The 72089-nt window shown below is 39.9% G+C and overlaps 4 protein-coding genes across 7 annotated transcripts; 3 read left to right on the top strand and 1 right to left on the bottom strand.

The window, feature by feature from the left end:
• Nucleotides 1–28875: 28875 nt before the first annotated feature.
• Nucleotides 28876–29517, top strand: LOC103705881 (transcriptional regulator SUPERMAN-like). Its single transcript, XM_008789765.4, has one exon. It carries the CDS (start codon nucleotides 28876–28878, stop codon nucleotides 29515–29517), a length of 642 nt encoding a protein of 213 aa, XP_008787987.4.
• Nucleotides 29518–38492: 8975 nt separating this feature from the next.
• On the bottom strand, nucleotides 38493–39044 carry LOC103705880 (uncharacterized). The gene has a single exon (XM_008789764.4). The coding sequence runs from the start codon at nucleotides 39042–39044 to the stop codon at nucleotides 38493–38495; it is 552 nt and encodes a 183-aa protein (XP_008787986.4).
• A 6381-nt stretch (nucleotides 39045–45425) lies between these two features.
• LOC148714362 (zinc finger BED domain-containing protein RICESLEEPER 1-like) lies at nucleotides 45426–46186 on the top strand. Its single transcript, XM_089929927.1, has 3 exons — nucleotides 45426–45797; nucleotides 45872–46048; nucleotides 46133–46186. The coding sequence occupies exons 1-3, from the start codon at nucleotides 45426–45428 to the stop codon at nucleotides 46184–46186; spliced, it is 603 nt and encodes a 200-aa protein (XP_089786053.1).
• A 19381-nt stretch (nucleotides 46187–65567) lies between these two features.
• LOC103715463 (ethylene receptor 2-like) lies at nucleotides 65568–71290 on the top strand. Of its 4 annotated transcripts, none has more exons than XM_088718160.2 (4): nucleotides 65645–65998; nucleotides 66891–68699; nucleotides 70547–70667; nucleotides 70744–71290. In XM_088718160.2, exons 2-4 carry the CDS (start codon nucleotides 66963–66965, stop codon nucleotides 70815–70817), a joined length of 1932 nt encoding a protein of 643 aa, XP_088574286.2. In that variant the 5' UTR covers nucleotides 65645–65998; nucleotides 66891–66962; the 3' UTR covers nucleotides 70818–71290. The 4 variants fall into 4 exon arrangements, with proteins under 4 accessions (XP_026663630.1, XP_008801309.1, XP_088574286.2 ...); XM_008803088.6 differs by having other exon boundaries at nucleotides 65645–66810; XM_026807829.4 differs by having other exon boundaries at nucleotides 65568–66810; nucleotides 70547–71290.
• The last annotated feature ends 799 nt before the right edge of the window (nucleotides 71291–72089 follow it).

Raw genomic sequence — 72089 nt, 5'->3', positions numbered from 1 at the left:
TTCGAGTCGACTCCCACAAAGTACGAGTCGACTCCAAGATAGCGCAACCCCAAAGACAGAAGACGGTATTTTCGTCTCTGATAGGTGAGTCGACTCCAATACAGTTCGAGTCGACTCCAAGGCAGCGCTACACCAAAATGGCAGAAGGCTGTGTTTCGGAAACTGAGAGCCGAGTCGACTCCGGAACAGTTTGAGTCGACTCCAAGACCAGACAAGCCAAAAATGCAGAGGATCAGTTTTCGGGCTCTGAGAGCCGAGTCGACTCCAAGAGAATCCGAGTCGACTCGAGGAAGAAAATCAGAAAGTATGTCCTCTGAATTCATGGGATGAGCCGACTCCGAAGATGCCAAGTCAGCTCCAGATGTTGGCGAGTCGACTCCGGGTTAAGTCGAGTCGACTCCCAGTCGTGGATGCACAATAATTCAAATTTGGAACAGTGGCCGAGTCGTCTCCAGTAAAGCACGAGTCGACTCCTGCAACAGACGAGTCGACTCCTGATCGCGCGAGTCGACTCCAATCCCAACGGTAATATTGTCAGGAAGTGCAGACTGTGTCCAATGGCTCTATTTTTGTCTCTAACGGCTAGATTCTTGTTTCCACGCCATCTAAAGCTATAAAAACAAGAGGAGAGCTAGGGGAGAAGGAATGGAAGTGGGAGAAAATATTTAGGAAAGAGATTACAAGGAAAATCTCCCATAAGCACAAAAAGGGCCATTCAAAGTGAAATAGAGAGAAGAAGAGCATCCAAGTGAATCCCAAAGCTTCCTCTTCATCCGTGTGCTGCCTCGGTGATCCTCTACTTCGTGCCAAATCAGAAGAGGGTCAAGTAAAGAAGAAGCCGAGCTCCTTCATCTTCAAAATTCGGTTGAGGGCTTCTCTTTACACTATTTTGTTTATATTGTTATATTTGCTTGTTTAAGAAGCTTTGATTTGTTTTAAACTTTGTTTTTAATATCTTGTAACTTGATTCAATCAAGGAATTGAATCAAGGGGTTAAGGTTTGTTGGTGAGCCAAAGGAAAAACCAACGGTGAGAGGTTTGTTGGTGAGCCTAGGTTGAAACCAACGGTGTAAGGGTTTGATTGTGATCCCGGAAAAACAATCGGGGTGGTTCTAGTCGGTGAGCCTGGAAAAACCGACCGAGTTCGTTGTGCGCTCGTAAAACAACAAGTTGGGTTGTGAGCTTGTAAAACAACCGGCTGTAATCTGTAGGATTATAGTGAAATTCCCAAGAGGTCTTGGGGAGTAGATGTAGGTGCTGGGATGCACCGAACCACTATATGTTTGTTGTGTTTGTAATGCCTCTTGTCATTGTCTAACTAACACACTTACTTACTTAGATAGATTGCTTGCTTAACTGTTATCCGCGCATCCTTTAGTTGCAAGCATATTCAATCAAGTCATATTCTATACATCAAACTGTTGCTAAGTTTGACTTTCACTGTGCATCCATACAACTTAGCATAATTAATCAAAAACTTTCAGAAGTAGGTTAAAAGTTTTAAAAGACCCAATTCACCCCCCCTCTTGGGTTGTATCTACTGGGCAACAAGTGGTATCAGAGCAGGTGCTCTAAGATTAATTATTGATCTCATGATCAAGAGCCAAAGATCATGACAACTCAAATAGATAGTTTTCTAGGAGAAGGACAATCAATTGATACATCTCCACTATTTAATGGCATAAACTATACACATTGGAAAGCACGCATGCGCATTTTTATACAATCACTTGATTATAATTTATGGAGCATTATAGTCAATGGAACACACACAAACACTAGTCATAATGAGAAAATGGTTCAACAAAATTCAAAAGCCATGAACCTATTATATTGTGCGTTAGATAGGAATGAGTTTAATTGCATATCTTCTTGCATGACTGCTAAAGAAATATGGAATATGCTTGAAGACAAATATGAATGCACTAACAAATCTGAAACATCATGTGTAGAAGAAGAGCATTATCATATTGCAAATCCATGCTTCGTGGCACATGAGGTACATGCTGAAACTGAAAGCAATTTTACATTTGATGAACTTCACGATGCCTTTTCTGATTTGTATTTAGAATATAAGAAACTTGTTTGTAAGAACAAGAACTTGAAGAATGAAAATCAAATTCTAATAGATGAAAAACTGAAACTAACTAGTAAAACTGAAATCTTAATTAAAGAAAATCAAGAACTAAATAAGAAAAACCAACTTCTCACTGAAAGCCATGATAAACTTAAGAAAAATAATGAATTGCTTTCAGAAGATAACAAAAGATTAACTAAAGAAGTTGACAAATTAAAACCTGTTGTTGAAAGATTTACTTTGAGCTCTGAAAAGTTGAATCTAATGATAAATAATCAAAGAGCTGAATTTGATAATATTGGATTGGGATGTCAACCTTGGTACACCCAAAAATCTTTCAAGAATATGTTTGTTAAAACAGTTTCTAATCATTTTAAAATAGATTCTTATAATGCTGATAAACAGGAACAAAGGTTATGCAAAATCTCTTCTGTTCCTAAATCTGTACATTACAAATTTGATAAACCTAAAAGACAAAAACAGAAAACTGAAGGGTTATCTACCACTCATGTTAAATCCATGTTTGTTAAATTTAATAAGAAGATGCAGAAATACACTTCTTGTAGTCCTAAAATCTGTAAGCCTATGGACAAAATAGCTATTAAGAAAATATGGATTCCAAAAGGAACAATAATAGCTAACCTGCAAGGACCCAAAAGAGCTTGGGTTCCTAAGTTGAAAATCTAAATATATTCTGCAGGTGTGTCTAGCACTCAAGGCTCCAACAAAAGATGTTAAATTGGACATTGGGTGCTCTAGACATATATTAAAGAATGAAACTTAAAATATACTTAAGAAAAGTGACTAAAATGGAAGAAATAATGAAATTAGTAATTCTTGCATCCTCTCATACTGAAATTGTTTTATTAGTTGATTAAAATATAACTTGCAAGTATTAATTATTCTTTTCTTGTGATATAAGTGATATTTCTGATATGAAAAGAAAATATATTCAAATCACTCCATCTTTCTAGATTATGCTTTTGTAAATCAATTCTCCTAAGAATAACTCTATGAATTCTCTATATGCTTGACTGAGAGTTTTTTTTTATCCATGGCATTATTGTTCATTGATCATAGATATGAAAATGTGTACTTGGTATATCTTTGAATATATGCATTATAAATAAAATGATCAAAGAATTCTTTTTGGCATATAAAATTAACTTATGCTAGTATGGACCTAATCTCAAAAGATCTTGTCATTGGTTTATTTAGATTATCTTCTGCAAGGTTAAAGTTTGCTATGCATGTTAACTAAAGGAAACAAACAAGAATCAATTTCTAAATCTAAAGATGTTGTTTCCATCACTAAGTTTTCACAAGCTTACATTGGATTTGTTCTTGGCAAGTAAAATTAAAGTATTTTCTGCATTTGCTAAATCTTGTGAAAGGGATCAAATGAAAAAGGTTTGCAAACTATGAAAGTAAAAGAAGTATCATGGCATAGTGTTGAAAACCAATTTTGTATTAAGTTGTGCACAGAAAATAATATTGAATGCAATTATTTCAGCACCAAGGACACCTTAAGTAAAATAGTGTTAATAGAATTCTTGAAGAAATGAAAAAGACAATTGTGTATGATAGTCATCTACTATTTTTAAAAGCTATCATCACTGCTTGTCATACATATGATTTCTATTAGATCTATTTTTGATGAAAACTCCTTTTGATCTTCTGAAAAATGGAAAATGAACCATTGCATATCTTTCATATTTTTCAGTAGCTTATGATATGCTTGATATGGTCTTTTGAAAATAATGCCAAATCTGATAAAGATATTTCTATCCTTGGATATCATTCATCGAGCAATGCGTATAGAATATTCAATGAAAAGATTCTAGTTGAAGAAATATGATGGGGACATCAGCTAGGTCCCCATTTTATTTGCATATTTGCTTATTGTTATTTCTGGGTTTATTTGTGTTTAGGGATTTATTTGTGGTTTATTTTATTCTGGGCTTATTTTCATTTTAGGGCTTATTTGTGGGGAATTATTTTATGTAAGGGGTTTATTTTAATTGTTCTTATGAGGCCCTATTTAAAGGGAACTTGTAAGCTGATTAGGGTTTAATGCAGAATTAAAGAATTTCTTTCCCCACGTTTCCCTCTTCTTCTCTTCTCCTTCCTTCTCCTTCTCCTTCTCCTCTTCTTCTTCCTCCTTCTCCTCTCCTCTTCTCCTGCTTTCATTTTAAAATTGGTCCGGCATCAACTTGGTATCAGAGCAAGGCTGGTTTTGCCCCTGCTGCCAAAGCCACGGTCCAGTGTTTCCCCTCCTTCTCTCTCTATCTTCCTCTCTTCCTTTCTCTCTCGGTTTTCACCAGCCCCCCCCTTCCTCTGTCAGTCCGCTCACCAAAAAAAAAAAAAAAAAAAAAAAAAACAGAGAAGTCTGCAACCGAGAGGGAAGAAAGAGCCACAGCCACAGTCCCTGCGCCGGATTCCCCTCGCGTCCATCTGACTTGATCCCTCGGTCGTTGCCGCCGCCCACCACCGCCCTGTGACAGCCTCGGACGCCCTCCACCCGATCCGGGAAGAAGCTGCCCGCCGCCGTGATCGGCCGCCACCTGTCGCCGCCGACCACAGAGCCGCGGCTTCGAGCTCCGTCGCCGTCCCCTACGGCCGATCCGCAGCCGCCGCCCATCCCTCCTTTCCGCGGCCGCCGCAGCGAGAGTCGGGAAACCCTCCCGAAACGGTCGGGAGGTTGGGAACAGACTAACGGGTAAGTATCAGACCCGTTAGCCCGCCCCACTAGCCCGGACCCGTTCCGGAGAAAAAAAAAAAAAAAAAAAACGTGCACGTGAATTGCACGTGCGGTCGTTAACGGGTATCGGAGCGGGTTGCGTTCTAAAAACCCGAATCCGATAATCCGAACCCGAAAGGGTTAACCAAAAAAAAAAAAAAAAAAAAAAAAAAAAAAAAAAAAACTAACCTCTGTTCTGCCGAAAGGGAAACCCTAGGGTTTCACCGTCTTCTTCGCCGCCGTCGCCGAGCTCCACCTGCAGCGCCACCACCAGCCGCTCCGCCTTTCCCCTCGCCGCCGTCGTGCCACCTCTTCGCCGCCGTCGCCGAGCTCAGCCTGCAGCGCCACCACCAGTCGCTCCGCCTTTGCCGCCTCCGCCCGTGCCACCTCCTGCCGCCGCCGAGATCCGTTCCATCCTCTTCTCCTCCGTCGTCCACCGCCCGAGCCGCCGGTGCCCGAACCGACACCACCATCCCGCCGGGGCCCGAGCCGACGCCACCATCCCGCCGGGGCCCGAGCTGACGCCGACGGCCTCCTTCCGCCCCCATTTTCCTCACCACCGGCCGACTCCACAGGCTGCCCGCCGCCCTCCTTCCGCCGTCCTCTCCTTCTCACGGTCCGACTGCCCCGCCGCTACGCCCATCTCCGCTTGCCGTTTGCCGCTGCCCATCTCCTCCACTCGGGTGGTGTGTTATCTTTCACTCGAGCTCCATCGCGCCCCATTCCTGCGCCCGATCCACTGTTGCACCTGCGGCCCAACTGACTGCAGGGCCCGCCACTGATTCAAGGGTCAACTCACAAGCATCCCTCATTTACAGGCCCGCTAGCCACACCATACAGTATACCCCAAAGTTGACAGGTTCAGCAGGTTCCCCACTTGCTGTAACTCGACCAGATTCACGCCATCCGACGAGCCGACTCACCGCGCCCCGACCGTCGCCCCAGCCCACGAGTACATGATTCTGATTGGCTGTATCCACCACAGGTAATAGGTTCTTCCTCCTTTGGGCTTGTTTATCTAAATATGTTCTAGTTCTCTTGCATGACAACCCTATCTTGAAACTTATTTTATTGTCAAACTGCACAACCCAGAACATCTACTACCACACCCATTCTATCCACCATTTAAAATCTAAATATTAAATTAGCACACCTTAGCGACAGGATAGTTCTCAACATCCATAGATCAGATTACTTTCGGACTTTGAATGACTGTAATACGTATTTGCAACCTAATTTCTTATAATGACTAATTTCTTGCCTTAATTCTGAAATAACCAAAGTGCAAATTAGTAATATTTAATTTTAAGTTATTTTTGTAAAAATTTGCTGATTTCCGAATTCATAGTAGGTTGCATTAGTGGGTTGCATCAGTAGGTTGTCCTGCATTACCTTTGGACAATTAGGGTTCATTAGTAGTATTGCATATCATATTACCAACTAGAGTAGTTCCTGTATGCCCACCCGTAGTGGTAGAGAGTACCTCCTCACTGACTCCCAGACCCCTTCATCCACCATGGACCCCAGAGTCATACAAGATATTCTGGAACAATTAGCTGCAATACGAGCTGATCACGACGAATTCAAACGTGAGATCCGTGCTCAAATACAACACCTTAGGCCTCCGGAACCATCATCCCCAATCGCAGCTTACCCCGAGTTTGGTTTGACCACACCGCCGGCAGCTTTTCCCCATCCTCCTAGGAACCAACATCATCCTGATCACCAGCGCGATCTTGATGAGCGACTACTTCGTACTGTGCGAGTAGAAGCCCCCACATTTGCTGGTCAATTAGAGCCGAGCGTGTACCTTGATTGGAGAGCAGCCATGGATAATTATTTTGAGTGGTACGATATGACTGAAGATAGAAAAGTACGATTTGCTAAAATGAAGCTTATTGGGCAAGCTCACTGGTACTGGCATAATGTTGAACATATGCGTGAGACCCAAAGGCTTCCTCGTATCACTACCTGGGAGGATATGAAAGAAAAACTGAATGAAAAGTATCTGCCATTCTCTTACCGACAACGCCTTATGGATAGGTGGCAGAAACTAACTCAAGGGACTTTAACCGTCGCCGATTACATTGCACGATTTGAAGAGTTTCACATGAGGTGCGGTGTAATCGAAGAGGAGACTGTTACTCTTTCTAGGTTTCGGGCAGGACTCCGCCAGGAGATTCAGAAAGAATTAATCCTCCGAGAGATTACCACCCTTGGCCAAGCATACCAGTTGGCTCAAGATGTAGATAGTTTCTTACAAGCCCCTGTAGTGAGGCATACCGACCCTCGACCCATGGCCCCAGGGGCCCGACCTAATCAAAACTACCTCCCACAACCCAGGCAGCTTCCCAATCCTTCTAACCAGCCCGGCCCTAGCCAAGCACCGATTCGGACATCCCCGATACCTGTCCAGAACTCTTCAAATGATAAAGAAAAGGGCATACTAGGTCCCAATCCTCGTTCTAGAAGCCAAACTCAATGTTTCAGGTGCCAAAAGTTTGGCCATATCGCGTCCCAATGTAATGCCAAGACCTATCTAATGACTGAACTTGAAGTAGGAAACCAGGAGACTGAATGTGTCGAAGAAGTCTATGAACCAAACATCGAGGATTTTGTAGAAGACTTTGGAGACGAACAGACCGGGTTAGAGTTTATCCAGTCTGCACCCCAAAATGAGCCCACTGATCGGAATGACCAAAATCCTAGGCTTCATGTGGTTCGGTATACTCTAGCTCAAACCAAGACCGAACAAGATTGGCGTAGAACCTCCATATTTTACACGTTTCTTAAGATCAATGATAAAACATGCAAAATCCTATTTGATAGCGGGAGTTGCATCAACGCCATTGCATCTGGAGTTGTTTCCCGCCTCGGCCTGAAATCTACCCCTCATCCCAACCCATATAAGGTAGCCTGGGTAGATAAGACATCCATCTCGGTGTCGGAAAGATGCCTTGTACCGATTCAATTCCTATCTTATAAAGACGAGATCTGGTGCGACTGCCTTCCGATGGACGTAGGTCAAGTCATTTTAGGGAGACCTTGGTTATATGATAGAGACGTCACACTTCATGGACGTTCGAATTCGTGTAGCTTTATGTTCCAGGGTCGGAAAATTGTACTGAACTCCTTGCCTCCCCGAGAGCCCGCCTCTACAAAAAAGAGTGCTACCCTACGGAAAGATAAATCACTTCACATCATTACTTCGAACGAGGTAATGAAAGATATCGACAGCCAATCACCTGTGTTTAACCTTGTGGCTAGAGTTATCAATGTGGAGTCGAATCCTGAGCACCCACCCGCAGTAGTTTCCCTGTTGGAGGAGTTTCACTCTGTTTTCTCTCAGGATCTTCCAGATACACTTCCTCCGATGTGTGACCTCCAGCACGTCATTGACCTCATTCCTGGAGCATCCGTACCAACTCTTCCCCATCATAGGCTCAACCCAAACGACCACACCGAACTGAAATGTAAAGTTGACAAACTCCTCACTCGAGGGTATATTTGTGAGAGTTTGAGCCCCAGTGCTAAACCCACATTCCGCACCCCCAATAAAATTATGGTTCAGTATCGTTTTTCCATCCCTAGGTTGAACGACCTCTTCGATTCTATGTCTAGTGCCACGATCTCATGGCAAGATGTCAATATGGACTTCGTGTTGGGACTTCCTCGTACCTATATCAAGCACGATTCCATATTTATGGTTGTGGACCATTTTTCGGATATGGCTCCTTTTCTCCTATGTCCTAGGACTTCTAACAATTCTAGAATTGCCACACTTTATTTCAATGAAGTCGTTAGACCTCCTGACCTTCCAACACCTATTATATCTGATAGAGATGTTAGATTCGTGAGTTCCTTTAGAAAAATTCTTGGACACATGATTGGCACTAAATTAAAATTTTCGTCGGTCTATACTAGGACCTGGGATTTAGTGTTACCGACCGTCGAGTTTGCATATAATAGTTCGGTCAATAGGTCCTTAGGCGTGAGTCCTTTCGAAGTGGTGAATGAATATAAACCTAGGCAGCCCATAGACTTGATTCCCATGTCACATCAACATAGAGTCTCTGAGTCTGCACAATCATTTGCTTCACACCTGCATTCATTGCATCAGGAGATCAGCAAACTTATTCACTCTAATAACTTAAAATATAAATCCTTTGCTGATTTCCACCGCCGTTATAAAGAATTAAATGTAGGTGATTCAGTCATGGTAAGAATTAGACCTGAACGACTTCCTTCGGGGACGTTCAAAAAGTTGCAATCTCGTAGTGCGGGACCATTCAAAGTCCTAAAGAAAATCAGTTCGAATGCGTATGTTGTAGATCTTCCTGAAGACTATGGGATTAGTGCGACATTTAATATTGAAGATTTAGTCCCATACAAGAAATCAACATTCATTCCTTCTGACCCTTTTGTTGATACATCCACTGTTGTTGATCACCCTGCTCTAGCACCTGCTAGTGAGCCTCCACCTCCCCAGTTTCATGCACGCAGAGAACACATAGAACATATATTAGATGAGCAGGTTATCTCTACCAGGAGAGGAAGCTACCAACGTTACCTTGTTCGGTGGAAAGGTCGACCCGAATCAGATGTGTCGTGGATTTCGCGAGCTGAGTTGCAGCGCCTTGACCCGGATCTTCTGGAGCAGTACGACGGCCGCCCCGATTTACACTCGACGGGGTCGAGTTTTTCTCACCCGGGAGGAGTTGATGGGGACATCAGCTAGGTCCCCATTTTATTTGCATATTTGCTTATTGTTATTTCTGGGTTTATTTGTGTTTAGGGATTTATTTGTGGTTTATTTTATTCTGGGCTTATTTTCATTTTAGGGCTTATTTGTGGGGAATTATTTTATGTAAGGGGTTTATTTTAATTGTTCTTATGAGGCCCTATTTAAAGGGAACTTGTAAGCTGATTAGGGTTTAATGCAGAATTAAAGAATTTCTTTCCCCACGTTTCCCTCTTCTTCTCTTCTCCTTCCTTCTCCTTCTCCTTCTCCTCTTCTTCTTCCTCCTTCTCCTCTCCTCTTCTCCTGCTTTCATTTTAAAATTGGTCCGGCATCAAAATATCAATTCAGTTTATTCTTTATGAGACTAATGATTTATTATCAAAATACTAAAATCAAATTATATATGTATATGGTTAATCTTTTACATATAACAATCTGAAAACTTGTTAATAATCAGAACCAAATTGAGTTTTTCAGAAATGCACTTAATGAAGAAAAATTGATAACTACTAAAAGACTAAATCAAGAAAAGATGAAATAAATCTTGATGAAATTCTTGCATGATTAGAAGTAAAGATCACCATTATCATTTGATTGCTTTATGATCTTTATATTCTGTCAAATGAATGTGTAGAATGTATTTCTATGTGATTATTTCAGATCTATGTAAAATAACCACCTTATTTGAAAACATTCATTACAAATATGATAAAGCAATTTGTGATTTGGAACAAGCATCAAAAGCATGATAGAATAATTATTTTATCATATACCTAATAGACCAGATTGTGTGATCATTATGTGCCCTTGTGCAAGACTTCAATCTAACTCTAATGAATCATAATTTATTGATAACAAATGAATCATAATCTGGATTTTGATAGAAACAATTGTTTAAGGCAATTTGATCAAAACTTAGCTAGCATGTCTTATTGATAATTATCTTAAGCAAATAGAATCTAAGCTAAATTGATGTTGAAAATAAGAAATTAATTTGACCTTGATGAATCTTCCTATTGCTTCACATGCTTGTCCTTGAACTATCTTGGTTAATGAAACTATCTCTTTAGTTCAAGTGATATGTGCTTGCTTATATTTAGGCAATCTCTTGAGTAAAGTGATTCAACATTTAATTATTGTCATATCTTATGTTGAGTCATCTAATTAAAAAAAAAATTATATGTTGAATGAATATTTTGTATCTTAAAGAAACTAAAGACTTTCTTTCAAGAAAGAAAAGGAGTTTGTTAATAATGCAGGATCCTTGAGCAAGAAAATGAAAGATCTCAACTTGAAGGATATGTCCATGTAAGATACAACAAACATTCACATGCAAACAAGAGAGAAGACCTTCTTCAGCCAAAAGTTCATACATAAGAAATCTAGTAGGTATTTGACTGAAGAATGCAGAATGAATTGGTAATTCTAGATACTTCTCTCATAAATTAATTGAGCAAAGTCAATAACTTAAATCTTATTATGGCATGATTAAGGTCTTTAATTATTAATTTTTGATATCATGTCTCTATATATATTGATTGACTTATACTCTTAGAAATTATTTCATGATTTGCCCAAACTAAAATATATCTTTGCCTATGTCATAACCATGAAATACACAAGTTTATGCTTGAACTTTTGATTTAAAATAACTTGTGAGGAATGATGAATCCTTGAGCATAATGAAAATATTGTTTGCATGATATACATCTATATGATACATAAGATTAATTCTTTATTCTGCTCTTTCATGTAAATTACTTGAGAATAACAAAATGAAAGAGAGATAAAGAAAAGAAAATAAACATTATTCAAGAGAAGTAAAGATCTAAGTAAAAGGCAAATACTTCAATCTTAAGGAAAAGCAAAACAAGCATAATATATTCGGCACATTTGGAAGGAATATAATCCATAATTAATTATACTTAAACAGGAAGAGTTTGAAGTAAATATTTTAACCTTTCTATATTGCTCATCATAGGGATGGTGCCAATGGGGAGGCTAGTGGTAGTACCCGGCACTATTTGACCCAACTATTCGGTGTAGGGCATATTAGGGACGGCACAAGAGGGAGGCTAGTGGTAGTACCTCGTGCCTCTTTCCAACTCCACCGGATAGGGAGCAAATAGAGTATAGAGCATAAGAAAGTAAAAATGAAAGACAAATATAAGAAAAATCAAGTCAAATTTATTAATCACTTGAAAACACACTTTAAGGATGAAATCATTGCAAGATAATACTTAAACAGGGGGAGTTTATTTGAAAAGAATTGATTTTGATCCTTGATATGCTTGTTCTTATTATTTTAATGCATGACTTAACACATAATATATCTTGCATGTGGCATGATGTCTTGAATTATGGGTTCTCAATATTTTGTAATGCTTCATACTTGGACAATTTGATTGAATGTTTGAAATGCTACATAACATCTTTTGTTTGGTATTATTGAAAAGAAATTTTCAGATTTGTCGTTAACAATCATCGTTAAAACCTGAAAGTTGAATAAATTTGTAAAAAGGAGAAGAGAAGGATATCTCTATTTAGGCAAAATGAATTGAGTTGTTTTTATCCTTCAACTTGATTAACTTTGGTATATAATGTTCTAACTCATACCAAAACTCAACATAAATACAAATACTCTGAATATGCTCTTACATGTTTGAAATATGTGTTTTCAAACATAATGATTTAAGATGAGCTACAATCTGGAAGATACATATCTCAAATTATGATTTTGAAAGCCTCAATTGAAAATCCTATGTAATTCAGAATCTGATTTTGTATAAAAGCTCAAACTCAATATGATTTCTAAATAAAATCTTAATTTAAGAAAAACAGAATTAATTTTGATGCCTTGGCTGATTGCTCCGATACTCATCCGAAACATATCTTTTCTTATCATTAAAATCTACTAATATTGGTCTAAATGATCAATGATCTTGATTGCAAGCAAATATTTTTAAATATATGATTTTATTTTGATATTAAAAATATTTATTGTGCTTCATGTATACATTGCTGAAAAACTATGATTAAGAAATTGAGTTCTATAAATATATATATTTCAATGATAATCTATATGTTTTTCTCTCCTACATTATTAAAGACAAAATAGAGTGAATGATCTTAAAGCTAGAAATATTTCAGCTCACTCAAATGATTCTTAAAAGAAAAAGAAAATGTAAATACCTTTGAAAGAAACTGAGCTTCAAATGAATCATTTTCTGATTAATATTTCTATACATTTTTCTCTAAGATTAGGAGAAAGCATAACTTGTTCTTAAAGGATTAGAAAGAGTGATTACTATAAATTTTGAATAATTCTAGATCACTCTACATTCTTGATATCATAAAGTTTCAGGTTTATTCACGTTTAACATTAAAATCTGAAATTCAACAAAAGAAAAGAATGATTAAAGAAGTATGCATCTTTTGAGGGGGAGCTTTAGATATCTTATCCTAAAGTTACTTCAATTTGAAGCATACCTTGATTTTTATGAATTGATTTTGATGAACCTCCTTATAATGCAATACTTGCTTTAATTATAAGTTTATGCCTTGAGAAGAGTTCTATAAAGGTTGTCTTATCTCATACCTTGAGTCTTATGAAAATAAGCTGAAACTTATGGAAAACATATTTTTGAGATTGATAATTTTATTGAACATTATCTTCAAACTCTAAACTGTTAAATGGAATAATCAATTGAGGGGGAGAAAGAAAATTTCAGAAGGAGAGGTATTATGGAACTTAATCGCAAAAATCTTTATGATACACCTTGAGGATTGTTATTTGGTTAATATTTCTTATGCATACATCATGAACCAAATTGCAAGTCAAACAGTTGATCTTAAGAGCCTCTAACTTAATGAAAAAGGGGGAGAATAACGTGTTGAATTTTTTTGAGTATCTCTTAGAAAATCTATTTTGAAATTCACTAATGAGTCCAAATTGGCTTGCTCTTTAGAACTTAAATTGTGTGCCAATTCATATTTTTTATGTATCAAACTGTGCTTATTTTCTAAAAGAACAAAAGAAAGTCTTTAAAAGAGCTCTGAGATGAATCATAAATTGCATGAATTCATATTTTGGTATTTGTGCCCCAATGCTCTTATTATCATAAAAGAACCTTGAAGTCATTAAGAATTAATGATCCAACATGATGATATGTCTTTCAAATATATAAGTTTTGATCTTTTACTCTGAAAATCAATTAAATTGCTCTCATGTTGATAAAATACTTAATAGATTGGGCAAAAGGTCTTAAATGAACAAGCTTTCATACTTATTAAAGAGAGGTTAGATTTCCACTCATGTGTTTTCTTGAATATCATTTGTGGTACTTCTTGTATTAACCTAAGGGAGATTCCACCTACACTTAATTAGAAAATTATCTGTGGTATCAAATTAGAAAACTTCTTGAAATCACATTCGATGTGTTTTGCTCTGAAATTATCTTAATTGGCTCTGATCTATACTCATTAATCTGATTCTAATATTATTGCCTTGAGTTATATGATTCATATATGATTAATCTTATTTGAGTATTCTGATCTTTGTGCTTAATGTTTCACTATCTTTTTGATGTTGTCAAAAAGGGGGAGAAATATCTAAGTATATGCTCATAATGCTTTGTGTTTTGTATTGAATACAAAACAGCTTAAATTGAAATATGTTGATTGTGTTAAGCTGATTAAATCTAAAGCATTATCATGAAGTATGTTCTTAAATATATATGTTTTTACTTCATGCAACTTAGCTATGCATTACTTCTAGAACACAATATATCTTATATTGCATATACTCCAAGTTTTGTCATCATCAAAAAGGGAGAGACTGATGACCCAAGGATTGATTTAAAGATTGATTTTGATGATCACAAAACCTTGAAGTATAATTACTAATGTTTGTGTTGCAAGAAGAAAGATATTTATTTTGCTAGAAACATAACAAGTTGGAAGAACACAAGAAGGCCTCCAAAGCTCTCAAGAAAAGTTGGAAGAAAGCTACAATTTATTGGCCCAAGTCTCAAGTTCGAAGGATTCAAATTGGAGGAGCAAGTTCAAAGAAAAATTCAAAAGAATAGTCTTCGAGTCGACTCCTGAGGAATTCGAGTCGACTCCGATGCTTGTCGAGTCAGCTCCAGAGTAGAACGAGTCAACTCCAGGGAGTAACAAGACAGAAAGACAGAAAAGATATTTTGGACCCTGAGAGGCGAGTCGACTCCTGAAGAACTCGAGTCGACTCCAATAGCTGGCAAGTCAATTCCTAAGGAAAACAAGGCAAAAGTCAGAGAGCAGTTTTCGGGTCTGAGATTCGAGTCGACTCCAGTGGAACGCGAGTCGACTCCGATGGTTGGCAAGTCGACTCCAAAGAAAGTGAGAGTCGACTCTCAGAGGAACACAAGGGAAAAGTCAGAGAGCAGTTTTTCGGACACTGAGATTCGAGTCGACTCCCACAAAGTACGAGTCGACTCCAAGATAGCGCAACCCCAAAGACAGAAGACGGTATTTTCGTCTCTGATAGGTGAGTCGACTCCAATACAGTTCGAGTCGACTCCAAGGCAGCGCTACACCAAAATGGCAGAAGGCTGTGTTTCGGAAACTGAGAGCCGAGTCGACTCCGGAACAGTTTGAGTCGACTCCAAGACCAGACAAGCCAAAAATGCAGAGGATCAGTTTTTGGGCTCTGAGAGCCGAGTCGACTCCAAGAGAATCCGAGTCGACTCGAGGAAGAAAATCAGAAAGTATGTCCTCTGAATTCATGGGATGAGCCGACTCCGAAGATGCCAAGTCAGCTCCAGATGTTGGCGAGTCGACTCCGGGTTAAGTCAAGTCGACTCCCAGTCGAGGATGCACAATAATTCAAATTTGGAACAGTGGCCGAGTCGTCTCCAGTAAAGCACGAGTCGACTCCTGCAACAGACGAGTCGACTCCTGCAACAGACGAGTCGACTCCGATCCCAACGGTAATATTGTCAGGAAGTGCAGACTGTGTCCAACGGCTCTATTTTTGTCTCTAACGGCTAGATTCTTGTTTCCACGCCATCTAAAGCTATAAAAACAAGAGGAGAGCTAGGGGAGAAGGAATAGAAGTGGGAGAAAACATTTAGGAAAGAGATTACAAGGAAAATCTCCCATAAGCACAAAAAGGGCCATTCAAAGTGAAATAGAGAGAAGAAGAGCATCCAAGTGAATCCCAAAGCTTCCTCTTCATCCGTGTGCTGCCTCGGTGATCCTCTACTTCGTGCCAAATCAGAAGAGGGTCAAGTAAAGAAGAAGCCGAGCTCCTTCATCTTCAAAACTCGGTTGAGGGCTTCTCTTTACACTATTTTGTTTATATTGTTATATTTGCTTGTTTAAGAAGCTTTGATTTGTTTTAAACTTTGTTTTTAATATCTTGTAACTTGATTCAATCAAGGGATTGAATCAAGGGGTTAAGGTTTGTTGGTGAGCCAAAGGGAAAACCAACGGTGAGAGGTTTGTTGGTGAGCCTAGGTTGAAACCAACGGTGTAAGGGTTTGATTGTGATCCCGGAAAAACAATCGGGGTGGTTCTAGTCGGTGAGCCTGGGAAAACCGACCGAGTTCGTTGTGCGCTCGTAAAACAACAAGTTGGGTTGTGAGCTTGTAAAACAACCGGCTGTAATCTGTAGGATTATAGTGAAATTCCCAAGAGGTCTTGGGGAGTGGATGTAGGTGCTGGGATGCACCGAACCACTATATGTTTGTTGTGTTTGTAATGCCTCTTGTCATTGTCTAACTAACACACTTACTTACTTAGATAGATTGCTTGCTTAACTGTTATCCGCGCATCCTTTAGTTGCAAGCATATTCAATCAAGTCACATTCTATACATCAAACTGTTGCTAAGTTTGACTTTCACTGTGCATCCATACAATTTAGCATAATTAATCAAAAACTTTCAGAAGTAGGTTAAAAGTTTTAAAAGACCCAATTCACCCCCCCTCTTGGGTTGTATCTACTGGGCAACATTTATTCTCAGCTGATGATATCCAGATCGAAGATCAATTTTGGAAAATACCTGAGCACCCTGAAGCTGGTCAAATAAATCATCGATCCGGGGTAGAGGGTACCTATTCTTAATAGTCACCTTATTGATTTTCCGGTAATCAATACACAGTCTCATGCTACCATCTTTCTTCCTTACAAATAATACTGGGGCACCCCAAGGAGAGACAGTAGGTCGAATGAAACCCAGATCCAATAGCTCCTGTAATTGGTCCTTCAGCTCCTTTAGTTCAGCAGGGGCAATTCTATAAGGAGCTTTAGACAAAGATGCAGTACCAGGGATTATATCAATAGCAAACTCGACATCTCTATCAGGAGGTAAGCCAGGTAGATCGTCAGGAAAGACATCAGGGTACTCACTGACTACTGGTATATCCTCAATTCTCTGTTCAGACTGTCCAGAATCTGCAATTGCGGCCATAAAGATTGGAAACTCCTTTCTAAGAGATCTTATGCCCTACATAGCAAACACTACCTGAGAAGAGACACCCCAGTCATCACCCATAAAACTGAACTCATCAATACCCGAGATCTGGAAGGTCACCCTCTTCAGAAAACAGTCTATGGTAGCGTGGTATGCAGCCAACCAATCCATACCCAAGATTACATCAAAGTCATGCAGATTCATAACAATCAAATTAGCTCTGTCAACTAAGTCATCATAATCAGTCGAGTGAACAGCAGCTAAACCCTGACGCAAGCGAGGCCTCAGTCCTTCCTCAAATCTACTCATCCTAGATTTAGGGTCTTGGACAAGAGATGGTGCAAAACGGGACAACCGATCAAACTCAGCCTCATAGTCCTCCACAGTCATACTCCCCTGAGAGAGGCTCAGAAACTCCCTCTCCAGCTCTCTGATACGACTGGAAGGCGGCCAGGTCACAGATCCTGCATCCTGCGTCATGGTCCTCTCTACAGACTCCCACCAATGATGAGCCCAGTCCTGAAGCATATAGGTGGCAAATCTGATCTTCTCCTCCTCAGTACAACCCATGGCCCTGAAGGCCTTATCCATCTCATCTATCCAACATTCGGCCTCTTGGGGATCGGTAGTTCCCTTGAAGGCCGGAGGAGCCAACTTCCTGAACTCTGCTATACTCCTCCCCTGATCTGAAGAACTAGCAGAAGGAAATAGCTGCTGTGGTCCCCTCTGCTGTCGAACTAACCCAACCACCTCTCTGATCAGCTCCATCACCTGGGTCGATCCTCCCATCCTGCTCTCCTGGCCATGATCTGGTCCATCCAGTACTGTCTGATCAGTCTCGTCCCCTGGACTCTCTCAGTCAGATGAGAAGTGTCTGGATCACTCCCGATAGTCTCGATCAGGCGGCGAGGTGCCACACGTGCACGGCGGGGCGGCATGCTGATACATACACAAACAACACAACATCAGGGTTAGATCCATCCACTGTAAAATTTTCTACCCCACTATCATTTCTTCACATGTGTCCCTATATTCTTTTTCTTTTTTTTTTCCCGAATAACACATCATTAGTGTTGGATCCACCCACCCATAAGATTTTCTACCCCACTCTCATTTCTTCACATGTGTCCCTATATTCCTAAGTTTTTTTTTTTTTCCGAATAACACATCATTAGTGTTAGATCCACCCACCGATAAGATTTTCTACCCCACTCTCATTTCTTCACATGTGTCCCTATATTCCTAAGTTCTTTTTTAATTATTATTATTTATTATTATATTTATTATGATTCTGTTTTAATGTCCCTAGTGATCTTTAACCTATGCTCTGATACCAATAAATCTGTCACGCCCCAAACCCGGGGCCCGGGGCGCGAGCAGACGCCGCGCACCTGCAGGGCGGACCCCGCAGGCACGCAAGGCAGATAAATCTAATCAACCATCAATAACTTATTAAAGATAAATTTCAGTTTTCATATCAAATGTCCATATATACATAAGTCAAAAGAAAGTCCATATCTACTAGCTAATTACATCATGATCACTCTATCCTGTAATCCCCATAATCATATATCATCACCTGCAAAAATGTAAATGGTAGGAGTGAGCTAACAGCTCAGTAGGCAACATCATGCAATAAAGTCATCATATAACATGTCATGATGCATATAAAAAGCAGCTAAAACTCATGAATCCAAAAATTCACACGACAATCCATAAACCCGATCTGAGACTCAAAATAACTCAACCGCATGACTACGGCCACATCACCCAGTGGCATGGTTACACCGAAGTGCCAATACAACTCTCCGAAGAGCCGCTCCACTGAGCCAACGCACCACTGTGCCGCACCCCCTGGTGCCAAACTCACGCTCCACTGAGCTGCTCCGAAGAGCAAAATGCACCCCTGTGCCGCCACTATTCTATCACCGGTGGTCGCGGTGTCGGAACTAGTTCCTCAATACAAGTCGACAGGGCCAACGTATCATCCCATTGGCGGGGCCTAGACTATAGTCACGCGGATTTTAAAAAATTAATAAATCAACTTTTTATATCAAAGTCATAATCATACTCCCAACAGTAAAGCACATAACAATTTATGAAATTAATTATTTAATTCTAATTCTAACACATATTGCCAATAATAAATCAATAAATCAACATATGCAAGATACATATTAAAATTCTACTTTAAAGCAACGGTCACCTACCTGGGCTCGCTTAAAAATCCCTGCCACAGATATCACGAACCCCTGATTAAACATAAATATTAATTATTTAATTAATTAAGAAACATAATTTAAACAATTTTTCAAACTCTTAAACTCCTAAGTTCATGGATCCAAGAATGGGCCCCTAAGATCAAACATAGGCCCTAAAATCAGAATCCCTTAAACCCAAATCAATTGTGGCCCAAAACAGATTAGGCCCAATTGAACCAAACCGGATAACAGGTCTAGATCAGATTTCGGGCCCAACCCAAACTAGCCCACAGATCCAATCAGGCCCAACTCAGCCCAAAAACAGGTCCCTAGCCCAACCCAAACCAGGTCTGATCAGACCATAACAAAACCCATTCATGGAATAGGTGGAACCGGTTCACAATTTAAACCCGGTTCAAAGTCTGGTTCACCTTTAAGGCACGGATTACAAAGCAAGGAAAAACCCAGGCCGAATAAAGAAGGGAAGAAGGAGAGAAGAAGAAAGAAGGAAGAGAAGAAGAAGAAGAAGAAGAAGAAGAAGGGAAAGGAAGAAGGGGGGGGGTGGCTGGTGGTTCCGGTCGGCCCTCGGCGGCAGCGCTCGGCCAGCCGCCGCCGGCCACTCTGCTGTCACAGGCGGCGGAAGGGAAGAAGAAGAGAAGAAGGAGAGAGAGAGGAAGAAAAGGGAGGAAAGAGAGGGAGACAGGGGCTGGAAGCCCAGCCCCCGTTCACCCACCTCCGGCCGAACCCGTTTCGGCCGGATTGACCCCGGCCGGCCACCGTCGGCCGGCCGAATCCCATAAAAAAATTTTCCAAAACAGGGGATGAAAACCGGTTGCCATCCCTCATTTCTCTCCCCCTTAGATCCATAAAAAATACTGAATGGATTGTCTTTCTCACCTCCGGTCGTCGACGAGCGTATCCCCGGCGACGTTGGCGGCTCCGGCGGTGACGGGGCTCCGGCGATTCTCTCACAAAGAGGGAAAAAGATGAGGGGAAAAACTCAATTTTTTTTAGAGGGGTGGGGAAGGGATGGGGCTGGGATAGAGCTCCTCCGAGGGTTTCCCAACCTTCCTCACGAAGAGAGAGGGAGGAGGAGAGAGGGGTTTGCGGGGAAATCGCTGGCCGTTCGGCCGGCGTGGTCATCGTGGGGAGACCACGAAGATCAAACTGAAGTCGGCATCCATTGCCGACTTCAGTTCTTTGGGTCCAATAACGGGCCCAAATTCAGATCTTTACAATTACCATGTTGTTTTTTTGTTTGTCCGCAGCAGTATTATTTGTGATAAGAAGATTTAAGAAACATGATTAGATGAAGTTTTAGTTTTTTATCGTTAAGAGGGTCTCTTGGTGGTTCCTATGGTGGATAGTGTCAAGGCATCCAACAGAAATCATGTAATTTTCATCCGCATTTATTTTGTCTTCTTTAAGCTTGTATTACGGAATTGAGTGCACCTGCATTCTGAAGAAAATTCTTCCATATGAAGTTGCTGATTGGAAAGTTCTGCATAAGAGAACTGAAGAATTACCTGTAGGTAGTCAATTGTATTGGATAGATATTGAATGGACCCACTAGTGGCCAAACTGAGTCTGAAAGAGCCAAGATGAGACATTTCCTAGAAGTCCAACAATGTTAGCTTTGGATTGAAGCGCATCAATGCAGCAACATTAGCAGCAATCTTTTGTAGCAATTTATCTTTGAGGGAGACCCACAAGGAAAAAATGTCCATTCTCTCCATCCTGAATAGCCAAACCAAAAACCGATATGGACAACACAGTGTTGATCATTCAGTCTGTATTTATTGTGAGGTCTGAAATCTCTCGGAGCAAAATGCGCCGCTTTTAGGGCCTAACCTGTCCCGCCCCAAACCCGGGGCCCGGGGCGCGAGCAGACGCCGCGCACCTGTAGGGCGGATCCCGCAGGCACGCAAGGCAGATAAATCAGATCAACCATCAATAACTAATTAAAGATAGATTCCAGTTTTCATATCAAATGTCCATATATACATAAGTCAAAAGAAAGTCCATATCTACTAGCTAAATACATCATGATCACTTTATCCCGTAATCCCTATAATCATATGTCATCACCTGCAAAAATGTAAATAATAGGAGTGAGTTAACAGCTCAGTAGGCAACATCATGCAATAAAGTCGTCATATAACATGTCATGATGCATATAAAAAGCAGCTAAACTCATGAATCCAAAAATCCACACGATAATCCGTAAACCCGATCCGAGACTCGAAATAACTCAACCGCATGACTACGGCCACATCAACCAGTGGCATGGTTACACCGAAGTGCCAATACAACTCTCCGAAGAGCCACTCCACTGAGCCAACACACCACTGTGCCGCACCCCCTGGTGCCAATCTCACGCTCCACCGAGCCGCTCCGAAGAGCAAAACGCACCCCTGTGCCGCCACTATTCTATCACCGGTGGTCGCGGTATCGGAACTAGTTCCTCAGTACAAGTCGACAGGGCCAACGTATCATCCCATTGGCGGGGCCTACACTATAGTCATGCGGATTTTAAAAATCAATAAATCAACTTTCCACATAATAAATTTCCAAATCAAAGTCATGATTATACTCCCAATAGTAAAGCACATAACAGTTTATGAAATTAAATATTTAATTCTAATTCTAACACATATTGCCAATAATAAAATATAACATCAACATATGCAAGATACATGTTAAAATTCTACTTTAAAGCAATAGGCCACCTACCTGGGCTAGCTTAACAATCCCTGCCACAGATATCACGAACCCCTGATTAAAACATAATCATTAATTATTTAATTAACTAAGAAACATAATTTAAACTATTTTCAATCCCTTAAACTCCTAAGTTCATATATCCAAGAATGGGCCCCCAAGATCAAACATAGACCCTAAGAACAAGTAAGCCAAAACCCCAAAATCAGAATCCTTTAAACCCAAAACCAATCGTGGCCCAAAATAGATTAGGCCTAATTGAACCAAACCAGATTACAGGTCCAGATCAGATTTCGGGCCCAAACCAAACCAGCCCACAGATCCAATCATGTTCAACTCAACCCAAAAACAGTTCTCCAGCCCAACCTAAACCAGATTACACTCAAATCAGACTAACCCAAATTTCTGACTCAGATTCAGACCATAACCAAAATCCATTTACTCAAACCCAGATCAAACCCAATTCACGGAATAGGTGGAACCGGTTCATAGCCTCAAGCAGTTCAGGTTCTGATCCACAATTGAAGCACGGAAATCAAAGCAAGAACAAACCCAGGAAGAAGAAAGAAGAAGAAGAAGAAAGAGAAGAAGAAGGAAGAGAAGAAGAAGAAGAAGAAAAAGAAGAAGAAGGGGAAGAAAGGAAGAAGGGTGGCTGGTGGTTCCGGTCGGCCTTCGGCGGCCGACCGTGGCCCTCGGCTGTGGCGCTCGGCCAGCCGCCGCCGGCCACACCGCTGTCACGAGCGGCGCGGAAAAGGAGAAGAAGAGAAGAAGTAGAGGAAGAAAGGGAGGAAAGAGAGAGAGACCGGGGCTGGAAAGCCCGGCCCCCGTTCGCCTACCTCCGGTCGAACTCGTTTCGGCCGGATTGACCCCGGCCGGCCACCGTCGGCCAGCCGAATCTCACAAAAGAAACTTCTCCGAAACAGAGGAAGTGAAATCGATTGAAATACCATCATTCCTCCTCCCTTAAATCCATAAAAATGATAAAAAAAAATTGTCTTTCTCACCTCCGGTCGTCGACGAATGGATCCCCGGCGGCGTTGGCGGCTTCGGCGGTGGCGGTGGCTCCGGCAATCCTCTCAAGAAAGGGGAAAGAGGAGGGGAGGAAAGGTTAGATTTTCAGAGGGATGGGGAGGGGCTCCTCTGAGAGTTCACGAAGGGGGGGCGAGAGAGAGAGAGAGAGAGAGAGAGAGAGAGAGAGGGAAGGGAGTGCGGGGGTTTCGCTGGCCGTTCGGCCGGTGTGGTCATCGTGGGAAGACCACGAAGAGCAAATTGAAGTCGGCATCCATTGCCGACTTCAGTTCTTTGGGCCCAAGAACGGGCCCAAATTCAGATCTTTACATAACCAATGTTTCATTCTGCAAGCATATGAGATAGTGGTAGGGCAGGAACATTTGAAGCTAATGTTGTCACTGAATTTTACCTCATTGCCTCATAAAAGGGAATCTGACCAAATGTGAATTATTGCAATGTTGCCTGACCAGAAACAGATCTTTTGAGAAGTTTAAGCATCCTTCAGGGAACAGAGTCTGAATCCATCTGTTTTCATATTCATTAGCTGCTAGTTTAACATCCAGTATTGTCAAAAATAGTACCACATGAGAAAATGAAAGAGAGCACAACAAAAACTTTGTAATTAATAAATCAAACAACTGCAACATTATGCTTCAACTAATCTGTGAAGAAAAAAGACCATCTTAATCTGTTAATAAACTTAACCCTAGGCATTCTGGGATCGGACCAGAAGCTTCTGGACTTGCCGTGAAGCCTCATACTCCATCCAGCATGCTGTCTACAGGCATCCAAGAAATGGAAACTGAAGTATTTTTCTATATTTCAATGAACTTCCAGACATGATTTACTATGATGTGTCCTGGTTCATGCTCTGGGTTGTTTGATTAAACTTTTGCAGCATTCTTCCTTGATGGAAGCAAAATTTTACAACTTGTTAAAGATCTTCCATATTGATTTTTCACAATGTCAGAGAGAAAAGGGTCATGCCTATCAATCTCAAGAACCTAAACTCTAATCTGCTTTCTGTACTGAGGGTGACGTTTCGGCTTCTATCTCAACTTCCAAATATATCGAAGTATGTAACAAGATTTCTTTAAATTCTTCTAAGGGTATGATGATCAGGATTATCGATGGAGAAACCAACAGCTAATTGCTTAATATCATAGATGCGTTTAGACGGAGGATCATAATTTTTCATAATTTGTCCAATATACTGATCTGGTTTTGCAAACTATAATTTTAAAGAACTGTAAAATTTTATCCCCAATTTCAATTAATTTACTTTGTCTAAGTAGGTTCTTTCCCTGTCCAGCAGCTATTAATGTTCTTTTGACACTTGCTTGCATCAACATTCGCATGGAATGCCTTAAAGTTTTACTGGAAGGAGCTGAAATCTTGTTCAGTATTTAATGTGCCATAGAGAAATGGTACCAGTTTTAACCCTCAGTTTAAGGGCCCGATTAGCAGCCATATTTTTTTTTTTCTGCAGTTATTTTTAACAATCTGGTGAAGGTTATCAACCTTTTCATTCATGAAATATCTACAACCTTGAAAGGAGGCTTACCACTACCAGTGATATATACTTTCACAATTCGCAACCTTCAGAGGACATGGATAAGTGACCTGAACACTACTGCATTTTGAGCTAGAATTCATGGGGAACAAGCCTGACAAATACACTAGTGTGATTGCTAGTATGAAAAATTCAGGTGGTCATGCATATGTGAGAAGGAAACAGTTCTGGGCTTGTTCGCTTGGGCAGGAGAGATTTGGTGTTCAACTATAGTAGGGTGGTACTTAATAGTTTTCCCTACTTCCTTCACCCCAAAAGGAGCAGAGTTGGAGGGGAGGAAGTACGTTGAAATGTTTAGAAACCAAGTAATTAATCGTGCTGATACCACAACCAATTAATTGCTTAAGAATCGTTCTACAGAGAGACTTTGATAATTCTCCTGATATTTTCTAAAGAGAGCTTGATCATAGTGCGCATCTTTTACCCCAAGAACCTACAGACCAGTTGAGAATGGTTAAAATTTCAGCTCAAGACATAGATCCTTAGTTGTGTTTAGTTCACTATTGAAGGAGTAGTCAAAAATATAAATTTTAATGCATTTGCTAGTGGGATGCTACCAACAAAAAATAATTTGGAATTGGCTAACTATGTATCATTTACAAAAACAGATCCGACCAAGTTGAAAGAATTGGTAATTATAATTGATTTGCATAGTTTAATGCACATTATAACTATTTGCAATTTTTGTATCCTAACTCTGTTCACCAAATTGCTAACAATTTGGAGTTCTCTTTAACAATGATGACTGGTTAAAATTGAAGCAACCATTGGCAAGTAAAAGCGTTAGCATCAATAGCTACAAAAAAGCATCGACAGTTGACAGTCACAGAAGACCGACTGTTTCAAACACTGATACCAATTACACACTCTCAGAAAAAGGAATCAAAGGATGGGAGGGCATTACTTAAATGGGTTGGAAGACAATAATCCCTTCCAATGTACGTGTCCACCCCATAATAGGCTAACATTCATTGTCCTTATGTCCATCCTTCCTCCTTTCTTTTATGTAATCCCTTTGTCATTTTAATAGACTCTTCCATCGTCTTTCTATCAATTCTCTTGGAGGGACAGCTCAACAAGCTACTGGAGCTTGGCACGAACTCGAGCCGAGCTCAATATAACCTGCTCAAGCTAGGTTTGGCTAAACTTCGAACCAAGCTTTAGTTGAGCTGAGGCAAGCTTTTCCACTGTACTGGAACAGCAGAAATGTTTGGACTCAGCTAAATTTCGAACTCGACGATGTGCTAGAGCTCGGCTCGTTTCTTAGCTGAGCCTGGCTCAAACTCACTCTTGGAGAGCCAAGCTCGAGGCGCTAATGAGCATCATCTTGGTATGCACCCTTATTATCTCTTGCAATAACATTTTGTTATGAGAGGATTATTTGAACTACAGTCACCTTCACCATCATGTTTTAAGTAGTGGTTAGTGAAGCGAATATATTGGTTGTTACCTCTTATTTTTCTGAAAGATGTGAGCTGAGAACATCGGCGCCAGGGCTTCCGTAGAACTACCTACAAAGAAAGATTTATAGTCTATGATAAGAAATTTTGATTCTTGATGAAGGTTAGCAAAATTATAGTTGTTAACTGGGACCAATCAGGTGATTGTGCCAAGTTCGGGTAGGGAATAGAGAGAGATGCAATAGAAGGATCTTAACACCATGCCCCTAGTAAATACTATGAGTGAGCTCAAATTCGGACCATTTCCATGGCCAGAACATGATCTCCAGAAATCAAGTACTTTCTAACTATTATTTATAAATGGATGATTAGACAGTAGGGTGTCTTCATGCCGTATGCATATTAAATGTCATTTGTCTACTTGATACAAGGAGAGTGTCTGCATTTCTAGATGAGATAGCTTATTAGGTCCCGATTAGAAGGAGAGATTAAAGTTGCAACATTGAGCAAATGCTAGAACCATGACTTCAGAAATTTCGTTGCAAACCCCAATCTGCCCTACGAAATTTTGGTTTGTAGAGGACCTTCACTCAGGCTTGTGGCTTTTTATTTCCAACCTGGATAGCTTGGGGGCCAAACTGACTTCGCAGCTGATATACAATTCAGTGATGACATGAGGAACCAGAGATTCAAGTGCCGGAACTTGGGTGGGCTTGGCCATGCGTACAAAAAATTAAATCCTGCACCGTATTCCCTACGTCAATCACTGAGACGCAGCGCATGATGAATTAAATATATAGGAATGCATCTTGGTGGTTGGTATGGTGTACGGCCATATGATGCATACGGTGCAGGGTATAATTTACCCATGCACATAGGATTTCCCTTGTGGCTCAAGTGGGGACTCACAAGCATGATGCCCTAGCCTCAAAGAGCTTGGCTTGGGAACCAACCCATCATAGGCCTAGAGAGAACTCTTTTTGGTGATCGTAATGGGAAGGTGCAGGGGCTGGTCTTGACGCATAAAAAGACCAGTGCACGGAGCACGTCAGTCCAAGAGCTCAGACGCAAAGGCCCAGACCATGGAGATCCAAACACCAAGTCCCAGTGGATGTTATTTATGGCTTCTACTTTCTTCTTTCCCTTCTTTTGCACCTAATGCCATTATTTTGCAAAGGCCCATCCCACAAATCGCATGCAATATATACCGTCGCCTTGGCTGGCAAAAGAGCGAGATACGTCTCTCAGATGAATGACTTGAGAGATTTATTTTATGACAGTTTTTCCATCGCTCATTTAAAAGCTATTGTATGCGAGCCGAGTTGACTGATGGAATTATTTCATAGTAGAAATGACACCTAAGCCAATCATAAGGCTCGGGGCTCTGCCCAAGCTCTTCATGGCCCATCAAACCATCCCCACAGCCAATCAGATCAACGCCACAGAACGTAAAAGAAACCCTTAATGCCACACTCCTTTAGAAAGGTGGTAAACCTACTCGAGCTTTAGGGGGACCTCAGTGGAAGGGGTACAAGAGATGGTTATAAACTGCAATCCTTTTAGATGGAGTGAGCGAGAAGCAAACTCTAGACTCTGCTAGGTAACATCTGCAATTTTGGCCATGCATCCCTACTGAAGATGGCCTGGAATTAGCAAACAAAGGGTGCATGCAATTGGGTATTTGTCTCCCAAATCTAAGGCCAGGGTTTGGTGGGATCCCTTCGTCCTTCTTGAATCATTTCTAAAGAAAAAGTTGCCGTCTGGTATTCACTTCCAAGTCACAAGTTCTAGCCATGGTTGCGAATGTTGCTCTTAGGGAATCTGAGTTGAACCATGAATCCAATGTTCTTTCGAGCTCCATATCACATGCAAAAGGTTAGATACGATTCACAAGCGAATGACAATATATTTTTATAATTAGGGCAATGCCCGCAGTAGTTCTCAAAGGAAAAAAAATAACAGGGGAGTGGGGGCCGGGGAATGCCCATAGGCTACAAATATGAAATATTTTGCACATAGGACACAGTACCACCAGTGGACTAATTTACAAGGTGTACTACGCACTTGAATAAAGTATTTTGAATATTTTGAGCCTTTCTGATCATAATGTTAATAATGTTCTATTGGACTGCATATACAATCCTTGAGCTGTCAAATTTAATGTTAGTGCAAATCTGCATGCAACTCCAATTGCTTAGCAACAACTCCAGTTACCACTGATCAACACCCAAGAATCGCAAAGAGAAAGCCTATACATGATTAATGCATATTGTCATGAAGTAAAAGTAGTCTGGTCGACCTTAGAGCATTGAGAGATGCCATCATGCCAAGCATCAAAACTAGAAGGGAAACCCCAAGAACCAATCCAATAATAGTGTCCCCAAAGGCCAAAAACTCCCACTGTGGTGGTCTTGTCATCAAACCAATGTCTTGTTCCCTTGGCGCCCCTACTATATATCCAGTGCCCACTCCTCTCACGTGCGGACCCGGGAGGACTCGGGGAGAGTTGGAACAGGGTGTGCTCACGGAAATGGCAAAGGGTGTAAGTTTGCGGGGTCCCGGAGTGCCACATTTGATAAGACTTGCCCATTTATAGTAACGGATATTTGCAGGTGGTACCGCGAATGGGATTTTCAGTTTCGGGGATACAATTTGATGGGCACTTCTGCGGACCCATCACTCTCCGGTCAGATGAAATAATAATGCTAACAAGTGAAACCAAAGAAAAGCAAAAGAAAGAAAAGACATAGCAGAGAAGGAAAGAGAGAGCAAGAGAGAGTACTCTAAGTTCAATTTATGATTACACTGTTCAGGTGAGTGAATGCTCAGAACTTGCCTTGTGATTTTTCACAAAGGCAAGAGAGAGATGAACTTGCTATAAAGTGTCCTTGTTATCTGGTTCGCTAAAGCTGGAGCTCTTGTGATTGTTTATAGGTTGGACTGGACCGAAGGATCCATGGAGAGGTGTGGTAGAAGCTCTAGAGACAACAGCAACAATCACAACAACGACAACAACAACAAGGTTAGAGAGCCATGGAGTTTTGGCCAAGTGGGACAAGGGGACACTGTTTGTAGTGACTTGATAGGAGGCTTCTCATGGCCTCCAAGGTCATATATTTGTAGCTTTTGCAAGAGGGAATTTAGGTCAGCGCAGGCTCTTGGGGGTCACATGAATGTCCATAGAAGGGACAGAGCTAGGTTGAGGCAGTCCCTACAATGGGATCCCCCACTTTCTAACCATAACCCTAACCCTAATCCAAGGGGCACCCTTATCCCTAACCTTAATATTTCACCACCTTCTAACACTGGTGATGCTAAGCTTTCTCCAAGGACCAATAGATTCCCCTCCCTTCTCTCTTCCTCGTCGTGTTCGACCTCCTTAGGTCAACTGTTCAGCTCGAGAGGTGGACATTTCAACGGCATGGAGGCAGTGAAGGCCTTTCTTGGGGTCGAAGAGTTGAGAGATCTTGTGAAGGAAGGCACGGCTGATGCGTTCCGAAAGGAAGGAGAGGTTGTGAGACTGGACTTGGAGATTGGAACAAGCGGTGATTCGGAGGAAGATGATTTGGATTTAGAGCTTCGACTTGGGTACACTTGAAAGTGTATAATTTTATGCTGCTTTATTTGATTATCGTTTTCTTTCTTTTCCCAGCTGCAAGTCTGCATGTAGCAGAAGAATGATGACCAGTATATTGATGAAATGTTTCTGTTAGGCTGCCAGTTCTATCGTTTGGTAGAGAAACTACATGGACTCTATCTAAAGATGAACATATGTAGGAAGTCTTGTATGGTTCGATCAGTAAACTATATATGGTTGCACTTCTGGATGAAATGATGCTTGTTGGCAATTTAGTTTTGTTGTTAGTCGTAACTGCTAACACTGCATTATGCAAGAAATGTGTGATACAATTATATATATCCTAAAGGCATGGATCGATCATTTTGGACAAAAACATAGGACAGATGAGTCCAATTAATTTAATCAATTTCCATTCTAATGCACCCTCACTCTGGAGATGCAAGATTTTTTTTTTCTTTTCTTTTTTTTCTTGATATTAACAATCATGGAGATATAACCTCCAATCACTAGAGTACAGTGCTGATTTTCCTTGTGTGCGTACGATTATTTGTTGCATATATAATGAACACTAAGCCGACAATTTGGATCGTTGCAGGCATGCTTTTGGCTTCTAATTCTGTAACAATATCAAAACTAAGCATGCTCCGAAGAGAATGTCTTGGATGGATGATCCCCTTGAGAGTCCTGTGATTCCAAAGAAAATAATATGGCACTTATCTTTACGTTGCAAGGGAAATTAGTTTTCTGGTTAACCTACTTCTAATGCAGGTTTGAGATTAGCGTACGTTCTTTGAGATAAAAAGTCCATCGAGATCAACTACAAAAATTAAGAACATTGTTGCACTTTTCACATGTTTAATTCAGTGCCCAACCCCCATCCCACCTCCTTTGTCCCCCACCTTTGGAGAATCTTTGGCACTCCCGCTTGTTCAATGTGCAAAGTTTTTTTGTCATGCCGGCAGCCATTATACTCAGAACTCTGCAAACACGCATGCCTGGGTGATAATAGTGACAAGATGGTTGATCCCTCTCGAGAGACTTCTTGTTGCAATTCTGATATATTTCATCTTTAGTTTCTTTCTCCCACAATCACCTAGGCTCAATATATCTAGTGTCTATGAACAGATGCAAACCTTGCTCCTAACTATATCAAAGAAGCAAATACACTTAAGGAGGAAGTTTGTTATCTGGTAGCCATTGAGAACTGTAGCAAATAAATTCTCCAAAGGCATGATGTTATCATCTAGGTTTTCCAACAATCTCTCTCTCTCTCTCTCTCATGAGTCATGATCCTTCAGCCTTGGTTTTCTCTTGATATGTGCTTCCCAATGACTGTTTTTTTTTTAAATTATATGTGTATTTTGTGAGTGTTTGTGGGCAGTGTTGGAGGAGCCTGCAGGGACATGATGGCTGTTTCCATAAAAGAAGGGGAAGGGATTGCGGTGTCAGGCCGAGATGAAAAGCGAAGTATAAGGGGGATTGGGCATCTCTCCCCGGACACGACGGCCTTTGAATGTAATAAAAGCGTAGAGATCCTTACATCGACAGCGTCAGCAGTTGGAGGAGTCGTCAGGTTATTTAGTTTCACGAGCACGTCATTCATTTGCAAGGAAAGGAGAAGGAGAGAATGTGAGTTTTTTTATCCTTTGATTGGCACGCGAGGCGACATCAACTGGACCCACAAGACTGGGAAAATGCAATTTTGTGTTTGGGAAACGGGATGGAAGTTGTCCTAGTTGATTGGTAATTTGGTATGCATAGCTCCCTGTTACGTATGTCTATAAATAATATGTACAATGTTAAAAAAAATAAAAAAGAGTACTGATTGTTGAAGGGATTTGTCTAATTCCTACAAGAACGGTTGAAAAATTTATTATATAACAAATCCTAGGTGATAGAAATTATATAATCAATCGGAAGGAAGATCAATATAACTTATCTTTGCGGAGCATAAGGTCAATAATTTTTATGTTATTTTTTCATTAGGATTATGTGCTTTGGAGTTTGGACTTCTAGTTATATTCTTCTAGTAATATTGTTGAACAGTCCTTTTATCTTTTAAGATTGAATAGCATAGATCTGCGCCTGAGAATCTACTTACAAATGAACGGAGACTCTTTTCCACAATCCAAAAACTTTCTTAGGTTCAAGAGTGGCAAAAAGAGATAGGAGATAAGATTTCAGAATGGAATTATAATTTCATGTTTCTGATCATCTCTTTTTATTACACAGATGGTTGAGGGAGTTGTGATAATGATACAAGGTAGTTATTATCATGTAATAATTCCTACGTAAACCGAGCATGGACTTGACCTCATGGGTACCTAGCCCTTGTTCCTAACACTAGATATTTTATTCATTAATAAAATCAAGCGCAAAACTAATAGACAATGCATAAAAAAAGATATGTTGATAAGAGAAATTTAGATTTGCCCATTAAGTTAGAATTAAAGAGAAAGTGTTATTCTATTTCAAATAAATTTCAAGTACTAATAAAGAAGATCGTAATTTGGAATGAACCAAAATACCTGTTTAGAATACTTGAACTAATACTTGTTGTTTTCTAAAATGGAGGCAAAGCAATGACATAGTAGATAATTGGTAAAAGCTTATGTCAAAAATTTATGTCGTATTGTAATATCAAATACATCTATTTTTCTAGTTCTAGGAAATGAAAAATTATTGCACTTTGAGTTTTCTTTTAGAGAAAAGAGGGGAGGGAATGATCCCCATCTTTTACCATACACCCATACATTTTGAGGGCGGCTTCATCATCGAACCCCATCTCTTGCCCATGTGACAAGAGGTGATATCATCGGTAGCACTTTCTTTTCATTTATCTTAATTACTTCTTCAGATTTTGCTACAATACCTTTTTATTTATCTTAGTCACTTCTTTGGATTTTGCTACAGTAATTTTTTAACTACTTTTTGTGAAAAATTATAATCTATCTTGATTGTTGTTTCTCGACTGGTATAAGAGGAAATTACTATGTCAATCTTGCTTGTTGTTTCTTGACAGGTACAAAAGAAAATTATTGGCTAGCCAGTTGCCGATCCATGTATCCCACCATCCAACATGGATGGAGAAATCAAAAGAAAACAACACTTCAGTTCTAAAAGAAAACAACAACAACAATGATGATGATGGTGGAGAGAAACAAACACCGACCCATCTTCTTTTTCTTTCTTCTTCGAGCAATTTCGACGGCTAGAGCCATGGTCACGATATATAGTGGTGGAGAATGGAGTTGGAGCATGCATTGCATCTCGAATATTAGTCGCAACATCCCATAAGAAATCTTCCATCAATTTTACTGCTCATTCAGCGAACCGATCAGCAACTTTATTCACTTGTAGCGTGCGTTGCATATAGTTGGACCGAGTTAAGAACCAGAAACCAATGTTTGCATATAGTTAGGCTGAGAGGGAATAAATGCGTTCAATTGGAGCGGTTCTATATGAGCTGGGCTTTTCCAACATTGGGCACCCAAAAGCAGCCCCCCTACTTGGGCCAACATTGATGTTCCCTGGGCCAAACCCGAACCAACTAATATTTATACAGGCCTAAGCCAACCCAACTGCAGGCCGGCGTGGGCTGTCATTGGTTTAATGTAAGCCCAAATGCACCCAAGATGTGTGCGACATTCCTACTTTTTTTTTTTTTTTTTTTTTTGGCTAAAGCGGATGTATTATATATAGCTGGTACGGATATATCCAAAAAAGTTAAAAAATAACAATTTCCGGAGTGCACCAGGTAAATCCTCCTCTCTCAACCAGAGGGTTTTTTCAGAATGGTTAGCCACGTAAGAGGCTACTCAATCTGCTATCCTATCTACCTCATGGTATATATGTTTTGCTTGAACGGCTATCCTCTCACATATTATAGTCCGAATATTTCTTAGCAGCGATATTCTTGGGCGACTGGGGAGTTGACCATCTGATGAAACAAAATTCTGTTCAAAGGGGACCGTGACATTTCAACCGATAGACCGCGTTTGATGGCATCACCACGTCCGGATAAAAGAAGGGCCCGAGTCCGAAGATCTTCTCGTGGTGCAGTACGAGACCAGGCTCCATGGATTCCATGTTCCAACCGGAAAATTCGCTGTCTTATTGTTGTGTCGGGCCCACAGGGACGGGAGACTAGACCCCAGCCTGAAGCACCGCGGGCCGGCAGTCCTTTTGACTCTTTTTCTATATGCTGACCGAGACCCAGGGCTGCAAAATATTCTCAGCTCCATGGATGACAAATGACAAGAGTCTATCAGTGGACTATCTCCTCTGTTTTTTTCTTTGGATTTTGGTGCTTCTCGTAGGGAAAATATTCAATTCACGTAACATATGAGAGAGGAATGAGTACGGAGCTAGATGTACAGGGGTGTGAATCCATTGTGATGGTTGTCATGAGGCATAGAAGAGAGAGAGAGAGAGTGTGTGTGTGTGTGTGTGTCCCATTATGTTCAGCAACGTACATAGACTTAAAAGTTTTATGCATGACTCATGTATGAGATTAATGCATCTGCGTAATGTGGTGATTTCCCATAATTTGCCATGCTTAGGTGGTGGTCAGTATAGTAGGAAACTAACATCACAAGTGATTACAGTGAGATCAAGTTTGAAGGGTTTTTTTTTTTTTTTTTGATAAAAACAGATTTTATTCAAACTTATCCAAAATAGCCTACCTAGTTCTTATCGGGTCTACTAATCCTCATGGAACTAGTTTAAACTATTTTCAGATTTAGAGGAGGTCGAAGTGGCTATCACTGGCGGCAAGAAACTGCCTTACTAATAGAGTAGGTTTCCATAATCCCTCTTATAAGTTGTCATTTCTACGTGGAATTTTGTACCAATTTGGAAGGCTAAAATGAGGCGACATTTATCGTGAAAATTCTCAAACTTTGACATATTTCCTCTTTGTCCATAATGTTAATCCAATGCAGACTAGATGTGGCTAAAATTCATCAATAAATATTTTGTTACAAGGTGAGGATGAGCCTCACATTTGTGTCATGTGAGCTGATAGAACCATGGTACTTCATATCAGTACAACTCTGTATTAAATGTATCAACACTGTACTAAAATGACACCGATATAGGATCCAATATTGAGATTGCAACCTTGGATGTAACAATAAAATTATGAAGTAATAAAAATTTTATAGAGATGGAAAATATGCGAATCTATGTGAGACTCAATTTTGCTTGCTTCCTTCATGTTGCAAGTCCTTTTATGGTAGCAATCTCGATGTCTGTTTGCTACATGTAAAAGGAAAATGCTGCTTATTTCCAAGAAAGAAACTATCTACATTTTACTCTCCAGTTTTGCCAATTAATCCATCACCGTTCATTGGATAATTAGGAACAAAGACTTTGAAGCACAAGTTCTTAAGTTTAAGAGTAAAAGATAATATTCTTAAATAAAAGATTATTCTTAAATTCTGGAGAATAAGTGGCAAATAATCATTTGAGGAAATATATGCAGCAAATATTGGAGAAACAGAAACTCGGCAAAGATTTGTTGAGGCTAGGAATGTCCCAAACTTTACTCAAACAAACATTTCCTATCGAAGAGGAATGCCTCTCTATTTCATTCAACCAGGAGCTCAGCCACTTCCTGATATCACCACAGTTAAAGCTGAAAGGGTGTTGGCGCAAACTAGAAAATCAAGGTAACTACGGATCGCCAGCTTAGTACTATGATTACATGGATAGATTAATTAAATGAAAAATAGTATCCATTGTTTTCTTTCGGGAAGTCATCGATCAGAGATGTTTATGGATGGCAAGCAAGGCAGCATCATGCGTGGGTTTTGGAGCGAACGAGATAACAAGTGTTCAAAAAGTTCATGAACTTCCTAAAATACTCTTTGGTTTGGCTGTCATGCGAAACAATCTAGAAAGCTCAGAAGCACCATCATAAAGAGGGTACGAGTTCGTACATATGCTCACACTAACGGTAGTTAAGCATTCGAAATAAGTATGAGATTTCATTTTTATGAGGTAATGCAAGCTGAAAACCCTATGTTGTTAATTACTAGTAAGGGCATAGGAGACACTACCAGAAAACACGCGTATAGTGACGGAAAATTAGTGACGGACCGTTATCAGTCACTATTTGTGACTGATTAGTGACCGCCAGAAATTTGGTCACCGTGGTGTAAACTTAGTGACCGATTAGTGACAGACCGGTCACAGAATGCGCGGGTAGGATGGGCGCCAAAACTTAGTAACTATCATAGTGACGGGATATCTGTCAGCAAAATGATAACCGAAATTGCAACCCCGCAGTGACAAATTCAGCCGTCACAAATATCGTAACCCAAGTATTTATAAATTTTTAAAAGATTATTTTTGGCGGTGACAGGTTATTGACAAAAATTTCCGTCACCAAATTTAATTTTTAATTCCATAAATATTAAAAATATTATTTTTGAGTAAATCTAAATTGAAAAAAGATAAAAGGAGGAAAATCCAAAATGAAACTAAGTATGCCCGCCGTTTCGCCCAAATTTCTTCGATAACTCAAATTCCAATCGCTCTCCAGAAAACTCAAATTCCTTCTCATTTTCAAATCTCATGGTGTTGGCCATGACCCATTTGTACCCCTATTGCAACTTTCCTGCAATGGGATTGGATTTTGGAAGAAGGTCTGGAATTTTTTTTACCATGCTTTATAGTTCAAAAATATTTTACCATGCTAGAAAGTTCAAGAAAACTACCACACTCTTGCTTTGGCTTTTCTCTTTCTTTCTTTTTTTTTTTTCCTAAGGAAAAACCATCCAAGAGGAGATGGGGGTTCGACAGCAAGAAAGTAACAATGGTTAACAAAAGATACTGTTAGAGTAGGAAAAAGAGATTGCGTCCCACCTAGAGATATTGTCCGCTTTGTGGAAGACCACCCACCTTTCGAGGGAGGAAGGGGTGTTGCCCCTCCATTTAAGACACAATCCTTTCCACTACTCAACCGATGTGGAACTAAAGGTTTGTAGCCCCCCCTTTACACACCTAACACTACCCCCGAGTGGGAAGGATTGTGCGGAGGGAGGTCCACGCATCTCGAGACCCTATCTGTTAGAGCAGGAAAAAGAGATTGTGTCCCACTCAAAAATATTATCCATTTTGGGGAAGAGTATCCACCTTTCCAGGGCGATGTTCCTCCTCACGGCTTTATTCTTCAAAAGGCGCCTCTAGGAGAAAGGGATATTGCCTTTGGCACAATCTTTTCCGCTACTCAACTAATATAGGACTAAAAGTTTGTGGCCCCCCTTTACACCCCTAACAGATACCATATGGAAACTTTTTTTTTTTGTTTTCTTTTCTTCTGAGAAAAAAAGAGAAAAAAAAGGAAAACAACGAACTTGATTAAACATGGGGCTCATTTAGCATTGCTTCTATTGTCCGTTTTTGTTTTCAAAACTTTGAGAACAAAAAAAATGATCTAGACTAAACAACATGTATTATGAAACCCTTTTGTGTTTTGAAATTGCTAGGAAATCTTCACAGTAACAAGAATTTATCCTATTCATTGTATTCAAGGAGTGAAAAATATAAGGAAAGAATAGCAGAAGTTTTGTGCAGAGCTATCTTCAGCATCAATTTCAATGTGGAATTTCACTGCTTCGTAGAGAAACAAAATACAAAAACGATAACAATGCCAAACTCGTCCTTAACTACTCACTACACTACTTAATATCATGACCAAAAGTTATTAAACCAAGAAATTAAGTGCTTTTATAAAAATGATGACGCGCCTGTATGATAACACAGAAAATATACTTGGATGGTAACGCAGATGATTTAAGGCAATAGTGAATTTTCTGCTATTTTTTGCGTGGAAAAGACTCAGGCAAAGCCCAAACCAAGGAAATAGTGCATTTCAAGACACAAAATTTACATTATCACATCATGAATGATCTAGAAAGCACACCAGTAGTGCACCATATATATTAAGTGCAGCATGAAGAGTTGCTGTTCTTCAAAAACCGATATTATGAGAAGAATATAGACCAAGAAGTAAAGAGAAAATAAATCAGTATATCTTCCAATTTGAATAAAACTGGAGACCAACATTATCAAACTAGAGTCTGCGAGAAATACCAGCAGTGCGGTTGATGAAATCCATCTTATCAAAATAAGTTCTCGTTTTACATGAATTGACTGGTTCATTGTACTTGTAGCTAAGCAACTCATTACTCCTATATACTTAATCAATCAACTGCTATGATCTATATACACAATAACGCTTAAAAGGGCATGCAGCTACTATTGGAGATACTGGCATCAGAGGGCATCTAAAATATTACGCTTTTGAATATTACTTGCGGTTGGAGATTGCAAAAATTTTAACAAACTGTGATGGAGAAAATACGAAAAGGTGAACAATGAAGAAGAAGCTATAAAGTGCACTTCATCAAATAACTCCAGAAGCTTTGCAGAAACTCCTCATATCACATTGAGAAGCTTCATATACGTTGAAATTATTCCATCTATTAAGTAATGTTTTTCATTACTGGCTCTTTGGAAGTTAAAGAATGTCATGGAAGTCAGAACAAATAATAAACAGATTCATTACCTTATGATTCGACTCAGTTTATGAAACAAATCAAACTGTCGATAGTTTGAGCAAAACAACGGATATAAAAACTTCAAATGGCTCTAACTTTCATCACACCTTTGCGTTACTCACCTCTAGTACGTATATTTCTCCTTCACAAATCCCAGTTGAATTTAATCTATAATTCCTGGCTGCTCCTTCGTCTTTGCCAACATCAGGCGTCTTCACCCTTCTGCTACTTGTTCTTGCTCTTCTTTCCTTCTTCTCTCAAAATCCTGATGAACTCAAAAGACTAAGAAATGCATATATATCTGTCCCTGTAACATATCTTCTGTAATCATAAACATATAACCAAACGCAATACCCTGTCTGTACGGTAAAAAAAGGCAAGCTAGAGTAACTACACAATGTTGTTCATGCAGCAGCATAGTTTATCCTAGGGCTGATGGCCCAGCCTAAGCTCTAGATCGAGTTCCTCTCCATCGTCAACATCCTTCCTCTTCTCTAATTCACTCACCGCGCTCGAGCCATCAAAATGCGTGCCCAAGCCCAGCTGCAACTCCCGACCAAAAAGGCTCAGCTCACCTTGTCTCTGCGAGCCCATATCATCATCATCCCTACCCACCCGTGTATCCCTACCAGCAGAAGACGACGCCGGGATGTACAAGCTATAGTTCTTCAAGGACTCGGAGACCCGAGGATACAGGGTCCGATGGTGGTTCGAGCATGGGTTATTATATCCATAGCCTTCAGAGTCCTCTTCATTCTTTCCAGAGACCGAAGACGCCATCCGGCCATGCTGCATCCTAGCTCGATCTTTCCGGTGGATGTTCATGTGGCCGCCTAGGGCTTGCGCGGTGGTGAACCCCCTCCTGCAAAACATGCACTCATAGTAGGATCGCATGGTCCCGGCGTCATCACTCGTTGGCTCCGGCGAGCTGGCCTCGCCGCTCGATGCCTTGGTGTCCTTGTTGCGACCGCCTTCCATGTCCAAGTCTCAATCTAAGGGGAGAGAGAGAGAGAGATGAAGAGGGAGGGATGGAGAAGATTTTGGGGCGGGGGGCTTTGTAGAGGAAGGAGTTTTGGTTTGGGGACAGCTACAACAGCATTGCTATTGTCAGCGTTTCTCAAGTGAAGTTGAGGTGAGGGGGACACGGCATCGACATCTAGTTTTAGGTAGTATTCTATTTTGGCCGGCATTGTTGCGTTCTGGCTGACTGCCGTTCTTTCCACATTCCAGTTGGTATATTGTATTCGGGCACCGCTTTCCCGCAGCTACAGCGCTTGCCTCTTGTTGCTATCAAGCAGGCCAGGTTCTTGACAGGCGAAACGCCCTTCAACTTCTCTTCTCATCTATATCAAAAATATCTCTACATGTAAAGCACCACATATTCTGTAGTGCAACCTATCTAGACCTGTGTGAGAAGTCCTCTTGGACCTTGTGAGGCCTTTTCACATTAGCACATACTAGGTTTACCGGCAGAGGCAGCAGTGGTTTCATAAATGTTTAAGAATGGATCTGTGGTCTATGGGTCTAATTTTGAACCTTTCATATATATATGTATATATAATCTTTGATAGCGTATATGACCCGGTCGACGGATCGAGCACTATATATATATATATATATATATATATATATATATATATATATATATATATATATATATTGAATGTTCGCCGATTGTTAGCCAAGTCAGGGAAGTCTCCTGCTAATTTCGCGGAGAGTAGAAGGTCATCTAAAGTGACTAGAGATCGAGTCGTGCCGTCAAATGCGTATGTATGAATTCATCTATAAAGTATTAATGATCACTGGCCTAAGTATATGGTAGCTATCTAGAAATGTCATGCTTTCATATATAAATGTGGACTGTATAGACTGTCTTGTTGGCACATGTTAGCTAGTGGTTTTTTTTTTTTTGCAAGAAAAAGGTCATACAAATTAATTTTGAAAAAGCTTAATTGATCAAACTGAGATCAATTCAGCTTCCCAAGTATGTAGTTTTGGTCCCAGGCAGATAAGACTATTTTGTTTATCTGCATGATTGTTTCTAATCACTAAATAACGTGGCGTTTTTAGAACTTATTAAGATTCCAAGCATTATATATATTGGTATCCATGGTATTTCTTTTTATTTTAGAACCAATGGTCTGGTTGAGGAGAAGGTGTTAGAACCAGTGGAGCTTCTGTCCACTGATTGGCATCTCTGTCCTCAATTCTTTGTTGGGAGAGGTTCTGACTCCAAATAGTGATGCTCCCTCTGTTCTTGATCCAGAGAATAGTTTTAAGGATGATGTCTTCCATTTTTTAATATATACAATATTATCCTTTTATGTAAAAACTATCAGAATTAATTATGAAAGGATTTATATACATATGCAGTGCCACCTCGCAGCTCAATCTCAATTTCCTACAGTGCATACAGTGAGGAGAGGGATACCATGTGCTTTATAACCAACAATAAAATTTAAACAGCTTCCCTCCAATCTAGCTTCGATATATATAAACTTCATAGAACAATCAGGAGATGGGAGCTTGATATAATTCTAGAAATGTATCCTAAAGGAACTTTGGCACTGCTATTGGCATATATATAATTAGACAGCCAAAGATGAGCCAGCTAGTTTCTTAACACAACCAGCCAGCCAGCGCGTAGCAAGCAATTTCATACATATAGCATGCAAAAGACCGTTTGTTCTACAGTTTCTATAGTACTAAATGCTTCATGTAACGTAGAAAAGAAAAAGCCTATCCATTCAAAACCAGCTGCCATTTCATCAGCATAAGAATGGAACCAAATTCATGTCGTTTCCTGGTCAATGAAGTGCGCTTTTAATCATAACTTAAAACATCATTAGACCATCATTGAAAATTCTAAGACAACCTGTGATGCGCTCAACCCTTGACAGTTATAACACGCCTAGCTTGCACAAGGAAAGGAAAGTGGGCCCCTCAACATTGGATGGAACTAGGGTTCGCCTGAAAGAATGATTCTATCTTTTTTCGTGTCCTTAAATAATCACTTTAAGATCTATGTAGACGGATAGAAGATAGAGATTAAAATGCTTTGAGACATGTACAAAATAAGAGCTAATAATTGATGTTACGAAGAAGATCAATCATTATTTTTTTTTTTGTGTGTGTAAAAGATGCAATCGAAGCCCAAGGAACAAGCATGGCTTACATATTCGTGTGTTCATAAAGTTTGCACATGCATCGAACGTTTCTCTGTAGGAGACATATTTTTTACTTTGTATTCTTTATTTTTTTTTGATATAGCAGATGTTAGAGCTACATGAATTATCATTTTCATCAAATATATATATATATATATATATATATATATATATATATATATATAAAGCCCAGGATAACGTAAGTGGTGACGCCAACAAAGCGTCGTTGTCTGCCAGGGAAGCAGGAAATGCGCTTTGGAAAGCCGCGTTGAGGCTTTGACCGAGCGTTCAAACGGAGAAATATAGATGGGCGGCACTGGGCATTCTTAGGTCCTGTGAGTTGGACGCAAGTAAAAAACGCTGCACTCTCTTTCCAACCGCTCCCCACATTGCGCCTTGGAAGTTCTATTGTTTTGTCTTTGTTTTTCCTTTTTTTAACTTCTGTTTGAACCGGCAGCTTTAAGGTGCTCTAGAGTAAATACATCCTGCGCATCCTCCAAAATAATATCTCAAAAATAAATGAATAAGATCAGAAAGCCTTCCAAGACCGCCACATACGAAACCATCTAGTCTATTATCCTCTCAAAACATGCTTGACAATATATGAGGTAATATTTTTTTTTTTTGGTGAAAGCGTCAATTTATATAGCTCGAAGGTGAGTACATCCTGCCAAATCAATAAAAAGTAAAGAGTACAAGGGATAGAAAATATCTCCTGTAAAAGTCCAGAGGAACTCCCCAAAGTGCCGGGCGAAGAAGAAAAGCAACCTAGTCTGCTGCTCGGTACGCCTCCCGAAGAACATGTGCTACCTGAAGACCACCCATCTCTCAAACCAATCTGCGAGACTCTCTGATGAGAGGGTGGCCATCACCATGCCTATCCAAACCTCGTATCCAGTTAATCACTACAGAAGAATCACCCTCGAGATGCACCTGCTCGGCATCGAGAAGCCTCCTCGCATATGACAATCCCTCTCATGCAGCCCGAAGCTCTGTCTCTACAACAGTAAGACCAATTGTCTACCGACTCCCGGCTGCTACCAACCTGCCAAGAGAATCTCTAATCACAAAATCAACACCCTCATATACACCATCCACCAACATGCTAGCGTCAAAGTTCATTTTGAAATGACCAAGAGGTGGGGACACCCAAGAAATATAGGCGAATCTGGGCGTTGTGGCCGCGGAAAGAGTACCCCAGATGTCCCTGGCTATCTCATAGAAAACCATGCAGTGGCTGCGGTAGCCTCCCCCGCCTGCAATGTAGCTCTATCTACTACCATCCTCGAAGATGCCCTCCTACTCTCGAATAAGCCAGCATTCCTATCCAACCAAATATGATAAGCCGTGAATGCTCTGGCAATCCCCTCCTCCCAGAGTCTGGGACTCCGCATAGACACTCTCAACAGATGGATGAGGTCCTGAACCGACTCCACCGACTAGGGCAAGGGAACCCGTGATCTACTCCATATCTTTCTTGCCTTGGGGCACTGCAAAAGGACATGATCAATGGTCTCCTCAAACTCCACACACACCTCACAGCATTGGGTGATCCGCACTCCTCGCCGAGCTAGCAAACTGTTGGTTAGTAAACAGCCCCATGCCACCTTCCAGATAGGCCTGTTAATAAGCCGAGCTGCTCGGACTCGGCTTGGACCCGACTCGATAAAAGCTCGGCTCAGGCTCAGCTCGTTAGTCAAACGGGCCCGAGCCCAATATGAGGCTCGTTTACATCCGAGCTCGAGCCCGAGCAGCTCACGAGCCCAAACGAGCTCTAGTCTCCCAATCGGCCAGCAGCCCAGCCCAAAGGAGCTCTAGTCTGAATTGTGAAGTGTGAAGTCTCCCAACCGGCCCGGCCCAGCCCCCTCCCAATTGACCATTTGACCAAGCCCCACCACGGCACCGCCCCAGCCCCCAGTTGGCCAGTTACCCTTGTCTCCCAGACTCCCACTCCCAGCCCTCCCTCGAATCCCGATCGGCCGATCCCCTTCCCCGACTTGCTGCGGCGCAGCTCCTTCTCCATTCTGCGGCCGATCCTCCACCTCCAAGGCTCCAATCAGCTCTGCCGGTCTGCCCCCGTTGCCTTCAAAGGACCAACCAGCCGTGAAGGTGAAGCACTTTGGTGGTTCGAAGGCTTGAAAGCTGAAGCCCCTTTGCCTCCTCCTTTCACTACCGCCCGACGCTCCGGCCCCGCCGCACTCTGCCTCCCTTCACCCGCATGCTATGCCGTTAGCCGTGAAGCCGACTCCACAGACAGCACCATCAAACCCCTCCCCCCCCCCTCCAACCCCCCTTCACCCCTGCCTCCCTCCAAACCCTCTCGCCCTCCAAACCCCTCCGCCCCACCCTCTCCTCCGAGCCCCTCACCCCTACCCCTTCAAACCCATCTGGACCTCGACGACTCGACCCCTCGACTTGCTCCTCCCGAACCTTCTCCGACCCCCGACCCCGACTTGCTGCGGCGCTGACCCCCCGACCCCAACTTGTTGGTGAGTTCCCTTTTCTTTCCTCACCGTCCATCATCTCTTTGCTCCTCACTCCTCAGCTCCTCTACTGTTTTGAGTTTTTCCATCATTTCTCTTTCTTTTATTTATTGTTTCTGTTATTATTGTTATTATTATTTCTTTATGAAAATGTGTTTGGGAGGAGGGCTGAATGTTATGTTTTCAAGTATTTAAATGAATTGGCGTCTAAATTTGATTGGTTTTGTTTTGTCCTTGAATAGGCTTTGTATGGCATACTTATGTACTAAATATGTAATTTGATTGGTTGTTTATATTTTTCAAGAAATGTCAGATGGCCAACCTGAATTCGATCAACATGCCTCTACAGCTTACAGTGCAAACGAACTTGTTGAATTAGAAAATATTATTCATAAAGATGATGCAATGGATGAAATGAAAGAAATGGGTACAGAACAATCTTGGGATAACCCAAACAAGAGGAAGAGATATGAGGTGTGGACTGAATTTGATATCGTAATAGTAGATGGCAACACAAAGGTAAAATGCAATTATTGTAGTGCTAAATTGGCATGGAAGAAGGGGGGTGCCACAACTTATCTTAAAAGACATTTAAACGCTTGCATGCCTCGAAAACTTGCTAAGTCTAGCGAAGACAAAGAGTTAAAATAAAGCTTATTGTCATTTGAGGTTACTCAAGGTCATGCAATGCTAGCAACTTACAAGTATGATAAAGACAAGATAAGAGAGATTCTTGCAAAGATGTTTATAGTGCATGAGTATCCTTTTAGGATGGTGGAACATCAGTTCTTTGTTTTATTCTGTAAAGCTCTTAACCCAAAATTTGAGCTAATAAAGCGGGTTACTTTGAGGAATGACTACAAGAAAATGTTTGCAATTGAGAAGCAAAAGTTGAGGTCAATGTTAAGAAATGTTGATAGAATTAGTTTAGCGACTGATCTATGGACTTCAAATCAAACAATAGGGTACATTTGCCTCACTAGACATTTCTTAGATTCTGAATGGAAGTTACAAAAGAGAATTTTAAATTTTTGTAGCTTGGCACTTTTCCACATGGAAATTACTATTGCTAATTGTATTCTTCAATGTCTAATTGAATGGGGGATTGAAGATAAGGTTTTTACTACTACGTTAGACAATGCATCTTCGAATGACACAGCAGTCAAGGTTTTGAGGAAAAATTTTGAAATTAAAGAAAAGCTTTACTTCAATGAAAAAATATTTCATGTTCGCTATTGTGCACATGTTTTGAACCTAATGGTACAAGATGGTTTAGCAAAAATACGAGATGTAATTGAGAATATTCGCAAAAGTGTGAAATATCTGAAGATGTCTTCTTCACAACTTCATAAGTTTAATGAAATTGTTAAATAGTTGAAGTTGTCAACCTCTAAAATTCTTCAACTTGATGTGCCTACTCGATGGAACTCAACATATGAAATGCTAGAGTCAGCATTGGAGTTCAAACCGGTGTTTCCAATGTACAAGGAAAGAGACTCCAACTATAAATGGTTACCATCTGAGGAGGACTGGATACGAGCTACAGAAGTTTCAAAATTTTTGGAAGTTTTTAATGAAGCCATAGAAGTGTTCTTAGGACGTTAATATCCAACTTCAAATTTATTCCTTAAAGAAATTTGGAGAGTAAAGAAGAAATTAAATGATATGTCCTTCGATACTAGAGATTTTGTGATGCGCATGACTGAAGAATGAATGAAAAATTTGAGAAGTATTGGGAAGACTGTAACTTACTAATGGCAATTGGAGCAGTTTTGGATCCTCGCTATAAAATACAGCTCATTATATTTTGTTTTCCAAAAATTTATGGTGTGGATGTTTTTCAACGCCATATTGATGATGTTCGTGAAGCTTTAGATATGCTCTATAATGAATATGTATCTTCAGATGGACAAATAAATGCTAGTGCTAGCGATATCACTAGTACCTCCTCCAAATTGAAAAGAAAAAGAAGGGCTAATGATGACTTTGATATGTGGGCTGAACAACATAGGAATGTTATTCCTTCAAACAAAACTGAGTTGGACATATATCTAGAAGAAGATATTTACAAGCCTAGTGACGTGAAGACTATGACAAGTTTGATGCTTTGAACTGGTGGAAAGCTAACACCCTAAAATTTCGCTATCTATCAAAGATGGCTCGGGACATACTATCCATTCATATTACTGTTGTTGCTTCAGAGGCTGCATTTAGTGCTGGAGGTAGAGTGCTTGATCAATATCATAGCTCTTTGAAACCTGCAATTGTACAAGCTTTGATTTGTACTGGAGATTGGTTGCGTTATGAGCTTGTATTGGAGCAGTCGTCAAATGTATATATCATTTATAGTATTTAATATATCTTTTAGTAGTTAGTTTTTTAATTTATAATTTCTGGTTTCTTGTTTAATTTACAGGTTGATGAAGAGTTTATACAATGGAAGCATCCTGCCGCTTTGGTATCAGTGTGATGAAGGTCATCTGCCAGTCAGAAGACATCATAGCTATACTGATAAATTGTTATATGGCTGTCGTCGCATCCTGTCCCATAATCGTCCAATACCTCCAGAAGAACACCGAAGGAAAACCATCCGGCCCTTGAGCCTTGTCCCTCTCAAGGGACCATACAGTCTTCCTAATCTCCCACTCTGATACTGGCTTGATCAGTGTTGTAATCTCCTCCTCCATCACCCCGACCAGAGGCATCGGAATATCCGTTGGGCTCCTCTCTCATGTCTGATCTATCCACCTAGCCCTGAAGAAGCCCTCCACAATCCTCCGAACCATATCAGGATCCTCCCACAACTGCTCATCCTTACCTCCGAAGACTCTAATCCTATTCTGATGCCTCTTGATCATAGTCGCCTGATAAAAAAATCTGGTATTTCTATCACTCTCCAAAATCTACTGAATCCTCGACTTTTGTCTTCAAAGTATCTCCTGCTGAGGTAATATTTACTATGATTCTTCGAACGTAGGTAACTAATGTGCTGCCTCAGTATAAATTTAAGATATGATTGTTTTGGAGTCCAAGATTTTTGGAGCTTGACCCAAGCAAGGGCTATGGGATGGCCGAACTGTCTAGTGTTTGCACGCACCTGCACAATAGAAATCAAAAGCTACTTCCATTGTTCGAAGAGGCAGATATACCGGCCCATTCATCAGCACAATGTGACCTGAAGCGATCACAACCTCATTAGTTTAGTAAAATAATTGAAAAGCTTGAATAAGGAAAAGTCCTTGAGTCTGCATCAATGTACATTGAGGCCAGTCCCATGGTCATTGCACTAGCAATCATGCCAACTACTCACCATGAACTATTCAGCCATTGGTAGCCCAATTACTAGGCCAACAAGATTATAAAAAAGAAAAAGAAAAGAAAAATAAAAATAAAAATTGGAGGGGCATGTTTCCCCCTCCCTCTTCCAGGTTTATTTCCTGCTGTAGCCATCTGTAAATGGGATCTACCCCATCTTTTCTCAAAATCAGAGATACGTGCACCAACAGCAAAATTGGAACAAGCCAGCAGCCTAGGGATCCAATGGGCAGGTTATTAAAACCTCTTGCTTTTGCTTGAAACTGGCATTGGTTTACACGGCTTGGGCCCAAATGTAAATGCCTGTAAGCCTCAGGAAAGTCCTCAACTAATGAATGCTTTCATGACAGCCTTGTCCAGTCGGAAGGGTCTACAATCCAAAATCGGGCTACATATTTTAGGCCAGTTTTGGGCTGCTCGAGCCGGCCTGGCCCATTGACGGATTTGTTCTTGCCAGCAACATCATGCGTTCAGCACAGTAATGCCATTCTTGATCAAGTAGGATCGGGCGGCCCTCGTTGTGCATGTGTATGTGTACACGAACAATTCTCTTGCAATATGGTAAAAGAGGAATGGCAAAACTTGGAGATTGCAAAAACGAAGGTTAGCTCACTGTGGAATTGCCAAATCAGCAGTTGTGGATTGGATAAACTTTTCGTGTGCCTATAACAAGTTCGAAGCATTTTCCCGTCTAATATTTCATTTTGTTCTTTTTTACCTTGAAGAGTCATGTTTGGTTCATAATAGTTTTTTCGATGCATCCGACAATAACCTTTTCTTCAAGTCTAAATTGATTAAGCTACATGCTTTGGAAGAACTTTCAGAAGACTTGGAATATTAGTTTTTCTGCGGGTCTAAATGGAAGGGGTTTAAACGTCAATGATAAATGGAGGAGCCTCCGGAGCAATGCTGTGGCTGCAGTATGATAGAATGTTTGGCTTGAGCACAACATTAGGGGCTCGTTTGGTTCGCGGGAAGCATTTTCCTTCCTAGGAATATGATTCCTGGAAAACAAATTCCTAGGAAGAGGATGCCTAGGAAAGTACTTTTGGCATGTTTGGTTGACCATGGGAAAGTGACAAATTTCCAATGTGCTTATGTTTGGTTGGCCATCCACTTTCCTAGGAAAGTTATATATAATTCCTATTATGCCCTTAATAAAAATTAGGTTTTTAATGCCTCTTTAATGCTTCTTTAATACTGAAGGGACTTTTTGGAAAAAAGTAAAAATGGAGTGATTCCCGCCTCATGGGAAAGTAACTTTCCCATGTTTCTCATGGGAAAGACTTTCCCATGAAATGTGGGAATCACATTCCCATGGGAATACAACTTTCCCTTCTCTCTCCTTTGAAAACTCCAACCAAACAAGAGGCATCTCATTACTTTCCCGTTGACCACACTTTCCCCCCTTCTTTTCCCGCGAACCAAACAAGCCCTAGAGTATTTAAACCCGAAAAGAGATGGCACGGACTAGTTTGGTTCATGGGAAGTATCTTCTTTTACTGAAATACTTTTTCTAGAAAGTTGATGCCGGAAAAAATAATTATTGCATGCTTGGTTGATCATAAGAAATGAGCACATCTTCGAGTGGCTTATATTTGGCTGCGCATCTACTTTTTTAGAAAAATTATATAAAATACATGTTATGGCCTTAATAAAGAGAAAGTTCTCATTCCATTCTATTTAAAAGCTTAAAGGCTTTTTTGAAAAAAAAAATTATCACAATTTCCAACTGGTGAGAATTGGACTTTTGTATATTCTATATAGATTTTTCTTTTTCCCACAAAATATGAAAATCTTACTCTCTTTCTTCCTTGAAAACACTAACCAAATATAAAAAAAAATTATATTTTTTAGTGACTTCACTTTACCTCCTCTTCCCACAAACCAAACTAAAGAGTCCTGAGCTGTTTCGATTTCCATCTTGAATCTAAAGGACTTAACCAGGTCGTCATTGTGATCAAAAGAAGCCTTCTTTTGGCATAATGTATTGCTGGTTCAGATGCTTCCAGTTCATTGCATCTGATTCGTCCCCTTCCCCTATATGAATTTTGATGGATTTATCATCCTTTCATCCCAAAAAAAAAAAAAAAAAAAACGGTATGTTAAGTGCCATGCACAAAATATAAATGCGAACCACGTTCAGCACGAGAAACTGGAGTAAAAATATAACACATTTTTTTGGAGGAAAAAATAGGGATGTAACGCGTCCTTCTTTACGAGAGGACTGGAAGTGAGTCCTTGATACGGAGATCAAGACATCAATTTCGGCATGCGAATCATCTCCACATGTGTTTAGCTACTTCAATAATAATACAACATGATAGTTGCAACCTGAGATAACGTGGAATGAAGCGGCATGCATTCTGTGATCCATGCTTGTGATGGCTACATTTGATTACTTGCCATGCAAATGGTCAGATTGGCCCATGGATCTTGGTGCTCAAAAGTATAACCAATATCCTCTTTTCTTTTCTTTTTTTTCTTTTTTTTTGGATTTTTTTTCGGCTAAGGCGGGCGGATCATACCCGACGAATACGGATACACCTACTAAAATCAAAAAACAAAATACTCCGGAGTGCCAAGGATAGCTCCCTATCTCCAGCCCATAGGATACTAGCAAAATGATTAGCTACATGATCAACCACCCAGTTTGCAGCCCCAAGTGTCATACACCTAACGAATTTACCTTATTTTTTTTTGTTTCCTGGGTAGCTACTAGATTTCTTTTATTGTTTTGTTAACTTGTACTCTTCGCTATATAATTATTTGATTCTTTTTAATGTCCTTTTATAAGATTTAAACTTGCTTTGAGGAACAGATGGATATACTAAGGACAAGAGCAAGGTCCACTGCACCATTGCAAGTGGTTTCATGCTCTAACCATGACACGCTTCTTAGGTTCATATTGCAGGTAAGATGCTACGTACTTAAACATTAATAGTAACTAGTTCTAAAAAACTATTTAGCTGCTAAAAAACATTAATAGTACCCATCCGAACTCAATTTGATCTCGAAGAGCGCATTTGGTTGGTCCAAAGTGGAGTTAAAATGAGTTTCAGCATGAGCCCAATTTAAGGTGAAATTAATGGTTCAGAGCGAGCCGAAGCCACTTTAATGAAGGGAGCTCCTGCTCAGTCCACTGACACCAAATCAAACAAGCCCTAAGCTAGTTATCCATTTCATTAAATCTCAAAGTGGAGGCCAATAACGTTTCTTTGTGAAATTAATGGACCACATTCGGCATTGGAGAGTGCACTATTTGATGAAAGAATAAGAAAAATGTATTTCTCATTTTACAAGTAAAAGAATCTTGAGGGGAGGGTCCAACCGATCCTTATTTTTTCCTTATACATATAGAGATAATATCAGTAGAAACCTAGGCCTTCATGAGCATTGATTTCCCATTCAAAAGTGCTCTAAAGATTGTTTGCTTTGTAAGATGAAGAAACTCTACTATTTGCCCGGTCATGCCTTGACTGAATCTGCTAATATCATGTTAAGAGATATCTAGCACAAGAGTTGTTATTGGCTAGTACAAGGAATGATAATGGACAATAATAATGATGATGACATTATTTAACTAAGTCAATGTACATAGAGTTAAAAATTCTTTTACTGAATTGCCATGAGGATTTCATTTCACAAAAAAAATATATTATTTTAATTGAATAAATAATGGAAATGGCTACTCTCCTTAAAAAAATAAAAAAGTCATTGATAACTCTCTTTATTTGGCAATGCTAAAACATCAATCTACTATAGCAATTAAATAATTATTTAAAAAAATGAATATATTAGGGAAGTTATAGTAGTTGCATAAATTAAGGACAAATGATAGAAAATTAATGGAGATGATATAGATATGTACAATAAAGATATAAAGAAGCTCTAGTAAGAAGAGGTACTCCGATATTTATTAAAGGTGTTAAGAAATGGAAGAAAAAAATATAGATAATATCAGGATAAAAGTTGTGAAAATAATATAGAAAGATTTAATAATATCAGAGATGATCTTACATAGGAATACTCGGTGAATGAGGATCCATAATACCGGCACCAAATAGTTAGGTTACGAGAAATAGACTCAAACTCATGGTTGTGAAAATGTGTAAAAGTTCTAACCATACCTGAGGGAAAAGAAGAATGGCTTCAAACACACCTTGGAGTTTATCAATATCTATATATATATATATCAAAGAATAGTGACAGCGAGATTAAATCATGTATGATCATTGTTTTATGCCAATCAAAATTGATTTAGCCAAAAACTAATACATTCCTTGCAATTTAGATGTGCTTTGTGTATGAAAATTAAGAGGACAACAGAACCATACAAATTGAGAAAAATAGTGTTTAAGGAAAAGACTCTTTCGTGGATTAGCTGTATGTAAAGCCTCAACTTTTATATAGCTAAAAGTCAGTAACTCCATTATCTTCAAAAAAAACAAAAAAAAAACAACAAGATTCAAAACTAATTTGTTATTGCTCATGATTGCATATGTTATTTTCCTCTCAATTATCTCTCTTCACATGATCTTTGGGCATTCTAATTAGTGAATAATTCATGTTTATTGATGATCTCATTGCTCAATATGAACTATAACCAAAATCTAAATCTTCACAATTAATGATAATATCAAGGAACTCGAGTTCAAAGATATGAATACGAAAGAAGCCTGAATACCTTAGTAGCTGGAATCTCCAAAAAGAACATGGTAAAGAAAGGAGTAGGAAGAAATACGGCACTTGTTCACTCAATGATGTATGGAGGGGGAAAATAAAAACTAATGTTCTATGGAAGAATTTCTTGCAAGAAAGACAAATATGTAAAAGAAAGGTGTCGCCCCAAACCCACCACTTTGGTTCGATTACATGACACAGCCGCACACTTCCTAGGGCAGAGCCTTAGAAAATATAATAAGCATAAAAATTTATCATAACTTCAATATTCGTGAACTAAAACAATCTTATTTCATAATAAATAATAAAGCTGGTCCAATTACAAAATTTAATCATTCAACCAGTATCAATGATGCTCTCTCTACTCATCCCTTTTCATGTGATCTCAACCATAGCTAAGCATTAAGCTACTTACAACCTGCAACTCTGAAAAGAAAAGAAAAAGGAGGTTCTGAGCTTTACATTCCAATAAGAATTCCGAATCGCTATACCATAAGTAATGAGAAAATAATCAATTAGCAATACCAAATAATATGACTATCATATCAATACTCAGAAAGCTCATACAAATAATATGCACATTATCATCTTATCATAAATGCATATACACACACACACATAACTCAAATGTATCCAATTATTCAATGACATTTTCTTATGTTATGTCATCCGTTTTTCATTAACTTAATTTTCATATTTCTTATTAATTAACTTTCGGTTGTAGACCAACCAAGATCATGAATCAGTTCAAGACTGACAAATCCCATGCATCGGCCTGTGGACGCTATTCCACATATAAGCTCGTGGAGGCTATCCCCATGCATCAGCCCATGGGCGCTATCCCACGCATAAGCCCATGGATGCTACTCCAAGCGTAAGTCCGTAGAGGCTATCTCACGTATAAGCTCGTGGAGGCTATCCCTATGCATTAGCCCATAGGCGCTATCCTACGCGTAAACCCTTTGACGCTACCCTACGCATAAACTCGTAAAGGCTATTCATGACGAGGTTAATCCACACTATATCTTGTTCGTCTAATTTATATGTTACTCTTGTCAAATCAGTTTCCACTTATATAATGAATTTCTCTCAAATTAATAGTATCTTTGTTCACATAATTATATTTTCAATATCTGATATATATAATAATCATACAAATATATTTATACTGAAAATCATATAAAATATATCTTCACATGCCAAACCAAATTCATCAATGCAAATCCCACGGTACAAACCAATAAACATATATGTATTTGGTGACCAAGTACAAGAATTCTTACCTCTATTGCAATCCAACGCAGCTACAACGCTACCAATCCATACCTAACATGTCCAATCAATTTAATATCAATATAATACCAACTTATCCCTTATCAATCACTTGCTATATTAATAAATTAATTATTCAGTAATTATCTAATTTTAGAGTTCTAGTATTTAAATTACCCATATTCTCTATTCTCTTTTAATTAAAAATTAAATATAAATAAAGGGTCGGGGTCTCACCTCAATTTAGAACTAGAGTATAAAATCTTGTTGAGCTTCTTTCTGTCCCGATGATTGTAGCCCCACACAAAACTAGGGCTGACTATGAAAATAGATTCAGATAGGAAGATATACGAGGCCAACTAAATGACAATGCCCAATTGTTCGAATCGATTAGCACAACATAACACAATCCATCTGATTAAGAAATATATATCCAATCGAAGTAATAGATTATGGATTATTAATTATGGGTTTAATGGTAACTGATAACAGTCGAAGTAAAGGAAGAACAGGGTCGATTAGATAGTAGCGTTTGACGATCCATGTCGATCGGCTTCAGCTAATCCAACCAGTTAAATTATGAAACAAGAACTAATCAATGGTACAGGTAACACAATAGGAATCTAAGATAATAGAGTCCAACGGTATTCGGCGATGGTCGGGCTAGAGCTAGTGCGGCGGATGGTCGCAGCAACACTATACTAGAACTCTCTACTGAGGTCAACTTGGGTCCACAAAGAGAACATCTGGGATCCTCCTGCTGGGTCCATTGAATCATATAAAGAGAGAGAAAGAGATGAAGAGAAAATCAAGAGAGAGAAAGAGAGAGAGGAGAGAGAAAGAAGAAAGAAAGCTTTCTTCTTCTCCAAAATAGGGGAGAGTCCATCTCTCCCTTCCTCTTCAAATCAGGGTAGTGGGGGCCAAGGTGGTCCAGCCTCGGCGACGGCGGCCACGGGTGGCCTTCAGCTGCGACACCATCGACGAGGGTGGCTGGCCGAAGAAGAGAAAAAAATCAAGATTGATAATGGGAGAACTCGGTCTAAATTATGGCCGATCTCCTTAATCTACTTCCACCCAAACATAAAGGTCTTGGGAGATGGAAAAATTCAACCAATCCAAGCAGCCGGCGACGGTAGAACCCAGAAGAAAGGAGCCAAAACAGGGCACCCTTGTTTCGGAAGGTATTCTAGCGATTTGTCGGCTCAATTCAAAGGAAATCACGGGTAGAAGACAAGAAGAAGAAGAGAGGAAGAGTAGCTTAGGTCTTACCTCAGTTCGGCGAAGATCCGACGACTCTTTCCGGCAAAAATAAGAGGAAGAAACTCGAGAAGAAGACTTGGAATCGGCGGCGATCTTTAGCGTTTCCAGTGGTGGAACTCAAAGAAGTAGAAAAAAGCCTTAAATAAATGATTTTTGGAGTTTTGGATAAACTCAACTCACCCTAGGTCTCTCAGAGTTTAGCGAGATCGGAGGAGGAAGAAGACTCCCGACTCCTCCATCCATCGTGTGCACCAGGTACGCTCAAGTGCTAATTGGGCCTGGCCTCTTCAAGCCGACCCATAAGCCCAAGAGTTGAGCTGGGCTTTTGCAAAAGATCTTTATATACAATTAACATATATAAGAGAAGTTATATATAAAAAAATTGAAAAAAAAGAGAGGAAGAGTGGAATAAATATAAGAAGCAGCAGGCTTTAATTATAGTGAATTAAAAGGTTAGTATCAAGCAGGGCCCCATGGCAAGGATAACATGGTTCATTGTTTGACTCGGCTGCGTGCGTACGTTCATTTATGGGTCAAAATTAAACCAGCTCAGCTGGTGCAAAGGACAACGTACAATTATACTTTAATGATCCAGAGCATGCATTTAGAGTGAGGGTCCCCAGCCAAGGATTCGTTGGATTCCTGCTCCATTCTCACAGCTCATAAAAGGAGTTCCTAAAATCGTCCAAAGTCCATACCATTCGCTCCCAATGGATTGAATTGTTCCACATTAACGCCAAACTCTGCATTAGGTTAGCCAAAATTCTTATATACTTTCTTCATTTAAATGTTGATGTTCTTATCAAACTAAAGATCTAAATTTATCCAAATTCAATCACAAACATCACGAAGCCTGATGTACAAATCAGACTAAAGATCTAAATTTATCCAAATTTTGATATACAATGCCTTAACACCAATTGGATTCTCAGCTTGATGCATGGAGTCCACCGTCCTGGACCAGAAGATCAAATCATACTCTAAGGAGGCAAACATGAGTAAATGACTGATGCGCACCAAACACGGAAAAAGCGGCTGCAGTGAAAGGTCCAACTCAGAATGACTGTTGTGGCTGTAAAATGTGAAACAGAGAAAAGGGGAGGAAGAACAGGAGGAGAAGAGGAGAGGAAGAACGGTAGAGAGCAGGAGAAGAGGGAGAAAGAGAAGGAGGAAGAGAGAAGAGGGAGACGTGGGGAAAAAAATTCTTAATTCTTCATTAATCCTAATCATCATAGAAGTCCTCTATAAATAGGGCCCAAATAAGAATAATTAAAATAAAACCCCCTTATACAAAATAATTTCCAATAAGCCCAAAATACACAAATAAAGTCCTACAATAATAAAATTGCAAACAAACCCAGAAATAAAAGGCAAATAAAATAGGGGACTAAACAGAAGGATGATCAGCTCTGATGTCCCCATCAATAACTTCTTTGTCCCATCACCTATATATCCTTGCATCACCGTTTCTTAGCCTCCTAAATATGATTTGCATGCGCACTTGGGGCCCAAGATGCCTGCTACTTGACAAGCTGTAGGTCCAGCAAGTGCATTATGGACGTTTTGGTCTTCGATTGAAATGGTGGCTGCATAGTTTGCCTCATGATGCATGACAACCGGCCGGCAAAGGCAACTACAGTGATTGATTGGATTAGGAGTTGGAGGCGTGTAGATGAGAGCAAGCCGTTGCTGCTTGACAATCACGGATTACTGTAGAAGGGTGGTGTCTATCAGATCACACACGTTTACAAAAAAACAAATTGTGCAGCTGACTGCATTGCTTCCTATACAACTCACCATTTTGAAGATTTTGTTTGGAGGAAGCATGACATAGTGTCGGGTTCTTTATCTTATTTGTTGTTTCTGAATTTTGTTAACCGCATCTATTGTACCAAAAGAAAAAAGAAAAAGAAAAAGAAGAAGAAGAAGCCGCTATGGTTGGAGAAAGCAATCGTCAGGATGAGGGTGACACGCTGTGGAGGCTATACCCCGATTTTGAGCAAAACATTTTTTTCATATGATAAACATGATGGCAGCATAAGAATAAGAGGCAAAGAAGGCGGCCGACGTGAATATTTTGAACACGCAAGAGGATTGCAACAAGAAAATTTTCAATGACTTATGCTCGCATTGCACCATAAGAAAGGTGTTTTGTCTGAATTATTTTATTACATTATACTCATCAATAAAAGAAAAAGGATAAATGCATGACACCTACAAGGACATTAGGCCAACGGTGGCAAATCAGTTTCGATTTCTTGATTTGTTTTATATCACAGTAACAGTACATATTTGTCGCCTAGAAAATAGGAAAAAGTTAAACTAATTCAATATATGAAAAGAAAAGAAAAGAAAAGGAGAAGAGGAGTTTTTCTTCTTTGGTTGAATAATGATGAATAACAAAGGAAGTTGCAGTAAAAGTTGCTGTGCTGTTATTTTAATCATATGTTTCGAAATTAACATAATTGTTATAAAAGAAAGTATATAAGGTTTTTCGGAGAAATTTTCTTCATAAGGTTTTTTTGCTGAAACAACTAAAAAAAAAAAAATTCTTTTCTAACAAAATATTCCTCTTTTATTTTCTCATAATTTCCATTTGGTCCAAGAAAGCCATGCAAAGAAAAAACAGTTCAACATGAGAAAAGAAAAAAAAAACACATAAATATTATCTTTTTTAGTGAATTAGACTATGGGGAGTTGTAAAAGTAGTATAACCTTCTTGGAAGCAGCATTTAGATGCACTACATATCTTGTTTGTACCATTTATTAAAGAATAAAAATAAATAAAATCTTGTTTGTATCATCTAAGGGCAGTGGGGCAAACAAACTTATTTACATAATCTACTGGATGCTATTTTTTAAAATGATTCAGTATTAAAACATATATATTAGATAACATAACGGAAAGTGGAAACGCCTGCGGCCGAACCGGAAGAGGCAAAGCTGCCGACGATGGCATGCCTTATTTGAAAATATTACAAAACACGTGTTGCCACGTGAGCCTATTTAATCCTCATCTTGCTTAAGCTGCACATGACACCATTTTTTTTTATTTTCTTTTCATTCCCCTTGACAAAAGATTGAAAGTTAAGGCCTTTTAAAAGAAGGACGTATGTAGGATTTCCGAGAAACTACATATTTTCTGAGTTGCTCATATTTTTCGGAAAGCGAATAGCGTTGCCGACTGAGTTACTTTTTTTTACTGTGCATCACTCGGAGAAGTTCTTTTAGAAAAATCTTGAGATTGTTTCTTCCACTCTTTGTCAACTTCTTTTGTCGGATTGCTCTGGATGCAGTCACGGTCGTCTCAAAAAAATCAAGAAGAAGAAAGGCAAAAAGCCATTTGAATTAATTGAGCGTAAGTTAGCATCACATAAATTTTCACAAAAATAAATTATAAGCTGAATTTAACTCCTTGCTTAATTACATATTGGGACTTTTCCACTTACAAATTAAATAATTAAATATTTAAAAAAATAGCTCTAGTAATGAGTTCTAGATAACCCACATCAGAAATGAATCCTCGTGCACAAATAGGAGAAATTAAAGTAGAGGGAAAAAGATTTTTCCCAGGAGATCTAGCACAGCCATGTTTGGGGTTGCAGCTGCCTATCTGGCCTATCATATATGGCTGGATAGGAATGGACGCATGTTCGAGGGGAGAGGGTTGCACCCGAGGATTGTTATGGATAGAGCTATGGCCCAGGCAGCGGAGGTTTGTTTGGTGACTCCATCGACGTCATCTGAGGTGGCTAGGGACATCTGGGGTACCTTTTCCGCTGTTTCAGCGCCTAGGTATGCTTCTCTTTTCTGGGTACCCCCACCCCCTGGTTTTCTTAAGCTGAATTTTGATGGTGTATGGCGATGGATAGAGCTTCTGGAGGAGTTGGCTTTGTTATTAGGGACCAGTACGGCAGTTTGATTGCAGCTGGTGGTCGGAGCACTCCAGGCTTGACGGTCATTGGGGCGGAGCTACGAGCTGCTTGGGAGGGTATCCGGTATGCGAGATGTGTGTTGGGTGCTGACAGACTGTGCATTAAGGGCGACTCTGCCACGGTGATTGACTGGATACGGGGGGCGGATAGATATGGTGATGGCCACCCATTGATTCGAGATACCCGCAGACTGGTTCAGGAGATGTTAGCTGTCCAGATTGGTCATGTGTATCGTGAGGTGAACAGAGCTGCGGATTGGGTAGCCTTATATGTGGCTCGCCACGCTGGGGACGTCATCTGGACGAGTCTAGCTGGTGTTCCCCATTTCTTGCTCTGTTTACTCTCCTCTGATTTAGCAGGATGTACTTCCTTTTGATTTAGTAGAAATGGATTGCCGTTTTACCAAAAAAAAAAAAAAAAAAAAGATTTTTCCCATCATTTTGAGTACATTTACATCCTTCTTTTATTTTTTTTAAAATAATCTAAACTATAATCTCAGTATATATACCATGTCACCTTCTTCCCAAGCAGGCCCAAAATAACGATATGGCAGGCGTTTTAAAGATGTGAGAATTTTATATGCTCCATTTGTCCATGAAAGCAACTCAAGAGTAGCTCGAAAGGTAATGGAATTAATGCTAAAGAAGCCCATCGTTTTCACCACCCATGCTTGTCAATGCTGAGCTAATTCAAATAAATAGGCTCCCATATTAGTGACGATGTACCAAGATTCTTGAGGAAGACCACTCCTTTAAACCTCCCAAGTTGTCGCTACCAAGGTTTTTGAGGATGCCACCATTACTTGCCTACTCAGCAACTTATGAAAAGTGACATGAGGTGAGGTGGCTTCACGTAGGCCTGGATCCTGATCAAACTCCACATCTACACTTGTCCCGTGTGACATTATTCTATCTTACACCCAAGAAACACAGGATCTGAGAATTAACAAGTGCAAATTATGACTAGCTACACATTATCAAAACCATACATCCAATGAATGCGAGCCATTCCTCCCCGGACCTATCAATAGGTTAGGTCAGAGACAATAAACAAAGAAGAGTTAGTTGGTTTGGCCTACCAAAACCTAGGAGAGCCTCTTACCCATCCTTCGCCCATTGGATGCAGGGAGACAAGAGAAAGGACCTCACGAGACAGCTCTATGGCCAAGGGGAATGCATCTGTAGAAAGACTGAAAAGTTTTTTACCACTTGGCTTTTGGCTTATATCCCACCAATGGGAATGGCGTAGGTGGGGTACCATCAACTTGGTACTTGGTTGCAGTGGATTGCAGCAAATTAAGGAGGGGGCATCTCAGCGTCAAGCGCGCCGAACGCTATAGATCTCATGCCCACATGAGCTGCACTTGGACGTTGGGCCTCTTTTTAGGGTACAACCTTTTGAGCTGTGAGTATCTCTCTGTCTTTGGAAACCGACCACTAGATTTGAGCTCTGTTTTGCCTTTGCACATGTTAGGGCACGGGCGCCTCTCGTCGTGCCAAGGATTGCTAAGAGGGGCAGGTCTAGTTTTGGTTATTTGCAGGCCACCATGCCTCGAAGTACGTAGCAATGTTCTACCAAAAAAAGAAAGAAAGAAAGGTACGTAGTAATGAATCATACGGTGATTACGCTGCATTGCATGGAATGTAATTGTGGTGAATGAGGTGTTTGCCTAAGGATTATGGTAGGAGTTGCTTCTTTTGTGGCTAACCATTTCAGAGACTATCTATAAGTTGGAGAGGCGAAGTTGTCCAGTGCTCTCCGCGATATTTTACCTTTTGATTTTCTCGACTGTATCCGTACACGTTATGTATGATACTTCCACTTTTAGCAAAAAAAAAAAAAACATCTCTTGGCTGTTTGTTTACTTTGCTTTAAATCAAAGTTAATTTTTGTGAAATTGAGCATGGTAGAATGGATTCAGATCTTCTCTAGTCCCGGCTTGCATCGGAGAGGGTTTGTCTTCGGATGATGGCCGACTGTGGTTAGTGCGAGGACTATGATTGGAAGATATGTCGAGGGGATTGGAGAGGATCTCAGTTTTTTCAAAACCTTACATAACATAGTTGATATATTTGAAATTTTAAAATAGAATGGTGCTATTCTGATCAATTTTTATATACACATGTGGTCTACAGCTTATGACTAGGCATGTCTTGCTTGGCCAAAGCCATGTTACTTTTGAAATTGATTCAATATAAAGAAGGTTTGCGATCGCATAGTTTTTTCTACAAGCAGTGTTGAAAGTTTCTTTGAGGAAAAATAAAAAATCTTGAAGAATCTACAGAATTTTGACAAATATGACCTAGTGGATTCTTGATCCTTATTGGGATTGAACCATGGATGGAAACGGGGGCAGGCCTGGATAGATCTGCCGTATTCAGATTATTAAATAATTATTTCATACATTTTATAATATTTTATATTTTAATTATTATTTTTTAAAATAAAATTTTCTCTTTATAAAATAAAAATATTTTTAATATTTTCAAAAACCTTACTTTTAAAAAATATAAATAATAATAACTTCTATGTGCTACTATATTTATATAATTTTTACAAACTTTTTAAAAATAGATAATTCATGATTAGTTTTACTTATGCTATAATTAAAGAGCAATAGTACTATTTAGTCCTAAGAACTATTGATATTTTTATATTTTTTTCTTTTAAATAATTTTACTTTTAATATTTTATTACAAACTCAGCCGAATCAATGATTTAAATTTTTGACAAGGTTGATCTCCATGCAAGTTTAATAACCATATCTTAAATTAGTTTCCTATGTAACACATGCAATCAATATATTAATATTATTTTTTACTATTGAGTTCCGTTAAAAATTTAATTTATATTCGAATAATATTCGACTAGTATCCATATCTAGAATAAATATGGATACTAATTTTAAAATTTGTTTAATATTTATATCTATACTCCTATTTGTGAAAAAATATAAATATACATGTATTCAATCAATTTTCAGCCTTACTCAGCAGCTCACATAACATTAAACAAGCTAAGGTTCCAAAACATAGAACATATAAACCAAATATTGAACAATAATACAAAGAATAAATAGAAGTATTGTTCTTCAGAAAATCTAATATACCTTAAACTAAAAAAAATAAATATTTGAAAAGGAGATTTAGTACATACCCGGAGCCTGATCTGGAGTAGGCATACCAACTATAGGTTTATTTTAAATATGCATTCTCATGTTGACTCTGAATGCGTCGAGTAAAACCTGTTTTATAATTGTCATGCCCCCGCCTGCGTGGGGCACGTGAGGCACCCAGTACCCACGTAGGAAGCCATATGAGGGGAGAACACGGAGCTCCTCTGTCAGATATTGTTCAGTTTCGGAGCCCGCACGCATACACACACGCCGCTTAAACACCTTTCCGGTTTTGTTTGCCATCCAAAATGCGTCTGTAGGATTTGGAGACACCCGCTTCATATGCCCAGGCTTTGAAACGAGTCTAGCTGATGTGGATTTTTTCATTCACCCATTCTCGGACTAGAGTCGTCCTCGGCTCTAATACCAAATATCATGCCTCCGCCTGCACGGGGCACGTAAGGCACCCAATGCCCACATGAGGGGCCACATGAGGGGAAACACGGGGCTCTCCTACCAGATATTATCCGGTTCCAGGGCGTGCGCACGCGCGTACGCCACTTATACCCCTCTCTGGTTTTGTTTTCCATCCAAAATGCGTTTGTAGGATTTGGAGACACCCGCCTCATATGCCCAAGCTCTGAAACGAGTTTAGCTGATGTAGGATCTTTCAATAATGGTCGAATATGGTTGGATACACAATAGACGTAAATTGCCGCCCCTAGAGTGAACATCAGGCCGTATACTACAGTTGGGATTACTTGGTTTAATGAGTAAACTGTTATCTACTCGTAGAAGATGAAATTAGCTACAATCGAGGTGTACTCGGAAATTGGCTTAGTAGATAACGAAGTATTCTATGGATAAAACAATGCCGCCCACAATGTTCTGTGGCACTTATCACATGCTTTGGTAACTCGGGAAAAGTGACTTCCATGAGCCAGGCAAGCAGGAAGAAGAAAGTGAAAGACGCATACATTCAACCTAGCTCTAGTTCAAGCTTGGCCACACATTGGAGTAACTACAGGATCTAACCTAGTTTTTTTTTTAATCTTTTTCTTTTGTACGAGCAAGAGATACTCTCTAGCATCTCTAGAGAATACATCCACACTACTAACTTGAAGAAATAGAGCCAAGTCCGCTTGGATGTAATTACTACTCCAAAAAGTTTAGTAGTAGAGGAAAGCAGCCATGTTTGCCAAGTAGATCGCAGTATAATTTCCTTCATGCAAAGTATAGATGCAAAAAAGAACTCAATGAGACTGGTAGCCATTGAGTAGACCAAATCTAGATCTTTTTATCTTTCTTTCTCAAACAACTTTACAGATGCAGACTGAGCTCTCGGATGGGATCTAATATCAGATCATATATCAACATTACTTTGTGATATATATCTAGGCCCGGATATAAACTTGGCCAATTGATGAAGCCTGAAAAATATTTTTTTTATTATTGCTAAAGCGGATGGATCATACCTGACGAGTACGGATACACCTAATAAAATCGAAAAATAAAAGACCTCGTAGTGTTGGGAGTAATTCTCCATATTCGGCTCACGGGATGCTATCAGAGTGACTGGCTATATAAGCAGTCATTTAATTTGCAGCTTTATTAATTTTACGAAATACATGCTTGATCTGAAAAATCTAGCTATAACCTGGAAGGGTGAAGCCTAGCTATAGCCTAGATAACCAGCAAGATGTTATTGGATGCTGAACACTGTAGTGCGTTGCACGTACCTACACCTTGGTGTGATGTGTGAGCCGGTGAGTTTTTATTTTTTTTTGACAAAAAAGGTAGGCCCCATTGACACATTGATGACATGTGGCAGTCCCCTGGCTGGCTGCATCCGCCCAAGGTATGACTACATGTCCATCCATAGGACGAAGGAAGAGGAATTTGAAAGCCATCGAGTGCTTTCTGGAAAATATCTTGGGGTTTGGGGCGGCTGCGTCCAGGTTCTCCTCACACCCAAATAAAACAATTGGAAACTAAGAAAAGGAAGGGAACAAATGAATAAAATAAGGAGTGTGGGACCTAGCAGCCCTGTGATCCTCCAAGTTCCAGATTTGGACTCCCTTTCCCTTGTCCGGGAATCGATATCTTCACCCTGTTGCCGGAGAGGGAAGGAGGAACTTTCTCATATACTCTATAATGGTCGTTGCCGGTGGTCTTCAGATTTTTAACATTTTTATTTTTAAGGCAAAGCTGAAAGTAGTTTGAGCTAGATTGTACCAAATACAATGTATTTTATAGGCCAGCACAGTTTTATTGAAAAATGACTCGATAACGATGGTCGAGTAAATCTAAAAAGACGATGGTAGTATGGATGGCTGACACTCGTTGCTCCGAAATATCAGGTTATGATTGACGGAGACGTTGTCTCTTAGGCTAAGCAGATCTATAAGAAGGCCAATGAAGCTGTAGAATGAGTGGCCTCGTATGTAGCCGACCACTCTAGAAGAGCTCTCTAAGTTGGGAGAAGAAGCTGTCTAGAGCACTCTAAATCTTATCACTATTCATGAAATAAAATATTATTTTTTATATTAGTGACTTTATAATATATACATTTATTAGTGAAGATAAAAATTACATGACTTGAAAAGGATTTTGTCAAATGGCATTATTATTTCATTGTTAATACTCATTGTGTCATATTGTAACCTTACATAATAGTTATCACGACAATAATAAGTGCATATAAAATTATCTTCTAGGATATTATGATGGTTTATAATAATGTGAGCCAAGAAATTGTTTGCAACAATTCTGTTACTAAGATAAGAAGAAAAAAAAAAGATCATTGCACCAACCTAAGTAACAACCCTTCATCCAACTGCAATTCACTTTTATTCATGTCAAGGCAAAAAATGTTGCCAATCCAATTTGTTCATTTTAGACATGTAAAAAAATGAAATTATGCCCTATATACAAAGTGCAAGTAAGCATACATCGTCTACCAACCTATTTTCCTGCTAATTTTTATGATTAACCAAAGATCCTTGGTAACTTGTTCGAGAGAAAAAATAAGAACACTATCAACATGGATATATAGGAATGTTTGGGCTAGTCCAAACAATCTACGTCAACAAATTTTAAGTAAATCTGGTTTAATATTTTGTTTGAAACAATATAAAATGAGGCATATGAATCAGCTCATCAGAAGCCCTACTAGTGAAATACTATATAAAAGTAGGCCGGCTTTTTTTCCCTTGGTACGTAGGACGGGAGCGAGTCCAAATTACATGCGAGCAAAGGAATTAGAAACATATGCTAAGCCGCATTACAACAACGGAGGCAAAATAATGTATTCAACGCTTTGTTTCATTAAGCTGTGAAGCTTTATTTGAAAGGAGTTTGCCACCTGGTTCCCTTTACTATAGAAACCGAAGAGTGTGTACTTGCCAACTGTTGGATTTGATGAAGGGTATTGGCTATTTTTGAAGTTAAATTGGACTACAAACATGCTTAAAAGTTATCAAAATAGTAACATATAAAAGATCTAAGCACTTTCTCCATGGATAAAACCTTCTCTCGGCCTTTGAAGCTGCTGTTATGAAGGAAGCTTGATCTCGTCATTAAGAGTGACAATATCACTGCTCGTCCTTTTAAAATGAGATAGATTTATTTATATATTTTATATTTTCTTACACTCCACCTCCCATATGAGCCGGATTTCTCTTTAATAGATGAGCCCAACATGTGAAGTTTTTAATAATAGAATTAAAGGGTGCGAAGACAGGGTTCAAACTCAGCACCTCCGCTCTGATAGTCTGATATCATGTTAACATCACCACTTGTCTCCAAAAGATTTAGCTTTTATGATGAGATAGATTTATTTATATTTTCTTACAAACACAACTAGTTATTCTTACATAAATTGGCTAATGCGAAATGCTACCACTATTATAGAAGATTTTCATGAATTACAAATAATTTTGAGACACCGACCCAATATCATGCCTGTTAAGTAGCAAATAGTAGATAAGCAGACACGGTAAAAAGCCGTGTGCACGAGGCAAACATATGGCACCGACCAAAATTCTTTCGAAATCAGATTAGTTGAAGATCGGAAAATACAGGCCATTCAAGTAAGGCTAAAAAGATAAGATAGTGGACTTGTGTAATGAGACGACATCAAAACCCCCAAGCTTAGCCAAATTCTAGTTTTAGCGGATTTAGAGCCAACCTGCACTTCACCCGTTTACGGAGCAATCATCAAAATCCGCCACCCGCGACAAATTAATGTCAGGGTGTGAGTTGGCGGGTCCGGGTCAAACATCGTCACGTTTCCCCCTTGGTCCCTGGTTTTTAGGGATATATGAAAATACCGTGGTGGCGTGACGTCGGGAAGAAAAAGAGAGTGAGAATAGGAAGAAAAATTAGCAGCCTACTTTGTCCGGCAAGTCCCGTTCGTCTCTTCTTTCCGACGCCGCTCTTCTTCTTTCTCCCCTCTCCTTTTTTCTCTCTCCAAGAGAAAGAGATGGTTCGACTCGAATTCTCCTCTCGATTCTTGTGTATTTGAGCGATGAAATGCGAGCGGGGACGCAAGGCTTCGGCGGAGGACGGGCGAAGGACAAGTTCCTAGGATTTCGCCATCACTGGCGGCTGAGGAGAGACGGACCCACTCTTCTTGAGGCGACTCGGGGCCCTTCACGAAGCCTTTTGGGTGGGACGCGGGTTGGGGACGGTGGTTTTATAGGTACCGGTTTTATATTCCCTCTTTGCCGCTGGTTTTGGGGGTCGGGGTGTTCTGCTGCGTTCTTGTGACTCGGAAAGGAGCAGTCTTTGTGGTTTTTACGGTATATAGGTGCGGGGGGAGTGGGAGGGAGTGAAAAAGATGATATTTTCCCGGGGTTTTGTTGTTGTTTAAGAGGTTATGTGTTGATGACTTTGTTGGTTTGTGAGTTTCATGGTTTTTACTGTTGTTTTCTTCTTCTTGTTGTTGTTTTGGTTTGAAAGGGAGGAATCCTGACACTTGTTTTTAAGAATTCTAGTTGTTTGTTTCGATGACATTCTCTGGTTCTGAAGGTTTGTGAAACTCTTGATCTTTTTGTAAATCTTTACCGGTTCAAAGTTTTGTGGATTGGTCTTCTTATTTGGGAGTATTTTGTATTTTGTTGTCGCTCTTCACTTCTTTTTCTGGGGCTAAGCGTTGAAATCTGAGATTTTACATTGAGAGTTATGCTCTTTTTTTTTACTGTTATTTTCTCTTTTGTATCATAATTAGGTTAATGGGCTTTGGATTTTTTAGATCTTTTGGAAAATCGAAATTCTCTCCTCTTGTTCCCAATCTTGGGTTCTAGGGTTCATCTGCTGGGTCTTCGTCTTGTCACTCGAATTGACAAACGGCCCTTGAATCTATTTATTTGATCGACTTTTCTAAGAACCGATTCTTGAGGTTTAGATTGGGGCTCTTTTTCTGTTTGGCATAAGGATCAGCGGAAGCGGATACCCGTAAGCTTGGATGCTAGAGTTTGGTTTCGCAAGATCTTCTTTGTCTTTTGAGAAGCGGTAGATAGATTCTTGTCCTTGATCTTCTTTCTTCTTCCATGGATGTGCTTTCGTTTTTAATCTTCAAATGTGGTGACTAGGGTTTGCTGTGCGACACTCCGGAGAGCTTGGGATCTTCCGATCAATGGATTGAATGAAGCTTTCTAGTTCAGATGTTAAGAGCATTGTGCCATGGGGTTCTGATTTTTTCCCTCTTGCTCTCTGCATCCGCCATTGAGATCGGACGCTGCAGCTGCGATGTTGACAGCCTCTGGAGCATCGAGACCATCCTCCAATGTCAGAAAGTGAGCGACTTCTTGATCGCGGCGGCTTACTTCTCAATTCCCCTCGAGCTTATCTACTTTGCGGCATGCTCCAACCTCATCCCCTTCAAATGGATCGTATTCCAGTTCGGGGCCTTCATAGTCCTCTGCGGACTGACCCACCTGCTCAACGTCTTCACCTACGAGCCCCACTCGTTCCTTCTGATGCTGAGCCTCACTGTTTCCAAATTCTTCACCGCGCTCGTCTCGTTTGCGACGTCGATCACCCTCTTGACCTTGATCCCTCAGCTCCTGAGGGTGAAGGTGAGGGAGAACTTCTTGAGGATAAAAGCCTGGGAGCTGGACAGGGAAGTTGGAAAGATGAAGAGGCAGGAGGAAGCCAGCTGGCATGTGCGAATGCTGACCCACGAGATCCGCAAGTCGCTCGATAGGCATACGATCTTGTACACCACTTTGGTCGAGCTCTCGAAGACATTGGGGCTGCAGAATTGTGCTGTATGGATGCCTAATGAGAATAAAAGGGAGATGAACCTGACTCATGAGTTGCGACAGAGAAACTCATCCAGTATGTACAGTTGCGCGATCGCCATTGATGATCCGGATGTGATGGAGATTAAAGAAACCAAAGGTGTGAAGATACTGCGGCCAGACTGCGTGCTTGCCTCTGCAAGCAGCGGAAGTAGGCTTGAACCTGGAGATGTGGCTGCTATACGAATGCCGCTGTTGAAGGTTTCCAATTTCAAAGGTGGGACACCAGAGATTGTTGAAGCAAGCTATGCAATACTTGTTTTGGTCCCCCCTAGAGATGATTCGAGGGTTTGGAGCTCCCAGGAACTAGAGATTGTTGAAGTAGTGGCTGATCAGGTTGCTGTCGCCCTCTCTCATGCAGCTGTTTTGGAGGAATCACAGATGATGAGAGACAAACTGATGGAGCAGAACAGGACTTTGCTGCATGCGAAGCAGAGTGCCATGATGGCAAGCGAAGCAAGGAACACATTTCAAAGAGCCATGAGCCAGGGAATGAGAAGACCCATCCACTCCATCTTGGGTATATTGTCGATGATGCAACATGAAAAATTGAGCCAAGAACAAAGGCTTGCAGTTGATACGATGGCAAAAACCGGCAGTGTCATTTCAACATTGATTAATGATGTTATGGGCACATCTACTATTGACAACGAGCGCTTATCTTTGATTATGAGACCCTTCCAGCTGCATTCCATGATTAAGGAAGCTGCGAGTGTTGCAAGATGTCTTTGTGATTGTAGAGGTTTTGGTTTTGCATTTCAGGTTGATAATGCAGTGCCCGATCGGGTTGTTGGGGATGAGAAGCGGATTTTTCATGTAATATTGCATATGTTAGCTACTCTATTAAATGGGCGTGATGAAGGATTTGTCACATTCCGGGTGCTAAGCTATAAGGAGGACAAGGATGGTCAAGTTCAGGAATGGGTTCCATGGAAATCAAGATTTTCTGATGGATATGCCTGTGTGAAGTTCGAAGTTAGGATTAAAAAATCTCAAAGTGATGAGCCAAGTTCATCAACAGTTCAACTTGCTCCAAAGCCCAATTCTGAAGGGTTTGAGATGAGCCTCAACTTCAACCTATGCAAGAAGTTTGTGCAGGTATGCCTGATTGCATTCATGAAATACTTAATAATATTGTTTATTGTTACATGATGCTTTTAAACATTTTCTTAAGTTAGAGGAAACTAGTTCCAATTATTGCATGTCCAGTAGTTTTGCATAAAATTTTAGATTAGCATGCAGCATGATATTGGTATCGCATTTATCGCAGTGCAGTGCATATTGTGTCCTTTATGCATACATTAACTTAAAAGCCTTAACCCATCGATGTGGGGTCAGCCTAACTGCTTCAAGCATAATATGGTAAAACTGGGGAACCTCCTCCTTTTTTTTGAGAAAATTTGGTCCGAGCCTCACTATTCTTCATTAAGAAAATGAAAGAAGAGGTTACAAAAAGACGAAAAAGGAAAGAAAGGGACAAAAAGAGGAAACGACATCCAACAGGAAACTGCAGCAGCAGAACAGAAAACTAAAGTTTTAAATCAGTAAAGGAAATGCCTGAGAACATGCGTCAACAGCTGTAACTTCTTCTCGGAATAGGAATACAATAATATCGATAGCCTGGTTTCTTAAGGACTGTTTACCCTTTAAAATTCTTCCATTGAGTTCCAGCCATGGACACAAGCACATATCAAATCCCAACCCTCTTCAGGTACCTGGGAACTTTGTGCTTTCTCCAATTTGTGCATATGTCCCGAAGATCAGCTCGGCATTGTAATTTTAAGCTTGCGTCAGTAATAATTCCTCTACATAGTATTAGAATAGGAGCAAGGTAAGAGTAGATGATTCGTAGTCTCTTCCAGTTCATAACAAAGAAGTCAGTTAGGTGGAGTTTTCGAATCTCTTAAGAAAGTTCTCAGCAGTCAGATCTTATTATTAATAGCCAATCAAGAGAAACAGGAAGAGGGTAGCTCCATATTTGAGCTGCAATAGGTGGCGGACTACCTCTATGAATAAGAGTATTATGGCAACATTTAACTGAAAGAAACTTTCAGCACTCCATCTTATCTTGGTCGGTCCTTCCAATCTCCTAACTGAATCCTTGATAGCATGGAAGGTGAAAGGAAAAGGTTCCCCTGCCCTTGTCTATTTAGAAAATGTCCATTGAAATTCACACAGATAAGACACAGAAGATAACTGAAAGAAGAGTCAGAGAAAATCGGGGAACTTCTCGTATCCAGCTAGAAATCAACTTATTTGTAAATTTGTGCAAATATTCTACTCAACAATGCAAGGGAGGGGACTTGCTTGCGACATCAAACAACAATTTGCAGGAAATATACCTTACTATTTGGGCATTCCTAAGCTCATGAAACTGAGATGTGGCCCTTTAAAAACTCCCCTAGGTTTATAACAAGTCTAGATGAACAGGAAGCAACAAAAAAAAACTTAAGAGCTGATCATAGAAAGAAATCTATCAACTGTTTAGTACTGAGATGTGACCCTTTAGAACTCCCCTAGGTTTAGAACAAGTCTAGATGAACAGGAAGCAACAAAAAAGACTTAAAAAGCTGATCATAGAAAGAAATTTATCAACTGTTTAGTAAGCAACAATTTCACTTTATCCTTTCAAATTAATGGAATTGTTGCCACTGCAATTCATAGGAATTCCAGTTTCTGTGCACCATAATCGGAAGCTTTCCATCCTGATGCATTATCTTCTTTCTTCTGGTGCCATCCTTGATTTTCCACAAAGAAGGTGGCCTTTAACAATGTATGACCCCCCAAATTACCAGCTGCTAGTTCTTATGCATCAGTATCTCTGCTTCTTTATACTAGATCTTCTATTTTGTAGTTTAGAGACTGTTCAAGTACGCATATCAAGTGTAGCAACTGACAGATTTTTAAGTTCTTTGTGCTTAATATTTTTTTCTTTTGATCTGCAGATGATGCAGGGAAACATTTGGGCAGTTCCAAATTCCCAAGGCATTGCAGAAAGCATTACGCTTGTCATCCAATTCCGGCTGCAACCTCTCACCTCAGCCTCTGATGTGGGAGAAGCCTCAGGTCTCTTGCATACATCTTCAGCACCTAATTTCAAAGGCCTTAGAGTTCTCTTGGCTGATAACGATGATTTCAACAGAGCTGTTACTCGAATGCTCCTTGAGAAGCTTGGTTGCTGTGTCTCCTCTGTCGCATCTGGCATCGAATGCCTAAGCTCCTTTAGTACTGCCGCTACACCTTTCCAACTCGTAATCATGGACCTCGACATGCCTAAAATGGATGGTTTCGAAGTAGCAATGCGAATCCGAAAGTTTAGGAGCAGGTGCTGGCCTTCAATTGTGGCTCTGACTGCGAGCGCCGAGGATGATGTTTGGGAGAAGTGCTTGCAGTCTGGGATGAATGGTCTGATCCGAAAACCAATCACTCTGCAGGCCATGAGAGAAGAGCTCTACAGAGTCCTACATAACACCTAGGTAAGTATAGTTCTCCATTCCGGGGAGGAGAGCATCGTTAGCTCCCATTCTCCATTTACCCCACGAAAAAATAAAAAAAATGAGTCTCCTCTCTGGGATTAATGCAGCAGAGATTCTGTTTTGGATTAACTGGGACTTTGGTAGTACCATCATTATACAAGTTGTTTGCACACAGAAGGCGAATACAAAATTCGGATAGTGATTTTTCATTTAGCCATATGTGAACATATTATGCTCTTAAAACTGAAGATCAAATGCAGATAATAGCCCCAATCAATCGCTAACTTTTTTTTTTTAAATTTCTTTTGAAGAGTCAGCGAGCACCTTTCAATCACCAGCATTACAGGAAAAGTAGTTAGCTTCAAATTTCTTGGTAATGTTGCTTTCTTGCTTCTTTTCATCAGTAACTTGGCGAGTTTTAATTTCTGATAGTTGCTAGAAACAATGGTAGATAAAGAATTTCTGTGCAGTGGGTCGTTTTATGCACCTGTATGTTTAATAATCTCGTAACAAGATCCTGGCGAAGACAATGTTACTCTTCCGGTTAGAAGTCTTTGATAACTTCTAAGATATGTCGCATACAACGCAAGGTTTTGGGTTGGTTCAAGTGGTTAGACAGGAAATATTTTGATTATTAATAATAAAAAAATCATAGGTTTCAACTAGACTCGGGTGGTTGGATAGGAAATATTTTTGTCTTGCTTACCAACGGTTATTAGTCGGTCAACGGTCAATAAGAACCAGCGGATTTTTTGGCTCGTTGGACAGATGGTGCTGTAGACTATTGTTTTTTTTGTTGCTAATCATGAGAAACTTCATTTGGATAGATCACGAATCTAAACTGGAGCTTTTTTTTAGTTTTTTATTTTCTGATCTTATTGGTCGTATTTATACTGCTCTTGTACCTATTAGCATATATATATATATATATATATATATATATATATATATATATATATATATATATAATTTTTTTTAATTGAAGTTGGGAGTGACCTTTTATTTTGTATCC

Source organism: Phoenix dactylifera, chromosome 3, assembly GCF_051530095.1.
Source record: "Phoenix dactylifera cultivar Ajwa chromosome 3, Ajwa_hap1_PhDact_Kaust_v1.1, whole genome shotgun sequence".
In the NCBI taxonomy this organism is placed as follows: Eukaryota; Viridiplantae; Streptophyta; class Magnoliopsida; order Arecales; family Arecaceae; genus Phoenix; species Phoenix dactylifera.
This window is presented reverse-complemented; position numbering and strand designations above follow the sequence as displayed.

Bases quoted from the DNA above. Each gene is read 5' to 3' on its own strand.
- LOC103705881 (XM_008789765.4), top strand. From the start codon at position 28,876: ATGGAGAGGTGTGGTAGAAGCTCTAGAGACAACAGCAACAATCACAAC.
- LOC103705880 (XM_008789764.4), bottom strand. From the start codon at position 39,044: ATGGAAGGCGGTCGCAACAAGGACACCAAGGCATCGAGCGGCGAGGCC.
- LOC148714362 (XM_089929927.1), top strand. From the start codon at position 45,426: ATGAATGAAAAATTTGAGAAGTATTGGGAAGACTGTAACTTACTAATG. The intron at 45,798-45,871 runs GTGAAGACTATG...TATCTATCAAAG, and splicing joins ATATTTACAAGCCTAGTGAC to ATGGCTCGGGACATACTATC. The intron at 46,049-46,132 runs GTATATATCATT...TTTAATTTACAG, and splicing joins TATTGGAGCAGTCGTCAAAT to GTTGATGAAGAGTTTATACA.
- LOC103715463 (XM_026807829.4), top strand. From the start codon at position 66,963: ATGTTAAGAGCATTGTGCCATGGGGTTCTGATTTTTTCCCTCTTGCTC. The intron at 68,700-70,546 runs GTATGCCTGATT...TTTGATCTGCAG, and splicing joins TATGCAAGAAGTTTGTGCAG to ATGATGCAGGGAAACATTTG.